Raw genomic sequence first — 72,089 nt, forward strand, 5'->3', positions numbered from 1 at the left:
TATTCGTTGCATGTATACACTACTTCACATCTTGGCACTTGTAACACTTGCATTCATTTGCTTCATACAACAATATACCCCATACAACTACTAAAAAGGCACCATTTGAAATTGTTGATGGTAGGAAAATGCCTACACATTATTTCATGTGCTAATAATTTGGTGCAAGATCATTCTATTATTTTTTAATATGTGAAAAAATTTATTGCTAAAGCCTAGTAATCATAGGGGCTCGATCTAATAAAAGAAGGTAAGGCATGCAATTTTGAAACATTAATTTTGCATGGTTGTGCATTAAGAAAAACATAGATTAGAAAGTATCGAGAGAAATACCAACTCTAAGCTTGCCCTTAGATTTTATGGATCTTTCACAATATCTAGAAAAATAAATGGTAATACATTTCAACATAGCATTTACTCACATTGAAACCTTCAAAACAATTTACATATTAGTTTAGTTAAACCCTTCAAAAATGTTGCATGTTCCTAGAGTCTATGATCCACATCCCTTGTTAGAAGAAGATATTGAAGTTCTAAAACATGAAGCTTTCATCAACATCGACCAAATGACTACTAGACCTAGAAAGACCTATTCTACATACATAGTTAAATTTAAGAATCATCCAGTTAAGGAATCCTAGTGGACAACCACCTACACTTTGTGCACCTATTTCAATTTGTTCTCTACACGTGCTCTCGCTAGCAATTGAGGAGAATTACTTTCCTAACCCAAGGATATGTTGCAAGGCGCCAGTACCTAGAGGGATAATGGCCTTAAATGATTGTTCTCTATGTGTCAAGGTACTTTCACAAGGAGGCGATTTCCTAGATAATTCTCCCTTCAACTAAAAGTTGATGAATATATCTATTCTTTCCTTACATGTCTCTCTTATGTATGTGTGATTCCACTACCAAGTGATTTTATAATACATACCTCAACCAATACTACTATTTATATACATAAAGAAATCTTGCCATCGTTGTTCCATAATAAATGCCCCTATAGTATTCCCACTCTGAATTTTTGTGACAACCCTTGCTTAATGATTTACATTTGTATTTTTGTGACGTCCTTATGTTTAATGATTTACATTTCTAGTGTTGATAAAAAATAATGTATTGATATTGCTAGCAAAAATTGGCTTTTTCAAAGAGTGGCCAACAAATAACCAAGAGTAAGACACATCACAATAAGCTACACTAGGCACACAAAGTACATGAGGCTAATCACAAGCAAATATGCTAATCTTAGGATCTTGGTAAACAAGCGAAATCTATATAGACACCCCCACTAAAAATAGCAAGAAAGATATATTGCACACCCTAGACGCCAAAGAATTGCAAGGAACATAATAAAGAATGAGGACTTGAAAATAGAGGAGATTTGCAAAAGTAGGCAGATCAGCTTCAGTAAGGACAAACATCTAATTACCTCCGAAAAAATTGGTCTCTAGTGCTTACTCTCAAGGACAATCATTAAAACAAATATTCTAGGATGGATGAATTGTTATTGCATCATGTGTTGAGTGTTGAGTGTTGAGTGTTGAAATGACTTGTTTTTTGGCTGATTTTTTATTGTTTTTGAGAGCTGAATGGTTAATTTTATGAGATGATTGGTTGGTTTGGAAGTGGTTTGAGAGTGTTTTGGATGATATTGATTGTGTTTTGGAAATTTATGATGTTTATTAGTAAAGATGTGAGGTTCTATGATGTTTTGATAGGTTCTGATTGGTTCTGTATAGCTTCTGTTTTGTTCTGTTTTGTTCTGTTTTATTCTGATTGTCTTCTGTAAGAAGGGTTGGAATGATGATTGATAAAGATTGAGATCTTGTGAAAGCTTATTGAATGGTTTGTGAGAAGTTTAGAATGGTTTGAGTATGAGTTATGAGGTTTTGATGACCTTCTGTAGGTCTTCTGTAGAGCTTCTGTCTTTGTTATGTTCTGTACTGTAGCTATTCTGGTTCTGTATTGTGACTGTTCTGTATGCTTCTGTATGTGTTCTGATAGATGAAAGTGTAGCTTGGGAAAGTTTTCTAGCCTTGGAAAGAGATGAATGCAAGTGCAAAAGAGCTGAAAGAAGTGAAAAAAATAGCTGCTGAAGACTCAAGTAAAGACTGGAGTAAAGTGACAATAGTGAGCTATGAAAGAACACTGTAGTGGCTCTGGTGACTCTTCATATCAGACATACCTCTTGGGAGGGGTATCCACAACCTAAGAAGGATTATTGAGTGTGATTTTGAGAGATTGTAATGAGGAGATGATGTATTATTGATGGAGAGAGAGAGAGAGAGAGAGTCAGAGATAGCCAATTCTACTAAAACAGAGTGATTGTATATGAGAGATTGAGAGAGAAGACTATGAAGATATTGAAGATGAATACTATGTGATGTATTTCCATTCAAAGATGGTGTATTCCTTTGCTTTCTTTGTTATATGGATGGATTTTGTGAAGATATTGAAGAATATGGTTGATTCTATCAAATCCGTGGGAGATCTGCATGATGCTGCATGAAGATTTGTTGTGCCTCGTGTTCTTTTCTTCATTGTGATCATATAAACCCTAATAAACAAGCTTGTTGATGTTACAAGATAGATTTTCTTGCAAGAGAATTCCCTTTTCCTTTGTGTTCCTCTTGGGGCCCCATGTTTTTGGTGCGCAGCCGGGGAAACTTGCTATCAACAAGCACCAGAAGAGGCTGAAAATGAAGGAAATGGCATTGCCAAGAAGAGAAAAATTCAATGGATGTTTGTAAAGTTCCTTCTTCCATTGAAGAGTTTGAATTTCTCATAATCAAAGCCACTTTCCACAAGAAGTTCATCCCACAATGGCGGAAACACATCACCATCATGATGCATGCTCTATGTAGTGGACAGTTTCCTCTTCCTGTTGAAGCAGCAGAAACTTGCATCTTGGTGGCAAACTGTTTGGGAACAAACTGAAGAGCAGAAACAGAGAGAATGACCATACATGGAAGATTTGGCATTCATTGAGAAGTTTCCAGACATCATCAAGTGGGAGATTGTGAAGAAGCTTCAGGAGTCTTGGTCTGTGGAGATTCACAGAGACAAAAAGGAGAAGAGTTGAAATTTGTTCGTAAATGCTCAACAGCAAGATACATGGGATGCTTGGTGTACTGATAATCTTCTGTTTATTCAATTGGCAACCCACTGGAAGTTGGTAGACAGAGTGTTCTTCACAACATACACTGTTGAAACCATCAGAAGCTGGCATTACTATGATGATGGCACCACCACAATGCTCAGACGTATGCATTTTGACACCTTCAGGACCGAATACCTTCCTCTCGGCATGAAAGCAGAATTCAGGGACGTTGAAAAGGAAGAAGTAGAAGAAATGTTGACAAGAGAGTCCTCCAGAGACTAAAGCCTTCTGTTAACCCTCTGTGGAGCACTAACAACATAGTGGAGCCAACCCCTGATGAATGACGCAATAAAGAGGCAAGCATTAGAACGAGTCTAGAGGTACGTGAGAAGAGAGAAAGCAAAAATCAAAGCTGAGAACGAGCTCACAACAGAAGCCGCCTTTGACGCCCTTGTGGAACTCTTTACAGAAGTCCCAATGGCACATCAAGCCCTTCCTCCTCCTACTGGAGGTCCACTTCCAAGCCAGATCCGTCCTGGAAATATTGATGACAGGCCAGCAAATGTAATTCCATTGCCAGTTTTTAAGGGAGAGTACAATGAAGACCCCGATCTTCATGTAGCAAAGTTTATGGTAGCATGTGTGGCTAACAATGCCAGAACCCCTGAGCATTGGTTAGCAATATTCCCCGCCACTTTCAAGGGTGCGGCGTTTCAGTGGTATGAGAGATAAGCCGCAAGAACTTTTGGCACATGGGATGACCTGAAGTTGGCCTTCCTCACTAAATTCAGGCGTGAAGGTTTTGAAGAGCAGATGCAATAGGAATTTATGAACCTAAGTCAATCCTCTGGAGAAATAGTAGAAGCTTATGTCTCACGAATGGAATCCATCCTGAAGAGATGGACTAACTATAATCTAGATGATGGCATTCAGAAGGGGGTGTTTCTCAGAGGATTACAACCAGAAGTCCGTAAGTTTGTGAAGCTGCAAAGACCAGCCACACTGCAAGCTGCAACAGAAGGTGCACGACTGTACGATGAAGTGGAAGCTAGATTGGCGATGAATCCAGGAAGAGGAGTCCTACCTCCTCTGATGCCAGGAATGATGTACCCACCAAATGCAGTCCCAAGGACTGTTCCCTACCCCTACCAACAGATGCCCTGAGTATCACAGTACAGTGCACCAAATCCACAGTGGCCACAATCCATGCCTCAAATGATGGTTCAACCACAACAACAATGGTCACAACCAATTTTCCCAATGCCAAATCAGCAACAACAGTGAAACCCTACCAACTGGAGCCAACAGTCAACAGTTCAAACAGGAGCTCTGAATCAGAATCAAAGCAGAGACCCCTCTGCACCAGCCCAACCTGTTTATGCAGTGATTATAGAGACTCCTCAAAACCCTATTGCCAGTACCTCAGGAGGAGAAAGCTTGAAGGATTACTTATCCAACTCAGTTGCAAATATCAAAAAGGAGTTGATGGATGTGATTACAGAACAGCTACAGACGATGAAAGTGAATACCGCTAGCATATCCAATGTTGCAGGAGCAGGAAGACATGTGATGAGGTCAAATACTTGGTGTGGTAAGTGTCATCAAGCAGACCATTTAGCCACTGAATGTACACGAAAACCAACCATTCTTGGAGTGTTCGGACCCAGAAGATTTCCATCCCAAAGTTACAGAGGAAGACAGTTTGGCGGTGATCAAAGATCAGAAGTGGAGTGTTACAGATGTGGAGAAAAGAGACACATTTCACCAAATTGTCCAAATCCTAGAAGGTCAGTGGATTACAAGCCCTTATGCAGTCGTTGCAAAGAAGAAGGTCACACTGCAAAAGACTGTCCAAGCCCAGCCGCAGTGAAAAACAGTGCGACTGATAGTCCGGCCAAGGCCCAAGAGCCTACCTCCAATTTAGTGGAATTTGAAGTTGCTGCCATCACACGTGCAAAGAAGAAGGAACCACCTATCCAGAAAGAAAACAATCCTCGTGCCAGAACAGTGAAGTTCGATCTTCCACCAGAAGAACAGAACAGAACAAAGCCTGACAGTGCCGTACAGAGCACTACAGTACCACAGAGAGTTACAGAGACAGTTCCAGAGACAGGACCAGAGGTCCAAGAGATAGAAGAGGAAGTGCCACAAGGGGCAGAAGAAGTTCCCATGATTCCTCTGTTGGAAGAAACAAGAAAAATGAAAATGGGTGTTACCCCATTCCCTAACCGATTAGAGAAGCTAGTGGATCCTATTAAGGAATACGATCTGATCAGAGATCTAGATACCTTTAAACCAAATCTCACGTTTCGACAATTATTGGTGTTGTCTCCCAGTTGCCGAAAAATGTTCAAAAGTATACTGACAAGAAGACGTGGCTTAAGGATTGCTCCCTCAACAGCAACAAAGTCCAATAAAGCTTCAGAGCCTGTCAAAGAAGTAGACGTGGCTAACGGCTTCCTAGATCCGGGTATCCTAGAGGCTGGCGTGTGGATAGAAGGCTGCTTCATTGCAAATGCACTGATTGATGGAAGTTCATCAGTGAACATTATGACGAATGTAACAATGAAGGATCTAGGCCTGCAAGCTGTGCAACCCACCCAATGGCTCATTAGACTGGCGGATCAGAGCAGAATCAAGCCTTTGGGCATTCTCCCATATGTGAAGACTACAGTGGCTGGAAAAGATTATTGGCTAATCTATCTGGTGGTGAAGCCAAACTCTTATGGTACATCCTACCCTCTGTTACTGGGCAGACCATGGCTTTTTGAAGCCCGAGCAAGGACGGATTGGTTCAAAGGAACCTTGACCTTGGGTAGAGGATCCAACAAAGTGGTACTGAAGCTATATGGTTCTCAAAAAGGACATGGATCCACCTGCTTGAAATTATCTTCTAACTCCCCTAATAAGGCTACAGATGGAACATCAATAGACGAAGATGTTGTCAAACAGATCCTTCCCAAGAAAACAGTGGCACATTCCTTAACAGTGGATACTGTAAGCCAACTCCCAAAAGATGCAAAGTCCCTATCAATGGGTAAATACGTCCTGCCTGAACCAGGAACGATTTCCGAAATCACTTCTGACAATGAGATAGAAGCATGGATGTATTGCTCTCCCTGTTACATGGCCATAGCAGAGCCAGAGACAGAGGCAGAAGATGAAACAGAGAACATGTTCTCTTACAGAGCTCCTACAAAGAGATACAGAGACAGAGTCAGATACAGAGACAGAGCCAGAGACAGAGACAGAGACACGAGAGGATGGAGATGATATGGAAGAAGAAGGTTATGAAAGCGAGATGGAAGAATCTATCCCACCCGAAGAGGTTATATATGAAAAAGTTCTAGAAGCATCAGAAGCAGACGAGCTCACGCTGTGGGACAAAATGGTGATGGTACCATTTGGTCTGGTAAATGGATCTTCTCATATGCAAAATCTTTATAAAAAATGGTTAAAGAAGAATAAGCCGTCTTTCACCAGTGGCTCTTGCCATCCTCACCTACCTTTGCCAAAGAAAGATGATGATGATACACCGTGCCAACAAACACCAGTCTCACAATTCCAACAGGCATCAGATGGTCCCTGTTATGTGACGCTCCTGGATGCGTCATCAGAAGAGTTTTCAAATCAAGAGGTAATTAATCTTGAAACCAAACCCGAAACGGCTCTAATCCCATTTCAACATCTCAAGAGGCAGCCTAAGTCTCCACCAAAAGAAGAAGTTGGATCTAGTGGAACATCAAAAGAGGACACCACTCCCTTGAAGGAGTCGGATCTGTACCTAGAAGCAGTCCGTAGGACCTTCATTCGTGAAGTAGAAGGTGAAAGGCAATTAACATTTGTGGATGCAGATGGCACTGAACGCCACTTGAAGGTGGGTAGCAGCCTCCCAGAAGAGGAGTTGTCAACCTTGTATAACTTTTTGAAAGAGAATTAGGACGTGTTTGCATGCTCCTACAAAGACCTAAAGGGGATTGATCCCACAATATGTCAGCATCATATTGACTTGGAGCCTGATGCCAAGCCAGTACAGCGACAGAGGCGAATGAACCTGAATTATTCCACATTGGTGAAAGTAGAGCTACTGAAGCTTCTCGAAGCCGAGTTCATCTATCTAGTGGCAAATAGTGAATGGGTTTCACCCATCGTAGTGGTACCCAAAAAGAATGGCAAGCTTCGAATATGTGTTGACTTCCGAAAGCTCAATTCCAAGACGAAAAAGGATCACTTTCCGATTCCTTTCACAGACCAACTGTTGGACACAGTGGCAGGACATGAGCTTTATTCCCTTTTGGATGGATTCAGTGGATATAACCAAGTCCAAATCGCAGAAGAGAACCAGTTCAAAACAACCTTCACTATAGAATGGGGAACCTACGCTTACCGAGTGATGCCATTTGGGCTCTGCAATGCCCCTGCTACCTTCCAGTAAGTCATGATGGCCACATTCCACAATCATCTGCACGACTTTATTGAGGTATATTTGGATGACTTCTATGTCTATAGTTTGATCCGTGAACAATGGGGACATTTGGAACAATGCTTTGACCGATGCCGGGAGTATGGGATTTCCCTCAACCCTGACAAATGCATTTTTGGGGTCTCTTCTAGAGTTCTGTTGGGCCACATTGTCTTTGCACAAGGGATATCAACAGACACTGCAAAGATCGAAAAGATCGCAGCTCTGACAGCACCCACCAACCTCAAACAGTTGAGGGGATTCTTAGGCCATGTGGGTTACTACAGAAGATTCATAGCTCATTTCGCAACAAAGGCAACCTCCTTGCACAAGCTTATGAGGAAAGATGCAGAGTTTGTTTGGACGGAAGAATGTGACAAAGCCTTCAACATTCTGAAGCAGTGTCTGATTGAGGCACCCATTCTGCAGCCTCCTGATTGGACGAAGGAGTTTCATGTACACACTGATGCATCTATTGAAGGCTTAGGCACAGTTCTCTACCAGAAGGGCTCCTCGAAGCTGGATCAACCCATCTATTACGCAAGCCGAAAAGTCACTGATAGGAAACGGAACTATACAGTGACAGAGCTGGAGTGCTTGGCAATGGTGTTTGCCCTAGAGAAGTTTCGCCACTACCTACTATCTACCCACTTTAAATTTTATGTGGATCATGAGGCCTTGTCCTTCCTGATGAACAAAGCGGATATGAAAGGACGAATGATGAGATGGCTCCTTCTATTTCAGGAGTTCGACTTTGAGGTAATTACCAAACCTGGCCGTTCCCATGTTCTGGCTGATCATCTGTCGCGTATCTCACAGACTGCAGACGAGCAGAATGATCCAGACCTCCCTGATGCTTCCCTATTCCTAGTCAAAACTGTAACCCCTTGGTATGCAGACATTGCCAATCTGCTGGCAACCCAACAGTATCCTCCTGGCATTTCTAGTCGAGAGAGGAAGAAGCTTATGTTAGAATCAGCCCCCTACACCCTGCTAGGCGACGCACTATACAAGAAAGGCAAAGATGAAGTACTCAGAAGATATATTGCAGGAGATGAGATTGGGATTGTTTTGAAGGCTTGCCATGACGAGCCATGTGGAGGCCACTTTGCAAGAGAAGCTACAGCCAGGAAGGCTCTGCTCGCAGGATACTAGTGGCCTACCATTCATAAGGATGCCTATAATTACTGTAAAAGATGTGATGCTTGTCAGAGAATGGGGAAACCCACCAAGACAAGTGCTATGCCACTGCAACCTATCCTTCCCTTGAAGCCTTTTGAGAAGTGGGGCATCGACTTCGTAGGTTCGATCAATCCTTCCACCAGAAGGAAGCAGAACCCATACATCCTTGTATGTACAGATTATGTCACAAAGTGGTGTGAGGCTAAAGCCCTAAAGCGGGACGATGGTAATAGCGTGGCCGTGTTCATGTACGAGAATATCATCACCCGTTTTGGCAGTCCCCTAGAGCTGGTAAGTGACAGAGGCACTCATTTCATTAATAAAGTCATGGAAGAGTTGACAGAGCTGTATAAGATCCGCCATCACAAGTCCACTCCTTACTACCCCAAAGCCAACGGCCAAATCGAGGTCACGAATCGCATCCTCTACTCGATTCTGACAAGAACGATTGCCGCACATCGTCGTGATTGGGACGATCGACTTACAGAGAGCCTCTGGGCGTACAGAACCTCCCATAAAGCGGCAACAGGACAGACACCCTTCCAGCTGGTGTATGGTACAGAAGCTGTTTTCCCTGTTAAACTGGAATTACCCTCTTTGAGAGTGGCTATCAAAGAGCGTTTGGGGGACGATGATTCATTACAACGCCGTCTCCTGCACCTGAAATGTTTGGACGAAACTCGCAGGATGGCTCTACAATGCATGGAAGCCACGCAAGCTCGATGCAAGGCTTACCATGACAGCTTCATCAAGCACAAGAAGTTCAAAGAAGGTGATTTGGTCCTAGCCTATGATTCACGATTTGGCAAGCCTCAACAGCGGTGGATGGGCCTATATAAGGTACTTGCCGTCAACCCTAATGGCTCTGTCCAAGTGCAGACCGTTGATGCCTCTGATGATCCCTTCTTGATCAATGGATATCGCCTGAAGAAGTACTTCCCTCCTTGGGGATCTTGACAATCACGGTCACCTGATCCTTTCCCTCGGCGCGGCACTGTACTTCTTATGATGCTACTTCTAATAGCCGTTCTTCAGCCACTCCTGATGAGGTGGACACAACCCTCTGTCCCCTCAACCCTAGCTTCCAGCCTTGATCTCTTATCCTCTATTTTCCACCAGCGACAGTGGCGAGGTTGGTTCTGATACATGGTCTTTCTACCATTCCCTTGCTTAATTCGGAAAAAAAAAAATTTATATATATATCGGTCACAGGAGAAAATGACTTAGGTCCCTGTCATGCCGACCTATACTTCGAGAAAAGGTGGAAACACCCTCGGGAATAGGGAAAAACAAAAAAAAAAAGATAAGAAAAACAAAACTGTAATGGGAGAAAATGAAGAAATTCCCTGTCATAGCAGGCCTCGTTCCAAGAAAATGTGGTAAACACCCTTGGGTGAGAAGCTGGCTGTGGAAAAGGTGGCAACACCCAGCAGTCCAGAAAGTGGATTCATCAATTGATATCCCCAAGATCCAATTTCGCAACTGCCTCCCTTGGTACATTGTGCCCTGGATCTCTCTGCAAAGCGTCTAACGGTCCTCTAGCAGACGCCATATTCCTATCCAACACAATGTTCGATTTGATGGCTACCTCCTTGGGTACGACTCTTCAACAACTGACGACGCAATCTTCATCGACAACTAATCGAGTGACGTGAGCTTTCATCCTAACCGACTGGGAAAGTGAGTATGGTTGCCCTCTGTAATTATCAACGAGTGAGACAGAGGGTGGACCGAGAGATCAGTCTTTTCCCTTCAAATCAAATGAGAGGTAAGTAGTGTGAGTGAAGTGTTGCACGCACGGGATGGGTCTCTCCATGCACAAAGCACAATTTGTTTATGTGCACTGCACTATAAGGCTCCCTGGCCTTTCTTCTCGCACTGTATGCCAGCACAGGGCGGAATGCACAGTTGCACCATCAAATGCGCACAAGGCATACAACCTTTGCACAAGTGACCGTGAGGATTACATCAATGGGTTTCAGGAAAGGGTTGCCCTCCTGTATCTATCAGCAGAGCGTGAGACAGAGGGTGGGCTAAGTGTGACAGGAGTTTCTTCAATCAATTACCGAGAGGTGAGATTGAGGGACGTTACGACACTTGGAGTCAGATATGTTCCAGTTTCCCTATACACCCACGGGATGGGTCTTTACCGTCATCACAAGACACGTCACCCTGTTCTGTACACTGCACTGTAAGGCTCCATTGCATTCCTCCTTGCACTTATGCCAGATGGGTTCGACGCACTAATGCACCATCAACTCTTTCATTCCATTTGAGTGACTGTGAGTTGAGTGCAATATCCCTCATCATCGACAAATTTCCTGCGATTCTTTCAACCAGCTACCTCCCTGGATGCTGCCGCGTGGTCCCTGCCATGAAGGACGTGTGCCGAGAAGATGCCTTGGTACCTCCAACAGCCGACAACAACACCGGACGTACCGTCGACAATCAACCTTGATTCTCTACAACATGGGCCAAGTTTTTTTAACCCTACAACTTCTGTTTCTCAGTGACGTTCATGTTTTAAGTGTGGGGATGTTAGTGGATGGTCTGTGGCGTGGTCCTAGGTCCCTGTTGCTCGGTTCACCTTATCCGTTAAGGTCTTAAGTATGGGGACGCGTCCCTGCGCGTCTATATTGTATACCCTTCTGCATATGCCTCAACCTGCTCATGCATGTATGCCATGACTTGCTTTTACCCTGATGGGGTCCCTTCCCACCCAACCGTCCATTTCCCACCCACCCTTAGGGCTGTTCCCTTGCAGTTCTCCTTAATTCCCTTATTTTGCTGTGTTTTCATGTGAACGCACCCTATGTTCAGCGGACTTCCAATTTGACCTTATAGCCCTGTTCCTCCCTTTGATCTAACAATTTTTCCTTTTTACCTACCCATGTTCCGGTGCACGGTTTTCGAGTTATTAATTTTTGAAGCATTTTACGCCCATTAGCCGATTTTCCATGTGAATGTGTTTCCATGACTTGACGTCATAGCCCTGACAACAATTTTCTCCCTGACATTTTTTCTTTTTACTCCGTGTCCTTCCGATACACGGTTTTTTCAATATTAATTTTCCGATTTTTCAACACTTTTTCGTGCATCTTTTTGATATTTTTCCATGAGAACCTGCCCTGTTTGCATCGAAATTCCAATTTGATTTGATAACCGTGTCCCCCATGCCTTTCCCCACCTTTTACATTTTTCCTCCACCCTCTTTCGTCTTCTGGATTTTTTATTATTAATTTTTCAATGTGTTTTCGGGCATATTTTTGGTGTTTTTGCATGTGAACCCCTCCTACTTCTTAACATGACAATCCTGCATCATCCCTTCTTGCGGACATTTTTCCTTCTTACCGCATGTCATTCCAATGAACGGTTCGTCCAATGTTAATTTCCGATCCCATTTTCGGGTCTGTTTTTTGGGTTTTTCCCATGTGAACGCGTCTTATCTTAGTCGAAACTATGTTTTGATGTGATAGGATTGTCGAGCACATCTTTTTGCACATTTTTCCTTTTTCCTACACCTCGTTTCGATGCATGGATCTTCCGATATTAATTTTTAATTGTGTTTTTAGACCCGTTTTTGCGTTTTTTGCACGTGACCGCCCTTTACTCCCCCCGGAACCTCAGTTGCATATTTTCTCTGTCTTCCCCCTGCCGTCCTGCCCACTTTTTGTTTTTGCGCCATTTCGTTTTGACGATCGGATTGGGAGTTATCAATTTTTCTTTATTTTTATGTATTTTCGCGCATCTAGTTCTGCGCGTGAACGCGCCCGTTTTCGATTTTACGCATCTTAACGCGCCCCGGTCGCGTCCGCATGCCTCATCCCAGCATCCGGGCGCCCTTTCACTCCCGTTCGGTAAATTTTTTTACCCCGCCCCGCGCACACGCGCAGGACGGGGATACGCCTCCGTCTTGGGCCACTACCCCTACCCCGCCCATTGCCCCTACCCCTACCCTACCCCGCCCATTGCCCCTACCTTGCCCATTGCCCCTCCCCCTACCCTACCCCGCCCATTGCCCTACCCTGCCCATTGCCCCTACCCCGCCCATTGTCCCTTCCCAAGCCCACCTTTCCCTATCCCCCTTCCCCTCTCCCGACCCCTTCCCCATCCCAACTGCCTCCCCTTCTCTTTCCCTCTCCTTTGCGTATCCCCTCCCCTCCCTCCATCTCCTACTCTCCTCCATTCCTTCTTCCTCCCCTGTTCCTCCTCTGCTCCCCTCCTCTCCTTCCCTTCCTTCCCCTCCCTGCTCCTGCTGCCCGCCGCATATCCTGGACGCCCCCCCTGACGGACGCCCGCCCTCATGGCCCGCGCCTTCTACGCCAAGTGCCCTCCTCCCCGTTGTGCCGCCTCGCCGACGTCCTGCGCCACCCGCCCTCTGCCCGCCACGGTCGCCACGTGGAGTCCTGGTCGTTGCTACCGCCTGTGACCCGCCATTCGGCCGCTGCCACATGGCTCTAAGGCCCTGCACCCCACGTGTTAAACACACACCCCCCATTACCCCCCACTAACCCTCCTTTCCTCCCTTCCCACCATCCAACCAAACCACCATCCCCACCCCCCTTCTAAACCCCCATTCCCCCCTCATTACACACATTCCCCCACAACCACTAACACACCCCCCCCTTCTAAACCCCCATTCCCCCCCCCATTACACACCTGCACACACCCTACCCTCTGCTAACCTACCTTCCCCCCCACTAACACACCTCCCTACACAAGCCCCCTTTCCCACCACAAACAACCTACCCCGCTGTCAACCCCCAATCACACCACTAAACCACACACACCAACCTAACCCCCACCTAAGCCTCCCTTCACACTAAACCCACCCTACCCCGCTGTCAGCCCCCTGTTCCCCCGTAGTAGCTTACCCCACCCCCTCCATAAACCCCCGTCCCACCCGCCGACACCCTCGCGGCATCGACACACGCGTCGGTGTGTACGCGCGCGTGGGAGCTGGCGATTATTCGCAATTGATCGTGCGCGGGTACGTGAGCTTGTTCATTGGTAGCGGACATGCAGCTGCCACGCAACTTATTTCTGGGTATTTTTCTAGATTTTTTAATTCAAACACCCGCAACCTTTACAAAAACAAACAAAACCAAACCATTAACATTTTAAACAAAAAAAAAACCATTACACGACCCTTAAAATTTTGAAACAATTCCAAAAAAATCTAGTAAAATTCCTACTATTTCTACAACACATTGCCTATTTCTTTTAACCTGTCAATTTTTATTTTAAAAAAAACAATTCAAACCATTTTACAATTCAAAATTCTTTTAAATATACTCAAAAAAATGCAAAAAAATTCATTACAAATGCTAAAAAAATTCCAAATTAATTTTTGAAAAATTCCTAAACATTCCATTAACATTTTTACTTATTTTAGCCATGTTTTCTAAGCTGAAAAAATACTGCAATATACAACAAAATTCATCAAAACAAAAAATAAAACAAAACATACACAAACACTATAATACAAAATCCTTTTTCATCCACATACCCACTAACCCTCCCGAGAAAAAATCCAGATATTTTTGGATTGAGAAGAGCGCTTTCTTTGCATTTACATCCATCCACTATCATGTATTTTTCTTTTATTTTTTTATTTTTTTTTCTCGCTACCCCAAGCATCACGATTAATTTCTTTAAAAAACACAAAAAAATGATAAACCCTAAACACCACCATGGCACGCGCGTTCGTGCTAAACATACCATTTTTGAAACATAAAAATAAACCAACCATTCACTTAGCACGCGTTAAGTACGCTCAAGATGCACTTTAATATTTTTAATTACAATAAACCAACCGTCACAAGAGCACGCGCTGGCAAAAAAGCGCTTCACATCACCTTAATTTATAATCAATGAACTTGTATTTAGAGACTCAGTCTGGGTATTGAAGTCCGGGATTCAAATTAAAACACTGCTTTAACCTAATAATTGATAATTAAATTTTTAAAAAGGAACCGTCGTTTTCTTGATAAGGTTTATCACTTAATAAAACTTCACCCATTTCTTAATAATTTAGTAAAATGAACCTTTCATTAAATTAATTTCTCCCTCACTACACTTAATTTTCCCTTTTTAATGAACCCGGTTTCGTGGGATGGGTATGCGCAGTCTTTGGAGTTATTTTCATGGTCAAACACCGATTTATCAAAGATGTGGTCTTGATGTGTATGGGTTGTGGTGATGTTTTGGTTCAGTTTCTTTGTTACGGTTAAGGGTACGGTGTGTAGTTTTTTCTTTATTGCCTGATACGGGGATTTGGGTATTTGCATGTTGCATAGCATGAAGCTTTCGGTCGCATATATCTAGAGATCATGTCGAATTTTTTCTAGGCTGTGGTTTGCTTGGAGATAGTTGGTCGAGTCACGTTTTATCGTTTTGGTTGCTATCTTATCCTTGGTTTTTTATCTGTTGCTTTGCAGGCATTCTCCTTGATTATCTGTGTTTATGGTGTGTGTGTAACCATCTGAATGGCACATTCTCACGCTCCTCTCCCTATCCAGTATGTCCCACTCGTCAGTAGGGATTACTCTTCCCTACTCACTTTTGAGCCTCTCACGAAAGCGGGACTCGCTGCTTTTGTAGCTACCTCCTTTTCATTGCTTCCAAAGGATCCGTCGATGTGTGAAGAGTTTCTGGCCTCCTACAGCAAGAAGTCGGGACTGATCCAGGGTATTTCTATGACTTTGACACCTCGAGGCCTAGGGAAGGCTCTGTCTCTTCCCTCCAAAGGTGAACCCTTTGTTACCACTCGCCAGCTTTTCTCTAATGACGAGATTTTGAAGTTGTTACAAAAGCAGACAAGGGAAATGCTGGATGTTAAGAAGGTGATCAACTATTCAAGAGTTTTCTTTTCCATGATCACTGATCATGTGTGGAAGATGGTCTGTGAGTTTCTCCAGGACAGGTTTATACCTGCCAAAACGCCATCCCAGTACTTGTCGAAAGAGCTTTTCACAGCTTCAAGGATGGTGTTGAAAGGAGTAGCTATTGATTGGAGCACTTACCTACTCACTAAAATGGATCAACATTTTGTCAAAGTCACCAGGGGTAATGTTACAAATGTCACATATGGATCGTATTTGTCTGCCTTCTTGACTTACTCAGGTTTACAGAAGAGTATGCCTCCACCTCTTCCATCGGATCCAGTACCTCCTCCTCCACCTTCAGATGAGTCAGAACCCACTGATCTAGAGAATGATGATTCTCCACCTCCCCTAGTCATACAGCGCAAACGCTTGAAGCAGGTAGCGGATAAAGCTCCTTCAATTCTTCCTTCAGTGCCCATTCCTGCTACCTCTGGCAGTGATCTCCCTGGTTATCTCACTTGTAATAACATGTTTAGAGCACATCGAGAAGGTTTGTTGGATATATCAGTCCCCTCACTGAACAGTCTAGTCTCGGGAGATGCAATTCCTTTCCTCTGTAAAGACATTCAGAGTTCCATTGAATTGTCAGTGACAGCCTGTGTTCAACAGTTGTACGCTTCCTTTTATGAAGAGCTGATGTAGTCTAAGGACTAGTTGCATAAGGCCACATCGGAGTTAGCCTCTGCTAAGGATACCCTAGCAGATTTGTTTAAGCAGATGGAGCAACAAACCCAAGTGGTTGCAACCCAACGAGATGAGATATCTTCTTTGAAGATCCAGTTACTAGAGGCTCAATCAGAGGTTACTAGCCTTTCAGAGGAGGAGAGGATGTCTAAAGAAGCGCAAGAGTTCCAAACTCTTTTAGATGTCAAACTTTCAGTCTTACAGACTGCTAATGACACAGTAGAATTACAAGCTTTCCAAATCAAGCAGTTGCAAGATCAACTGGCACAGTCCCAGTCTGTTCTTCTAAGCCCTAATGTTCCCTTGATTCCTTCTCTCTCACAACAGGACTTGGCTACTCTTCAGAGACAGACTACCTTGTGTCCTCTCTTCCAAGATAAAGTGGAAAGATTGCAATCCAGAATGGATTTGTTATAGTCTACATTTGAGCAGTTTCACGAATATGTTTCTCCAGACCATTCTTTCTTTGTCCACTACTACTTACAGAAGTTGGCTTTCTACATGAAGCTTTTGACGATGGATTTCCCTCTTCCAGAGGATGGATGGAGTGAGGCTTGGTCTACTGAGTTGCTGACAGAGATGATAAGGATAGTGTTTGAAGATTCTGTCACGACAGATACCATGTTGATGTCACACATGTATTTACGTGGAGACTTGATTCCAGATGAGGTGAATATGGCTTGGTATGTGGGAGACGTGGTTCTACAAGCTGTTTTGTATGTCAACCATTTGAAGTTGTGCATAAATGACATGTTCCAAAGTTACTCCTCCAAAGTGGCTAATTGTTCTGATAATTCTTGGCATACCATAATTGATTATGTGGTCCTGAATCAAAGACAGAACACAGCCCCTACCTATGCCCAGAGCACTAATCAACTGAGGGTGGATCTTTTAGCTTATCTTTCAAAACATAATCCGTTTGATTCTACCTTTTTTTATGTCTATCATAGAAAATCTCTCTTATGACCTTTTGTTCCTACCCTCCTATATTACCAACAAATGGCTCACCAATATCATATATATCTTTCACTTTGTCAATCTAATTCCACAATCATTTTACCCCTTCTTTTCCAACCTTAATCTTTCCCTCAAGTTCTCATTTTTACATATTGTTCTTTTATCGAGGATCGAGTAGTTTCCCCTTCTCCACCATGTCCTCCATCCATTCATATACCTTTCACATTTTCTATTTATCAGTTAACACCCTTTTTAACTGATTTCCTTACCAATTTCAGCCACTCCTTTAAATTATTCTTCCTTTTATGATTTTGCCTACCCTTTACTTCATCCACTTTTCCTTATTCCACTTCCCTCTCCCAACACTTTTATACCTCAACCACCTCAGTTGGTTAGTGACTATGACGGGTTTAATCATCAGATTTCCAGAAGAAGGGGATAGAGCTTAAATGATTCCCTTACAGGACCTCAGATAAACTGGCCAGTAATTCCAGGGGAATGGACAACTGTCAATCAAGCTTATCAGAACTATATTCATTTTGCTCAGCAGTATTCACAGTCTGCAGATCCTTCAGTGCGATTAACTGCTCACTTTGCTTGGTACATGACGTATATGCATAGGAATTCTCATAATGATTCCAAGCCTATTCCAAAGTTATGCATGAATGTCAATGTGAGCATTGATTCCCAGCAGCTGGATATATTGTATTTTCATGCCCTTTGTTTGCCTAGCAAATACCTTGTCCTGTTGAAAAGGATATGCTGCCTTCAATTTTTTCAGAATCCTCCCAAAACATTTGTCGATGAATCCTTGTCTATGGATCGTTTCCGAAATCATCAATCTTTCAAGAGGAATCATCTTCATTGATACATTTCCAATGTATGGTGCCCTTTGTTTGCCTAGCAGATACCTTGTCCTGTTGGAAAGGATGTGCTGCCTTCAGTTTTTTCAGAATCCTCCTAAAACATTTGTCGATGAATCCTTGTCTATGGATCGTTTCCGAAATCATCAATCTTTCAAGAAGGATCATCTTCATTGATACCTTTCCAATATATGGCGAATGATTTTTAATGAAAATCTCTTTTTGGAGAAGTCATTCAGATGGTTGTGTTGTATATAGTGTTTGTGTTTTGGATTAATTTATATAAAAAGATCTTGGTGATTGCCTATTGGATTGGCTGTCGTGCAAGCTACATTTTTTAAGACTTGTGGTGATGCGATCATGATTGGAGAGTTAATGATGATGATGATGATGAAAAAAAAACCTCTTATATCCTTTACAAGTTTGTTGTGATTTTCAGTTTGATAAGAAGTGTTAATATATAAAGGGTTTTCCTTTCGTTGTATTTTTATATCAGATACAGGTGATAAGTTGAAATCGTGGTTGGATGGATTGTTTTTGAAGATATATTGAAGATCAAAGTTGAGTTTTTGAATGAATTTGTATTCCATTTTTCCTGGGTCGCGAGGACGCTTCCTTATTAAATGTGGGGATATGTTGAGTGTTGAAATGACTTGTTTTTTGGCTGATTTTTAATTGTTTTTTAGAGCTGAATGGTTAATTTTATGAGATGATTGGTTAGTTTGAAAGTGGTTTGAGAGTGTTTTGGATGATATTGATTGTGTTTTAAAAGTTTATGATGTTTATTAGTAAAGATGTGAGGTTCTGTGATTTTTGATAAGTTCTGATTGGTTCTGTATACCTTCTGTATAGCTTCTGTTTTGTTCTGTTTTGTTTTGATTGTCTTCTGTAAGGAAGGATGAAATGATGATTGATAAAGATTGAGATCTTGTGGAAGCTTATTGAATGGTTTGTGAAAAGTTTAGAATGATTTAAATATGAGTTATGAGGTTTTGATGACCTTCTGTAACCTTCTGTAAGTCTTCTGTAGAGCTTATGTCTCTGTTATGTTCTGTACTGTAGCTGTTCTGATACTGTACTGTGACTGTTCTGTATGCTTCTGTATGTGTTCTGATGGATGAAAGTGTAGCTTGAAAATGTTTTCTAACCTTGGAAAGAGGTGAATACAAGTGCAAAAGAGCTGAAAAAAGTGAAAAAAATAGCTGCTGAAGACTCAAGTGAAGACTGGAGTAAAGTGACAATAGTGAGCTATGAAAGGACACTGTAGTGACTCTGGTGACTCTTCATATCAGACATACCTCTTGGGAGGGGTATCCACGACCTAAGAAGGATTATTGAGTGTGATTTTGAGAGATTGTAATGAGGAGATGATGTATTATTTAATGGAGAGAGAGAGAGAGAGAGAGAGAGAGTCAGAGATAGCCAATTCTACTAAAACAGAGTGATTGTATATGAGAGATTGAAAGAGAAGACTATGAAGATATTGAAGATGAATACTATGTGATGTATTTCCATTCAAAGATGGTGTATTCCTTTGCTTTCTTTGTTATATGGATGGACTTTGTGAAGATATTAAAAAATATGGTTGATTCTATCAAATCCGTGGGAGATCTGCATGATGCTGCATGAAGATTTGTTGTGCCTCGTGTTCTTTTCTTCATTGTGATCATATAAACCCTAATAAACAAGCTTGTTGATGTTACAAGATAGATTTTCTTGCAAGAGAATTCCCTTTTCCTTGGTGTTCCTCTTGGGGCCCCATCATGGCAACTTCTCACACCCCTTAATTTCCAAGGGAAAAGCTACTACAAATGATTGATTGTATGTTCAGAGGTTTGAAAACTAGAAGCACACACACACACCTAGGAATGCAAACCATAAAAGTCTTCACTTTGCAAGCCATGTGGCTTAAACTAGTTTTTAGTAACATGGTCAAGAGGGGAAATATTGCTTGTAAACCGCAATGGTTTGGGGGATAGCTTGTAAATTGGATAAAGTGGGGAGTCAAACAGATGTGGCTATAGTGTCAAAAAATTTAACTTAGCATATCCAACTTATGTATATATGGTCATTCCATTGATTAATCTTGTGTGATTCAAAAAGTGAGTGATCTCATATTGTTCACCAATAAAAGGCTCCAAACTTATAAACAGCCATCCCAATGAAATTAAATCTAAACTAATTGTTGGAAGTCCAAGATTAATGGGCAAACCCTCTTGAATATGTTTGGAAGAGCAGGAACACAGTGTTTTCATGAAGCCTCAATTCATTTGTAATTTGGAGCTTATTGTGTCTATACACTGAATTTGAAATTTAAGGATGGGTGTTAGATGCCAGAGATTACAGAAACACGTAGTCATTTTTTAGTATAATCACCCATGTGATAATTTATCACCTACTTTCCCAATGCAAAGTGAGGCCACGCAAATTCTTAGACTATAGCCCCATGCAAACATGCATATTGATGCACCCACTCTTTTACATGGACCATCCACAGGTGTACATGTGAATATCCAGATTCCACACAGGTGCACTCAGAACCATTGTACAGAAGCCCATACACAAACCATACCCAAATCTATATCCACATACATTGCTATCAATAGAAATATAGATGTTCATTGTCAGCAGGTTGAAGGGGAACGTTCAATATGACCCAGTCATAACAATGAAAGCATTCAAGCATCATAGATAGAGATATTGCATATCCTGTGGTTGCATAAAGAATTCTATGCAAATAGTATCCACTTGCACACGTTCACTGGTGAAACATGCCATACCTGTACTTGTTCATACAACAGGGTATACAAGCTTTCAATGTATGAAGAAAGCTCTCAAATTCAGTAAATTCGACTTGATGATGGTAAGATTATTCAGGTGTAGTGTCCTTGAAGGACACATGCCCTTCTGGTGATGACGATAACTGGCAAGTTAGTTTACCACACTAAGAAATCATACCTCCACTGATTCAAACAGGCAGTAAGTTGAGGACAAATTTTTACAGAAATACTTGCTTGCAACCATTACTACCCTTCATATCAAGGTTTCCCCAAAAGACATACTCACAGCTTTGGGGCTAAACTATCCAAAACCTGTACACAAAATTTCTCTAAGAGTTACCCGAATGTACGGCCTTCCCATTTTCCCTTGATTTCAAGCAGTACAGAGGAAGGCTCTGACATTGGATGTAAAGGCAACTCATTCCCAATATCTGCCACAAGGACCTTGTCCCCAATATCTAAGCTATCAATTTTCACCTCCACATAAGGAGGAAGTTCTTCTGGTAAGCAATATAATCTAACATACTGTTTGTAACATTTCAACCTGCCTCCTGCAAAATTCAAACAAAAAAATGACCACTTTCCTGCTTCTTGCCTCCCTTTTTCTTTTCGCATCAAGCACAAGCCCATACCATAACCCATTACCCATTTCAACCATGTCCACTTAGATCACAAGCTCAAGCAGAACTGCTAACATAATGATAACCTAGATCACTATACCACAATCCCATACAACCACCCATTACCACCAGTGCATACTCCATGGCTCTAGCCCCACTGGAGAAACAATGTTTCAGGCTCACTACCTCACACGAGAAGATTCTTCTTTCAGACCATGTGGATGTGTGAGGCAATAATGTTCTATAAAGATCACCTATTCAAGTTCCCTAAGGCTAGCTTCACTACAGCTTTGTTCAAACTAGGAATGATCTCCATATGATAGGGATAATAAGTCCAGTCGTGTGAGTATAGGCTATGAGAGTAAGCCTCGCAGTTTTCGGTACTGAGACACAACAGGTAACCTCCACTTCATTTGAAGAGAAAGTTCCCAGACCGAAATGACTGGAAGATCTGTCCAAACTCTGAAGACAAAATCTCCCACTAGAAACCTGCAATAACCAAATAACCACACGATGGAGGGTGCAGATCCCTCCCACAAGGGAGCACAGGGAAGAGATCTAAAGCTGATTGTACTCAAAACCATGTTGTAGTGGTACATGGAGAAGCAAATGTCCACACTCCTAAACCTGTAACACAAGATTCTGGGACGCTCAGGTCTGGGAAATAGATGCCGAGTATGGCTCCAAACAAGGTAGCCAATCACCTCTTGCAAGGGAATCAAGATCCAACTCCAACAATGCCCCCAAATATTTTATGGTAGAGCCAGTGCAACAAGGCTCATACTTCCCCAAGAAGCAAGCATGGCTCTCTCATCGAGAATCCTGCTACTATCTCATCCTTTGAGATCAACAAGCACCATTACAGTGAACTCTAAAAGGCATAATACCTAAATCTCTCATGACAGTCCTAGAAGTCTCTAGGAACTCGTACCATGGCATCAAAATGCAACGACAACCTCCCGAAACCATCACAACAGTCTCCCTCGTGAACCTCCTCTAGATGACACAATACCTGAAGAAGATGAAGAAGCCCCCTCAAAACAATCACATCACTCTAACAATACCCTTGCTCCAACTGATGGGATGACTCCGGCACATGCACAGCTGAATACTGTCACCAAAAGAGAGAAATGAAGCAAAAGAGGTAAATGTTCTCCATCATTGCCATAAACAAAATTTGGGAAGCCTATAGCTGAAGTGTCTCAAGAAACATGATGAACATAACACTAACTAGAGCTCATGCCAACAATGTTAGAATTGGTCAATCATGGGCACTGCCCAATGTAATTTGTGTGGTGTGGACACTTATTAAAAGTGTCAAAGTATAGTGTGTCTAGGACTTTAAAAGTAGTGACACTAAACTCTAGAGTTAGATTAACTCCAATTGACTTAGGGATAGGTCAACTTAAGACGTATTGTACTTTCATTCTATCATTCTAGTACTTGCATCTTTTGAGTGTGGAACCGCTGCCCACTCTTGTTCAGTCATGTGTTCTCTCTCTCTCTCTCTCTCTCTCTCTCTCTCTCTCTCTCTCATTGGGATCCATGCCTGCTGTAAATGCAAAAACAGGTGCATTACAGCATGCTAAACCTGCTCCACTTGCCCAACATCAACCTCCAGCTAATCCAATTTCTCCTATGGCAATGGATGACCATACAGCCAAAACAGTCCCTAGATGGCTGTTACAAACTCTTAAAGAGAGTCATGGATGCTCTTTTGCCTCAACCTAAACATTCCAATGCTAGAAATGCAAGGGAAGGGGGGAGGAGGGACATTTTTTGGTACAGGCCACCTTATTGATGATGAGGAAGCTTATGCTTTTTCTAGTACTTTTTTGGACGAAGATGAGCTCACATGTTTTGAGGATGCAAGATAGAATGTGCATTGGATGTAGGCCATGAATGATGAGATGCAAGGGGGGCACATTTTTTGATACAGGCCATCTCATTGATGATGAGGAAGTATATGCTTTTTCTAGTACTTTTTTGGACAAAGATAAGCTTACACGTTTTGAGGATGCAAGACAGAATGTGCATTGGATGCAGGCCATGAATGATGAGATGTGCTCTATTGAGCAGAATAACACCTAGAGTCTTGTTGACTTACACTCTTAAAGAGAGTCATGGATGCTCTTTTGCCTCAACCTAAACATTCCAATGCTAGAAATGCAAGGGAAGAGGGGAGGAGGGACATTTTTTGTTACAGGCCGCCTTATTGATGATGAGGAAGCATATGCTTTTTCTAGTACTTTTTTGGACGAAGATGAGCTCACATGTTTTGAGGATGCAAGATAGAATGTGCATTGGATGTAGGCCATGAATGATGAGATGCAAGGGGGGCACATTTTTTGATATAGGCCATCTCATTGATGATGAGGAAGTATATGCTTTTTCTAGTACTTTTTTGGACAAAGATGAGCTTACATGCTTTGAGGATGCAAGACAGAATGTGAATGTGCATTGGATGCAGGCCATGAATGATGAGATGTGCTCTATTGAGCAGAATAACACCTAGAGTCTTGTTGACTTGCCTTCCGATAAAAAGGCCATTCGCACACATTGGGTTTACAAGCTGAAAAGAAAATCTATTGGGCCTATTGACAGATACAACGCAGCGATGCAAGGTTGGTTGCGGAGGGATATACTTTGAAAAAGGGCATTGACTATGAGAAGACATTTGCTCCTACATCTAGGATGACCATCATTAGATGTGTAGCTGCTATGGCTGCACATTTCAGTTAGGATGTACATCCATTAGATATAAAGAGGACATTTTTGAATAGAGATTTGGAAGAGGATGTATATGTTGCAAAACCTCGAAGCTTGGTTGTGCAAGGCCAAGAGCACAAGGTTTGCAAGCTGAATAGAGCCTTGTATGGCTTTAAAAAGGCTCCACCAGCTTGGTATTCAAAGATAGATGCATTTTGTCACAAGTGGATGCAGCAATGGAAGCATATACATATGCTGAAATAGACTGTTGAACACAAGACAGAGAGAAAACAAGAACACTGCAAAAGAAGAGAACTCAGAAGAGTACTCAAGAAATGGAATCCATATATCAAGACATGAGAAAGTCGCGTACAAAATTGAATCACTAGCACAGGCTCCTCTCTCCTCCAAGAGCTCCAGGTGATGAATGACAGATGAGTGAGGAGAAGCACAATATATAGGCAATAAATTGTCAACAGTGTTTTGACGGAGGAGATGGCTCATTCTAGAGCACTTAGTTTATTACATTTCAATGCATTTTCTCCTCCTATCGGGATTTTATGTGCATTTCCCGAAGTAGTTTTTGTATTCTTTAGCTTGCCTCACTACCGGACATTGTCCACCCTTTCCAAGATTATTCTGAGCATTTCTGGCATTTTTACCAGCATTAAATGCTGGTTGGACATATTTTTTGTCCCAATTTTCAGGTTGGTCAATTTTTGGGATTTTGGGCTATTTATAGCCATTTCCCACTTGGCAATCAATTAGATTATCATATTCCCGCCTTCCTTGGCACGTGCACACTCCGACTCTGTCATCTTCCTCCGTCTTCGATGCTATCATCATCATCAGCCGGATTTGCTGCCCTCACTGGCGCTATGGGCTGCGTGCAAGGACTGATCAATCCTCATGCTATATTGAACATTTGTTCCTAGTTCAGTGCAGGTCTTTTTTCTTCTTCTCTTGCAGATTGTCTCTCACTTCCTCTGTGTTGGAGTTCCTTCTTCCGTTGTGCACTCTCACATGGTATCAGAAAATGGTATTTGAGAGCGACACAGCATTCGTGAGGCCATCAAAATCTATGCTTGCTGAAAACACAAGCTCCTAGTTGTTAAAACTACACTTGGTGCTCACGCGTCATCATCTCGAGCCTACTGGGTGGAGGTGCCTATCTATTGGCCAAGAGACTACTTTTTGTAGTCAAAAGCAGCCTTTCAAGAGCAAGCGACAGCATTCACATCAGCGTTTTGGTACTTTTGCATCCTTCGTGAGCAATCGACAGTATTTTCTCCCTCAAGCGGACCTTCTACATCAAGATCTCTATATCCTATAGCCGATTCCTCTTGTTTTGGGGCTGTCCATAGCAAAATGCAACTTTTATGCAAGTGTTTTGCAAATATATACGAAGATGTCTTACTAGGAGTTCTTTGTTGACTCAGAGGATAAGGTCTCTGTTCCTTCCTCTGAGAGAGAGAGAGAGAGAGAGAGAGAGAGAGAGAGAGAGAGAGAGAGATTTTCGTACTAGTTCACGCGATGACCAAAGGTCACCTAGCCCATTTGTACGTGATCCCTCTCCTCCCCGTTCTCTCCATGTTTCACAGAAGGCTCGTTCTACTCGCCTTCATATGCCTTCCATGGCACCCTCTATACAAGTGCTCGTACTTCCTTCTTTGCCCAAAGAAGACCAGCTTGATGGTTCCAACTACTCGCTTTGGTCATGTAAGGTGAAGATACCTTCAATCTTTGGGAGTTTGTTACCCATCCTATTCCCCATCTAGTGGAGGATCCCACCATTGGATCATCGATGGATCATGCGGCCCTATGGGCCAGCTCAACTCAAGAGCTCGATCTCTCCTCTTTATGAGCTTACAAGATTCTACCCCAGTGCATGTGTGCAGGTTGTGGAAAGCAATGGAAGTGTGGACAAAGCTTGCTTCTTTGTACCATCAAAAGACATTTGCCCATCGGGTTACTCTCGAGAAGAAATTACGAATGCTCATTGTTGATCAACAAGTTGAAGGACATGAGGGATGAGTTTGCGTCCCTTGGCAAGATGATCTCTTCAGAGGATATGGCCATGATTCTTTTGACTCAACTGCCATCTCACCGGTTTGATGACTTCTACACCAGCCTTCGTACATCAAGGACCCGTGAGAAGCTTCTATGGAAGGAGCTAGCCCCGCTGTTTTGGAGCATGACGAGCACGCCAAAGAGGTAGCTAGTGGATCCACCTCCACCAAAGATTTTGTTGCAAATTTGAGAGGGGGGACGCAGAAGAAACGGAAGTCACTGGCTAAAAGACAAGAGAGTTCTTCAGGTTCTAACTTCGACTTGGAGAAGCCTAAATGCCTATATTGCGAAAAGGGGACACATCCAAAGGAGAAATGTTGGAAGAAGTAACCTCACATTTGTCCGGGAGCAAAGAATGGAGCTAAAACATCTGAGCCTTCTACCTCTACTCTAGTGCTTACCCAATGAGTCAGCGTTCCTTCATTTGTTGACTTGGAGGAGCCTTTTTTAGTGGTCGTCTCATCTTCTAAGAGGCCTTGGTTGGTTGATAGTGAAGCTTCTAATCATATGACTCCACGAGGTGATTTGTTGCAAGATCTATGCCCTTCTGAGGGTTCAATCACTGTTGGTGGCATTGTTTCAATGCCTGTTTGTGGTGTTGGCACTATGCCTTTATTTTCCGACAGCGTGTCGAGCTCCCTATCACAGACTCTTTATGTTCCAGACTTGCACTTTCCCCTCCTCTCAGTCTATGACCTTACTAGGCTCGGTACCCAAATTGTCTTCACCGAGTAGGCTGTTTGTATTCACGATTCTTCTACAGGGGTTGTTATCGCAACAGGTTGGAAGGAGAGCAGGCTTTACTGGCTCCATTCCCCTTCTCTTATGCAAGGTCCTTCGAGGCAATTGTCTATTGCTACACCCGTTCTCGCTTGTGCACCCTATTTTCCATAGGTTCCTCCCCATCCCCTACCCTCTCCTTCAATGGTTCCCTCGTACCCCCCATCCCTTTCAGAGAGGGACGATCTCGATGATACAACTGTGGATTTTCTTGCCCCTATTGTTTTAGAGGGGGCCTCCTAGGATTGCAAGGAGCTTCTTCATCGGCAATCTTCATCAACGGACTTCATCGACATTGGCATTCCTCTTGCGACCCCAAGATCCATTTCTCCATTGGCCTTCCGCCACATCTAGAATCTGAGAGGGAGTGTTAGCAATCATGTTTGTCATGCCTTGTCATCTCCTCCATGTGAGCCTCAGTCTGAAGTTAGACGAGGACTATAGAAGCTCTGACCTATCTATCACTTGTTTTGACACAGGAGGTAGCTCATTCTAGAACACTCAGTTTATTGCATTTCAATGCATTTTCTCCTCCAACCAGGATTTTATGTGCATTTCCCATGGCAATTTCTGCATTGTTCAGCCTGCCTCACTACCAGACATTGTCCACCCTTTTCGGGATTTTTCTAAGCATTTCTGGTATTTTTACTAGCATTAAATGCTCGTCGAACATATTTTTGGCCCCAAATTTCAAGTCAGCCAATTTTTGGGATTTTTGGCTATTCATAGCCATTTCCCACTTGGCAATCAATTAGATTATCATCTTTCCTCCTTCCTTGGCAGGTGCACACTCCGACTCCATCTTCCTCCATCTTCTGTGCTGCCATCATCATCAGCCTGATCTGTTGCCCTCACTAATACTATGGGAGTGCAAGGACTGATCAATCCTCCTCCTGTATTCAACATTTGTTCCTTGTTCAATGCAAGTTTCTTTTCTTCTTCCCTTGTAGGTTGTCTCTCTCTTTCTCTGTATTCAAGTTCCTTCTTCCATTGCGCACTCTCACATAAATGACATAAACAACAGCTGGTTCACCAGCATTAAATACTGGCCGACTAGCATGAAATGCCTAAAATGCCACAAATAAAGCACAATAAAAATGCCTAAGATATCTAACACATTGCCAATCGAGTCTGGCATGCACAAACTCACACATGAGCTGTCATATTTGCTAACACCCTCTCTCAGATCATGGGTGATCTTATACAATACAATATACAATGACAATGTCCCATCATAGTACATACAACAATGTCCACCACAATAGAACCATGGATACCAAAGCACTAGGTGCACAAGCCACCACCAAGGTGCCTCAGAGAGAACCCAATCTCGATCTCGTTCGTACCAATTTCTGAAAATAGAGACGAATCAAAGCGGCTCACAATGTTTGTCAACAATGTCTCGCAATAGCATACAAGACTATCTTGTCAAAAATGCCTCTGAACGTAAGTGACTACGGTTTTCCGCCTTGGGTCAGACCGCCAAAGCATCCCCTCATGTGAGCTCAAACTAAAAGCCAATCCCACTCTCTGTCAAATACTAGCCTAACATGAACCTGGATGCCAATCCCGGCTCCAAGAGTTGAACCCACCAAACTTCAATCGATGCATCACTAATCTCCCTCTCTAGAAATTGTGCACCTATATACCTGTATAGATAAGAGTCTCCTATCCCATCTCACCACCCTCTCACACTCCCTCTTTGGCACCAAAGAATCCTAAGGGATAACCACATCACATGTCCTAGAAAGCGGAAGGAGGGGCAGCCAAGCCCTTCCCTCAATTGAAAGATGAGGATTCCTACCCAAAGTGCTCGAAAATGAAGATCTCCACCACTAAAACCAGCCTTCCTTTTAGGAAGAGAGTGGTAATAAACTAATTTATACTAATTACAGCAACAATAAAATTCACATAACATGAAAATTCAACATTTTCACTTAATCTTGGACAATGAGTAGCTTGTTGACACCAAAATTTGCACCCCTTGCAATATTTCTTTATCTTGTATTGCAATCTGGGTGGAACACACTAAGATTCCTTGAATCTCCTTCACTCTTCAATTACCTCTTGCTTCCACAAATGACCAACAAGTCTTCAAACCAATTTGCATCTTGGTTTTCCTAAAGGAAATGGCATTTACCATGCTCCTTGGGTAAACAATTTCAAACCCAAATTCATTGTTGCTTAGCTAGCTCTTGAATTTCCTGACATTCTTAATATTCAATTGTTGAAATTCAAGTCATCGGCTTGCAAATCTAAGCACACTTCCTGAGGTGGTTGTCAAACGCTAATCCCTACTATAAATTAGGAATTATAACAAAGATTCTTCAAAATCCTCCAATGCCTAGAACTACTAGAATTTATCAAGTGAAGATGAGAAATGGCTGGAGAATGATTAAGAATGTTGTAGACAAAAAACTCAAACTTCCATCGCAAAAAAATGAAAGAAATCAACTGCTTACTTGTCTAGACAACCATGAAAGTGTTGGGAATAAAGACTCACCAAGTCTTTTACCGTGTTCGCGTGTGAACGCGCCCTTTCACTTCTTGTACTTTATATATATTCAAAACCTAAAATGTGGTACACAAGTCTTTGTACCAAACATTAAGTGTTGTGCTCACTCTCTCACTCTACTGCTCTCAACTCTCTCCACCTTCACTCTCAACTCCAAATAGCCTTTGCAACAAAATGGTATCAAAGCATACAAGCTCTGCACGCTTCCCGAAGCCAGTGACGATCGTCAGGCCGCATGACAAGCGAGCAAGAGCTTCAGGTACCAGTTATAAGTGTTTGGCAGGTGCAAAAAAGGCAGTCAACAAGCGATAGGTTGGCGCGACCAACCTCAGCACGACCTGCACACGATCTGTGCAAACATGACTAAGCTCAAGAGACTTGCACGCGACCAGCCAAGTGACACGCAACTTGGTTCAGTCTGCCAACGAGACGGCAACTGACAAGACACGAGGCTAGGCGACGACTGGCAGCCGACGACCAGGAGCAATCGCCACGAACGTGGCACACGAGGCTAGAAGGATACAGGTCAAAGCCTTTTTTTTTGAAATATCTTTTTTTTCTTTTCTTTTCTTCTTCATCGAGCGTTCACACACAAAGGCACAAAGCCAAATTCTCCCCAAGAAAATTGGGGCTTTTCACATTTCAATGAAATTTGTGCACACCCGACCCGAGAAATTAGGGGCTTTTGCAGAATTTCATCAATTTGTGCAAGAATTGCCTAGTATATGCACTTGGGTACTTGAATTGATGCAATCTGAATGGATTATCCTCTAAAAATTTGGACCTTTTGATCCAAATTGTCAAATTTGTGCTCAGGAATGCCTTTGGAGCAGTGAAATTTTGTGGATTTCACATGTAACTCGTGGCTTGGTCTCTAATTGTGTCAGAAATTGCTTGAGGAGTGCAGCAAACGACATTTTTTAATCCTGAAAATTCATTTGCAGATCTGAAATTTCTACAATCTTGGGATTTTCATGGCTGGTTGGTACACTTGTGCACTATTGTCACTTGTGTCATATTTGGGCTTGCCTTTGGTGACTAGTTAGTCAATTTGGGACTACAAATTATGGCTAGAAACACTAACAACAGTAATCTTTTGCACATTAAGAAGCTCGAGGATGCCCATAATTTTGCAATTTGGCAAAAACAATGCTATAATGTCTCGGTGCAAAAGAAACATGTAAGCCCATCAAAACAAAGGGAATCAAACCAGTAGACATGAAACAAGACGAGTGGGATGACTTGGACGAGCTTGCTTGCTCTACCATTGAGCTCTCAATGTCAAACAACTCGCTCTTCAACATTGAGAAGCTAAATTCAGCATATGCAATGTGGCAAAGGCTTGAAGAATTGTATGCTCAAAAAAGTGCAGCCAGAAAGGTTTATCGGCTGAAAAAACTGATGGACTTTTGTATGAAAAAGGGTACAGCCATGTCTGTACATTTGAATGAGTTTAACTCAATTTTCAGTCAGCTGATTGCTTTGGAGTTTCATATTGATGAAGAGTTAAAGCTACCTTCTTGCTATGCACTCTACCTGAAAGTTGGGATACTTTCAGGACAGCTTTGAGTAATTCTAATGCTCAGCTATTATACTTTGATGTGGAGAGTTCTTTGCTGATGGAAGAACTCAATAGGCACAATAACTCAACAAACAAGTCTTCAAATGCATGACAACCGTACACTTAATTAATCAGTCACCAAATAGGTCTTTTGCGGGGAGGGAAAGGGGAGTTCCCCAAGAAGCGTGGTCGAGCAAGCCACCTTTGTATGCACACTTCTAAGTGTTTAGCTACAAGGCATTTGTGCACATACACAAGGAACAACGCAGCAAACTTGAGCCAAAGTCCTATAAAAATATTTTCCTAGGATATGGTGATGAAGGTGAAATGGGGTATAAATTATGGGATGCCGAGAAAAGAAAAGTAATGTGCGACAATGATGTCATCTTCCAAGAAGATCGCATACACAAACAGCCCGAAAGAATAGAGGAGGTCAGAAGGGTTGTATTCATGAAGGATGTACCAATAGGACAGCAAAGAATGCTAGTTAGACAACAGCAAATACCTACTGCAAATGTCCCTAAAAATGTAGGGAAAGATGCTGTAAATGATCAGCAGGATCTGGCCCATGATGTCCCATAAATTCAATAAGAACATGCACACTTGGAACAACCTGAACCAGCTATACAGCAAGTTGTACCTGCAGAACAGAAAGCTGTTAATGCAGATTTGCAGTCTAAACAGCCAGCAAATATTGACCACTGGGTCCGTAGGTCGACCAAAGTGTAAAAACAGCCAAATAGATTTGTCCCTGGAGTAAACTATGTGGCTGATTATGTCATGCTAACAGATTGTGGTGAACCGTCATGCTTCCAAGAAGCAATGGACAAACAGGATAGTAAAAAATGGCAAAAAGCAATGCTATCTGAAATGGAATCTCTTATGAAGAATGGCACTTGGGATTTGATACATTTACCAAAAGGACAAAAAGTGCTACCCTGCAAATGGGTTTACAAATTGAAAGTCACTTCTGGTTCTTTGCCAAAGTACAAGGCATGCTTGATTGCTAAAGGGTACAAGCAAGAAAATGGAATTGATTTTAATGAAATCTTTTCTCCTGTAGTCAAAATGACTACTCTACGAACCATCTTGGGCTTGGTTGCATCTGAGGACATGGAACTCGTACAGATGGATGTAAAAACCGCATTCTTACATGGTGATCTTCATGAGGAAATCTATATGCAGCAACCTGACGGTTTTGTTGTAAAGGAAAAAGAGCACATGGTATGTAAACTCAACAAAAGTCTGTATGAGCTAAAGCATGTAAACTCAACAAAAGTCTGTATGGGCTAAAGCAAGCACCACGCAAACTGTTTTGGCTAAATAACCATAGGAAAGCATAAACTAAGCCAAGAACATGACTGAACTATCAACGACATTCATGAAACACATGGCAATCCATAAAACCAACTAAATACCACTAAGGATTGATTATTATCCACTAAATCCAGCAACTGATAATCAATCTCTATTAATCATAAACACTAATCCAAATGTATAGTTTCAGAGATGTAGATGAAATGCCATACCATATATATACCAATTGCAATGACTAGCACACTGGATAGTGACCTAATGGCAAACATACTATCAGCACAGCAACTTGGATACATACTGAATACATCCAAGATCCATTCCACTATATACGAGCTATCAATCCTAGAGAAGCAGAAGTGCTCCCTATCCCTTGAGCATCAAGCAATACTCTTGACCCCTACTTTGTTGAACATGATCCAAAGTCGGCTTCAACTAGAAAGCCTTGACGTAAAGGTGCAACAATTGAGAGTGGTCTACCAAGTCACTCTCTTCCATCCATTTAGCATCCATTGGTTAATAACTCTAAAATTTCACCAAGTATCTTTTGAAAATTTCACCTCTAATCTCTCTCTCTTTATATGCCAAAATTTGCTCGAGTAACAATATCTCATCCAACACCTCAAACTCTGACTGAATTTCAACAAACGTCCTCTAGCACATCACCATGAAAATGCCTCAAGAACCTCATATGAAAAGCATCATGTATCCGCTAGTGTGCATACAATTTCAGCTGATAAGCAACATCATTGATCCTCTCGAATGTCTGTTAGGACCCATAGTATCTTATACTTAACTTTGAATTTAATTTCTCTATCTTTCATCTTTTTCAGCCTTGCCTTTTCAAAATGGAGCAATACATAATCGCCCTCTACAAATTGCAATGTGCATCTATGGCGATCAACTATCCTCTTTTAATCTCTTGAGACCTCTAAAGTGCATAGTCAACCTTCTCATAGGCTACATCCATATTTTCCACATAACAATCAACCTCAAAGATTTTATTATTTGTGTGTAAGATAGGGGACACTTTCTTACCACCCTCCACAATCTCAAATGGAGTATTATCAGTAGAACAATGCATTGCGTTGTCACGTGCAAACTCTACCAAAGGAAAATATTGCTTCCACTGTGTCTTAAGCTTAGATATATAGCATCTCAAGGAATCTAGCACTGTGGAGTTTACCTCTTTAGATGGAAGAATGAAGAAAATTTCAATGTGATACCCATGTTTTCAAATAAACCCTTCCAAACAAACTAGTCATCCAAGGGTATCGATACTGATCATCAACTCTAGCATGCCATGATACTTGAACTTACACTACAAAAATAAGCATGCTAGATAATCAATCTTTATCTTCTTCTTCAACAAATGAGATGGGCTCTCTTATTGAACTTGCAAATGATAGTTTATATTGCATTATTCCCTATAGATGTCCTCAAAAGCTTTAAGATAAAATGCTCTACCAAGGCTTATCAAGAATAGGTAGGGGCTGCAATAAACCAGACATCTTTTGTCTATCATACTTCACTTTCTAACATACGATACATATTCTAACAAACTGCTCAACAACTTGTCTCAAAGAATACCAATTTAAAAAGTACTCCGCTACTATTATTGTAGCATCAATATCTATGTCCTACATAAGGATAAGCATAACTCTTAGTGATCACCTTAGGCCTTAAGTTCTTTGTGACACACAACTATTCATGCATCATCAGAAAAGAATGTCTAAGTACAAAGAGCTTATATCTCTAACCATTGCAAAGCTAATCATATACATTCACAAAGTTTGAATCAATAGCATATTGATCTTTGATAACATCCAATTCCGTGTGATATACCGTAGTGATAGTCAAAATTTGAGGCTTACATGGCAATGCATTAGCCACCACATTCTTTTTTCTATCTATCTACACAATCTGAAAGTGAAACATAGATAAGAAATCGGTTCATCTCATGTGCTTCTCAAACAACTTAGTTTGCGTCAAAGAGTAGCACAATATCTGATGATCCGTTTACATTATGAAATCAATCCCTAAGAGACAGTGTTTCCATGTTGAGAGAGCCTGAATTACGAAAAGCAACTCTTTCTTATAAACCTACAAACTTTTCTCTACGCCATGGAAAACATGACTCTCATGTACCACTACTCAAACATCCTACATTAAAACAAGCCCTATGTTGTTTTCACATGCATCACACTAAACAACAAATGACTTCCTTAGATCTCAGCTGACACAAGCATAGGATTTCAACTTATCTTTTCTTGCAACTTGTCAAATGCTGAAATTTCCACACTTGTCCACTTAAAAGGCAAGCCCTTCTTCTACAACACATCTAGAGGAGATGTCATTTCAACAAAGTTACACATATACTTCCTATAACAGAAACAAAGTTACGCACATACTTTCTATAATAGAAACATAGGCCCATGAAACCGCCGATCTCGTACACATTGCTCAAATGTAGCCATGAGCATATTTCATTAACCTTTGCAAGATTCATGTAAATACCATCAACCAACACAATGTGCCCCAAAAAGTGAATCTCAAGTAAGAAAAAAATGTTTTTCTTGTCATTAATTACCAGCTAGTGCTTTTGTAACTCATTGAACACAATGTTCAAATGCTGTCTATGCTTTGCCTCATTCAGATGTAGTATGAGTAGATAGCTAGGAAGGAAGAGGAGAGGCTGATGGTGGGGATGGAGGGGAGTCAATCAAAGATGAAGAACACCAGTCCACATGGACAAAAGTATCGCATCCAAAGATATCAAAGTGGGAATGAAAGGCTTCTTTCCAAAGAAATCCTCGTAGGGAGTCACATTCTGTAATGGTGTTCTGCTCAAATATATTGAACCTTAAAATATATTTATGTTTCTGCAAACATCTTTCAATCACAAAAGTTGAAGTATGCCTCACTATTATATTTAAAAAATAAGGCCACACATAATGGCCAAAATCATCAACGATCAACATCAAATACTCGACCCTTTCAATGAAGGCCATGCCCATAGGACTGCATAGATCAATGTGATCCAATTCCAGCGGTATAGAAGGCCTACAAGAGGCAACCTATGGATGGCACTACCTATGCTCCTTGCCCTTCAAATAGCTAGAGCATAGAGTATGAATGGGAGGGAGCCGATGCCAATGTCCATGCAACCAATGACTCATTATTGTATGCTATTCTCTCGTGTTTGGTATATCGATTCCCGCTACTATCTTTTGCTCAACATAACTATATTTTCAACATCTATTGTTGATATTGTAAGCGCTAAAAGAACCTGAGAATGACAATACTTTGAACTTAACCAATTCAATCAATTATCACCATGAAAATTAGAAGATAGATGAGAGAGAGAGAGAGAGAGAGAGAGAGAGCTAACACCTCATTGAGAGGAAAATTGACCTCTCCCCCTTTAGAGAAATTTATTGAAACAAGACCACGAGCACCAAGTGCCTAAACCATATACAAAAGGGTTGCTGATTTGCTGCAATTCTGAAAACTAGGTTTCAGAAATCCTAATTTCTACAAACTTGGAGCAGCAAGTTGATTTTTTTTTCTTTAGTGTTTAAATTAAATTAAGCTAAGTAAAAAGTGCTTCTTGGATAAGAGATAGATAGGAGAGCACAAAGCATGTGGTTGAAATTTCAACATGAAAGCTTATTCCAAATGAAAAGAGAGTCCTCCAATATATCGGTGGGGACTTGGATGCTTAAAAGTGAAAAGTAGAGGTTACAAATGACAAGTGTTTGTTGAAAAATGACAAGTGTAAGAACACTTGTCTCTTTAAATGATAAGTGTCCTATTCTAGATGCCACGTGTCACTTTTCTATACAAAGAAGCTTCCAAAAATTCTACTCTTAAAATCTCTCAAAATAGTTAAAAATTTAAGATAGTTGTTAAAAACAAAATTGTTCTTTGTCAAATTTTGGAGCCTTTGACGCAAACAAAATTTTCATTTAAGCAACTTTCAAAAATAATAGCCTTTTAAATTTTAAGTGTCACCAAATTTAACTTCTAGAAAGCTATATATATTCACTTATTCATGGTTCATTTCTTTGATCATGAGAAACCACTCATTATATGGCCTTCTAATCAATGTAACTATCTAAGTGTAAAAGTCTTAGTTATCTAAGCTTTCTAGTCAATTTGACCATCGACTAAACTTTTAACTTCTCTTTAGCATCTCCTCCATGACGATCCAAGTATAATTATAGGGAGTTCTAACCATTACCCCCACCTTAAATAAAAAGATGAACATTTAATTGGGTATCTCTACATAAAGTAGGATGTCCAGAATCCAACGCTAGAATACTATCAGAATAGTCTTTCAAAGTACATGAGCATCAAATTGATTTGGAATTATTAAGCCAATATATCTTCGTAACAATCAATATACAAAACGTTTGTAACATCCCTCCCTCTTGAAATTTGTCTTGTCCTCAAGATGTTGCTTGAAATATTTGAAATCCTACAGCTTTTTCATATGCTACAAGTATTTCTAAATAGTCTTTAAAATACTCTTATGGCATCTATTTAGAGTTTAAATGAGAGTATTTCTTAAATTTCAGAAGGAATTTTCTAATAATGTTTCTTTCTCGTTTCCTGATCATATGAAAGACTATTTGCTTTAGGTAAAGTATCTCCTCATGTTAATCTACTTCAAGTGGATCCTCTATTACATGTTCCAATAGTCAAGACTCTTTATAAGGCTTAAAAAGATGGATATAAAAAGCATTGTGAATTCTTCAATGCTCTGAAAGTTATAATTTGTAAGAAATATTATTAATCTTTTCAGTTACTTGAAATGATCCATAATTTCTTGCTGTGAGCTTAGTGACTTGGAATGAAGACTTGTTAGAGCTTCTTAAACGAGCTTTGTCAAATTTCAATCACACCCAATCTCCTTTTTGTAAAATCAAGTGCTTTTTGTGCTTATCTATTGCTTTCTTTTGTTTTTCTTGAAATCTTTGGATAGCTCGTCTAACTTGGGCAAAAATTATATCAATATCACGCAGGAGCTCATCAGCATGAAATATCTCCTCCTTTGTTTTAAGAATAGGTAGTGCGAGTGATTTTGCTCGAAATCGGTATCGGTTGAATAAGCCTTGCAAGCTTTTGGTGATCAAACTTAATATTTTTGCGCACAAGACATTCTTTGATAAATTATTCAATGTCTCGTCAAAGACTTGGCCAAAAGAAATACATTTCAAGTGCCTTAGTTATAGTCAAAATACAAGGATGAGCCATATAAGAAGCTACATGACATTCTTCCATTACTTTAGGCCTAAAATCTTTAGTAACGCATAACTTATTCTCCATCAAAAGAAATTCATCTTTGGGCTTGAAATCTTTAGTAATGCATAACTTATTCTCCATCAAAAGAAATCCATCTTTCATAATATAGAAGTTTATCCTTTAACCAAGTTATAAACTCTCTGAGATGATTTTAAAATCTTCATCAAAAGCATACATATCCCTCGTACTAGTGAAATCTATATCAAGAATCATGGACACTGAATTAATCTCAAATCTGCTTGACAATAGCCACCTTGTTTTGCTTCCCATGAATATACAATATTTGAAAGTTAAATCGAGTTAAACAATTGGCCCATCCAATATGCATCTTAGAAATCTTTAGCTCATTGAGAAAATGTCTCAAACTATCATGGTCGGTCTTGATGAGAAATTCTTTATATAAAAGAAAGTCTCTCCAATCTTTTAAAGTTTAAATGATGGCCATTAACTACTTTTCATAGGTAGTAGCATTCTTTTCTACATTTTGCAACCTTTTGCTTGCATAAGCAATTACAAGCCCTTCATGGTTTAAGATTGTACCGATACAGTCTCCTAAAGTATCACATTCCATAAAGAAAGGTTTCGATAAATTAGGTGAAATAAAAATAGGTCCTTTGATGATCTAGAACTTTAGAGCTTCAAAAGCTAGAACTTTAGAGCTTCAAAAGCTAGAACTTTAGAGCTTCAAAAGCTTCCTTCTCTAGTTTGGTCCATCAGAATGTCACTGCTTTCTTGGTTAAATCATCCAATGGTCCATAGCAACCATTGCAAAATATTTAATGAATCTCTTGTAATGAGAGCATAATCCCAAGAAACTTCAAACTTCATTAACACTTGTCAATTTTGGTCATTCTACAATAGCCTTGGCTTTTTCTGGATCCATCCAAATCCCATCTTCGAATACAATATGACCCAAGTAGTGAATCTCTTCTATGAAAGATTCACTCTTTTTTCCATCCACATAAAGTTTGTGTTTGCAGAGTTCTTAAAATACTTATGCTCTTTTTCATCTTTTGAATGAACCAAAATATCATGAAAGAAAATACATGTGTACTTTTGATGTGCTCTAAAGATTCTTTCCATCATTTTATTAAAGATTGCAAGAGCATTGGTAAAACCAAATGGTAACACAAGAAACTTATACAAACCAAAAGTCGTCCTAAATGATGTTTTATGAATATCTTGAGGAGCAATCTTTATCTAATGGTAGTCAAAAGTCATCCTGAATTATGTTTTATGAATATCTTGAGGAACAATCCTTATCTAATGGTAGCCACTCTTCAAGTCAATCTGACTAAATACTTTGGATCCATCCAATCTACCCAAGATATCATCAATTCTTAGAATGGGAAACCTTAAGGAGCAATCATTATCTAATGGTAGCCACTCTTCAAGTCAATCTAACTGAATACTTTGGATCCATCCAATCTACCCAAGATATCATCAATTCTTAGAATGGGAAACCTATTCCGAATTGTAATTTTGTTGAGGGCCCTATAGTCCATACACATGCGCCAAGATCCATCTTTCTTCTACGCTAAGAGGATTGGAGAACAAAAAGGTGAGAAACTAAGTCTTATTAGACTCTTCTCCAGGAGTTCATTCACTTGCTTCATAATCTCTTCTTGTTGTGTTGGACTCATACCATAAGATGGCCTATTTGGAAGTGAGCTCCCAAGAATGAGATCAATGTGATGATCTTCTGGTCTCTATGGTTGTAATTCATCAAGTAAAGTGTCTGCAAAACAGTCTTTACACTCCTTTAAGAAACTCCTTCAATCCTCATTTATATCTGAGATTAACTCTTCAATTCTAGACTCTTTGTTACAATCTTTAACAAAAATCAAGTATGAGGAAATAGACTTTTTCATTGCTTTACAAATTTATACATGGGATAAGATCGAAATAGAGTTTTAGATGGATTACATCTGACAGTATGGCGAGTAGATAAAATGACAAAGCCTAATACTTTGGAAGCAACCCAAGATATGATCTTGGAAGCTGAAGGACTGCATATACCATGGATGCTTGGTAAAGCCTCAAAAGAAGGACCACAAAAGAAAAAGACCAAGATGTTTAACCAAAAGAAGTTAGATAAACAAAAACCAAAGCATGAGGATGGAGATACATCACCTTTGCCATCCAAAAAGAAGCTAATATATCAACAGTTAGCAAAATATACAAGAGAATGATGATGTTTCTATTGTGGAGAAAAATGACACATGGCTGGTCAGTATCCTAATAAGGCAAAGAAGAAAAACCAACCCCAAAAGACACCAAAATAAAAGGCTAAACCTAAGGAATTCTTGCAACAAGATGAAGCTCCATCAGAGAGAAGGTTGGATAAACTTTCTCATCTCCATATTGGAAGAAACTTCATTAAGAGATATAAACAGTTGCAAACTTGTTGATCTTGTTGTGCATCATCTTTAAAGGATGAAGGCAAAAACTTCTTGTTGAACATCTCCTTAAACTCTTTCCAAGAATTGGATTCCTTTTCCTCTTGAACAACTTTGAGCCACCAATTCAAGGCAGCATCCTTCAAATGAATTTTAACCTTTCTAATTGTTGATTTTTTCTGTATAATCTTCACCACCAAATGCAACATAAAATTGTCTAGTAAAAGAGGCAACTTTCAAAGAATCTCTCTTACTATAGAAAACATCAAACTTGACGCTCTTCTCTTCAGCCTTGAAGTCTCTTTTAGCGTTGCTTTTCTTGGTAAAAACATCTTTGGAGATTCAACTACTACCATGGAAATAGCCGGTTCTTTGACTTTCTCCTTGCCCTTTTCAATGGAGGGATTCTTGGAACAAGAGGAGGCAGCTTGCGTATTATGAGACTTTGAAGTCACCACTTGGATGGATCCTCAAATGTCAGGTGACATGTTACATTTCATAGACTCGGTTACATCGATAGCATTGATAACATTGATGCATGAAACCCTTTCATGCTGAGATAATATTAATAACATTGATATCTCAAATGTTAGGTATTCATAGACTTAGATTGATAACATTGATAACTTTCATGCTGAGATAGGCCTTCACAACCATAATACCATCTGTCTCAAGAGCCTTCTCAGTAAGAAAATTTTCAAAGACCTTTGCTTCAGCCCGTGCTTCAACCCTTCTCTCCATCAAAGCTTGAATTTCTGGATCAGCTTCCAACTCCTTGTATCTTTATATCTTCTCATAATCAAAGAAGCATTTAGATACATAGTGTCAAGAGCCTTCCGATTGTTCACCAAATTTCCTCTCTTCACCTCTTGACATGGTAAGAAAGTTGGGCCCGAAGATCTTGTCACCCAGATAAGTTCTTACAAAGAAAAAGTCCTTGCTCTAATACCAATGTAAGCAAGGAAAGAACATGAGAATGACAATACTTTGAATTTAACTAACTCCATTAATTATCACCATGAACATTATGAGAGAGAGAGAGAGAAAAAAAAATGAAATGATATATTGATGTCTACAAAAGGCCAAAATGACCTATGAGACCATGAGTTACAATCATGTGTATGATGGTACAACTGTCTAGGCAAAATATGTAGCACAAAGTAAAATAAGAAAGGAAACTAACTATGGCTATGTGTAAAACATAGAGCTCTATCTAGTAACAATGAGCTCCAAATGATACAATCTCATGTGGGTACGGAGGGCCTAGCTCTAGCCCGAGCAATAATCCCCTATATCCGCCTATGAAGGTGTCATCAATGTCTGTGTCAAGGCCTAGGACGTCTGGATCGGCTAAGCTGAACGGCTCGATCAATCAATACTCCTTGTCTGTGTGTGGACTGTGTCGGTGAGAGAGACTCTCGTGTGACCTGTGGCTGTAACTGTATTGAAGTCTTCTGAGTCTCCTTTGCAAAGAAGTCTGTGAGCTGCCTTTGTGAAGGGCCTCGATGTCCTAGAGCAGCTCTACTCCTGAGACATGTCACGAAGCCATCGTATCTCAAGAAGAAAGAGGCCAAGGCATCGCTGATCGGTAAAATCTGACTCTGGATAGTGGTCCAAATCTATCTCTAAAGAGACGTTGAAAACGACCACGAACCTCATAATATGCTAGGCACCGGGGCAGATATAATGCTCCTCTGTCTCTAGCTCTAATTGGTATATCTGGCATAAGCGCTTCTCTAGTGGGATGGATCTATATCTGCCAGTCTCAATCTCTAGCTGATGTGAGGAGGTGCGCAACTTGCCAATAGTACATCTGATCCCATGGGAAAGGTGGGTGTCCATGTATCTCAGGCGAACAATAATCCATCATCTATAGTATGAAGGAAATACTCACGGTAGAAAGCCATCTTTATCCCTAGCTCCTGCCCTATGGCATCAACCATGTCTGCGCGATATCCAACTCAGTAAGATCCATCCCTAGCTCCTGCCTTGACATCAACCATATCCACCTGATATCCAAATGGGTAGGATCCATCCTGATGATCTTACCTAGAATCTGCTCAGATCAAGAGATGGTGCATCAAGGGAGTACTGGAAGGGGGATAGCTTGTCCATGCTAAAGCCATGCAGCTCAAACCAGGCCAACATCTGTGCATACCAACATGAAGTATCACCCTCTCTGGCAAGCTGCCTGGAGGACTCAAGGGCCAACCGTGCATATCTGTGTCTAGGTAAGTCCCATAGGCTATATATGTATGCGACCGATCGGGTAAGGACCTCTACCACAATCGGTGTAGCTGCTAGCTCGGCTCTGATGATCTCATGTGGCACTGAGGCCTTACATCTGATCATCCGTCGTAGATAGGAAAGCACAAAGCATATAGTTGAAATTTCAACATCAGAGCTTATTCCGAATGAAAAGGGTCCTCTAATATATGGATGTGGGGCTTGGATACTCAAAAGTGGAAAGTAGAGGATATAAATAACAAGCATTTGTTGAAAAATGACAGAGTGTAGGAACACTTGTCTCTTCAAAATAACACATGTCCTATTCTACATACCACGTGTCACTTTTCTAGAGAAAGAAGCTTCCAAACTTCTACTCTAAAAAACTCTCAAATGGTTTAGAATTTGAGATAGGTGCTGAATATAAAATTATTTATTGCAAAATTTTGGAGCATTTCACATGAACAAAATTTCCATTTGAGCAACTTCCAAAGATAGTAGCCTCCTAAATTTTAGGAGTTGCAAAATTTAGCTTCTAAAGAGCTTCATTGTATAGGTTTACCAGTTTATGGTTTGTTTTTTCAATCATGAGCATCTGTTTTACTTTCTGAAACCACTCATCATTATATAGGCTTCTAGTCAATGTGACTATGTAAGTGTAAAAGTCTTAGTCATCTAAGCTTTCTGGTGAATCAGACTGCTAACTAAACTTTTAATTTCTCTTGGACATCTTGTCAATGATGAACCAAATATAATTATAAGGCATTCTGGCCATTGACCACCCTTAAATAGAAAGATAAACATTTAATCATATTTTGAAACATTTAATTAATACAAATCGCCTTTCAAAGTACACGTGCATTAAATTAATTTGAAATCTAAGTCAATATATCTTGGCAACAATTGATATACAAAAGGTTTGTTACAATGTCACACAGGTACAGTATCAACCTAGACACATACAATCTGCCCTTCTAGAGACTCGTCTTGTGAAAACTATACAAGCTCCCTTCGAAGTTTGCTAAGTAGCCAATGCTTTGAGGGCTCAAATATCATCGACACACATCAATTTTCTACATACCTCCTTGATATTGCTTGAGCATGAGATGTCTTTGCACTTACAAGGATGGGTTCCATCACAATCTGGTGGCTCCAATGAGGCCTTTACAACTTTAGAGAGAGGTGACACGATGAAGTCAAACACCCTATGAAGGGACATTTGTATAAGAATGACACAGAGCTAGTGCCTTTGAGAAAGAAGAAGGAGAAGAAGAAAAAAATACAGACTCCTCTACTAAGTCATTCATCTCCTTCAACTCTATCTCAGATCCTCCAGCCAAGGCGTGGACTAGATCATCTTCTTCAGGCCTAAGAAAGGACTTGGCAGCCCCTCCTTATTTTGCTTTCTAGTGCAAGTGATGCGGTTATCCCTTACAACTCTCCAATGCCAAAGAGGGGGTGAGAGGGTGGTGTGGTAGGGCAAGCAAGTCTCATCTATACAAGTATATAAGTGCACATGTTTGAGAGAGGAATGTCCCTGACGTATTAAATAAAGTTGAGCAAATTTAAACGATGAAGCTGTGATTGACTTCTAGGTTCATGATGGGTTGTTACTCGATAGAGACAGGGATTGGCTCATAGTTCGAGCTCACATGAGGAGACACTTTGGTGGTCTGCTCGCTGATGGCAAGGAATCCATAGTCACGTATGTTCAATAGCATTTTTGACAGGATGGATCTTGTATGCTCATGCAAGATATTGTTAATAGACACAAGGATCAATTATGATTCTTCTCTATTTTCAAGCTCTTGTACGATTGACATCGACACTCAAATTCTCTCCAAATTACCTTAGCGGTGGCTTGATCAACCACTGCTTGGGTTTCATGGTCCTATCCTGGTGGTCTTTGTTGTATGGACTATGATGACTCATTATCATCGTATCATTGTATTGTATCAAATCACCCATGGTCTGAGAGAGAATGTTAACAATCTAGTCAGCTCATGTATGAGTCTAGGCTATGCCTAGCATTACTATGTATATTAGGCATTTTATGGTGGTCACATTAGTAATTATTTGGGGATTTATTGTTGGCCGACCTACTATTATATATGACATCACTTTGTCCTTTGTATTCTAAGCTCTTTTCTCAATCAATCATTCATCATCGGAGGTTCCGTTGAACAAAGCAAGCCAGTACCAGTTCCCATGCAGTCAATGACTCACTATTGTACACAACTATCTTGTAATTAATATATGGATCCCATTTATGAGCATTCTTCTAAGTTCTTTTCTTTGCAATGTTCTTCTGTGTTTCCTCTTTCGTCTTATGTTTACCTATTTATTTCAGCATCTATTTATGCTTCTAAAAACAAAACAAAAAACTAGAATTTCGAAGGTTCAACTAAATTTTGGAAACGGAAAAACAATGTTTCAAATTGTATACTAAAACGAATACAATATTACGTGGATATGTAAATATATCAATGTCTACAACATGTAGTCAAATTTCATACAAAACTTTGAATCTTCGTATTGTTGTGTTAGGGTGCAATGGAGTGCGAGACAGGAATGGAGCAGGGACAAAGCTAAGAGTGAGAGTGAGGGAATCCCAAGATTACACAAAGATTAATGGGATTTCACACCCAAAGGGACTTTACACCCAACAACCTCCCACTTAAAGGCCCAAAGTGGTACCTTTAAGCTAGCCAACTTCCACTAAGCGAATGCAATCCTCATGCTGAGCCTTTGCAAGACTTTTAGTGAAAACATCTACAAGGTTATCTTGGGTTTTGACCTTAGTCAGTGTGACAAGACATCATCCAAGACCTGTCGAATGAAGTGATACCAAACATCTATGTGTTTGATACGTGCATGGAACATGGCATTCTTAGCCAAACATATAGCACTCTGGCCATCACAACCAAGCACTAGAGTATGTGAAGAATGACCAAAATCCTTGACCAAACGGCCAAGCCATATAGCTTCCTTAGAAGCTTCTATCTCTAAAATATATTCAATCTCTATAGTACTCGGTGTTACGATTTTTTGCAACCTTGAACACCAAGAAATAGCCCCACCAACCAAAGTAGAGACACACCCACTGGTAGATTTTCTAGTGTCAATATCTCCTGCCACGTCCAAATCACAAAATCCTTGCAACTCTAGTGTACCCTTTCCATAGCATATACATTTGTCTTGTGTACCTTTTTAAGTATCTAAAGATACATTTCACTACTTCCCAATGTGGTTTGCCAGGGTTAGGCATGAACCTACTAACAACTCCCACCACATGAGCAATGTCAGGACGAGTTGCAACCATGGTGTACATCAAAAAACCACAAGCTAATGCATGAGGTATGCCCTTCATAGCAGTAGCAACTGCGTCCTCTTTTGGGCAATCGGCTTTGCTAAGCTTTGTATATGGCGATAAAGGCACACCAAGAGGCTTAGCATCAGCCATATTAAATATGTTAAGTACTTTGCTGATGTACTTGTCCTACGTGAGAAACAACAAGTGCTGCTCTCTACCTCTTTTAATGCGCATGCCCAAAATATGTTCAGTTGCCCCCAAATCTTTCATTGAGAAGGCTGAACTCAGCTACCTTTTAAGAGCATGTAGAGTACTCTTATGCTTTCTTGCAACCAACACAATAAGGCTTCCATCATCAAGCTTTTTAGTATATAAGCAGTGATTTGCATAACTCCATTTGAATCCATGGTTGAGCATAAAAGTATCAAACTTTTTATACCATTATCTTGAGGCTTGTTTCAACCCATATAAGCTGAATTTTAGCTTACAAACTAAATGCTCTTTGCCTGAAATAGCAAAATCTTCGGATTGTCTCATGTACAACTCTTCATCCAAGTCACCATGAAGAAAAGCAGTCTTCACAACCATTTGATCCAACTCTAAATCCAAGGATGCAATGAGAGCGAACAAAACACGGAGTGTAGTCATCTTCACCACCAATGAAAAAACCTCCCAGAAGTCTACGCCTTCCTTCTATGTATAGCCCTTAGCGACCAATCGTACCTTGTATTTGGCCTTGCCATCAATACATTTCACCTTACAAACCCATTTATTAGGAATAGCTTTCCTATCCTTGGGCAAAGGTACAAGCTCCCATGTGTTATTCGCGTACAAAGACTTCATCTCTTCTTGCATAGCAAGCTCTCACTTTCTCTTGTTTTCACATGATTGTGCCTCTCTAAATGTCTAAGGCTCATCTTCATCAATCAATAAAATGCAATCCAAAGATGGCTGAAACCTCTACGGCTGCCTTGTGACACATGTGGACCTTCTTATCCAATGATCTATATTGATAGGCAATAGGTCTACATCCTCAAGTACGTGCACATCATCACCTCATGGCTGATTTTCAGCATTTTCTTGCTGCTGTAACATGTTTTCAGCATGTTCTTCTTGCTCTCCTATTCTAGCATGTGCATCTATTTGCTGTCCATTATCTTCTGGCTGTTGCACAATAGGTTGCTGCTCATTTTCAGCATCAAAAGGGACAGAATCTTCAGCTAATAGTTGCTGAATGGCTGGCTGTCCATGTTGAAATTTGACCTTCTTTTTGTCAAGATCACTATGTGTAGCATTTTTCAGTAATTTTGCCTCATTAAATACTACATCTCGACGCGTACTATCTTCCTGTCCTGAGGAAGCCATACTTTGTAGCCCATCTCTCCCTCATCTCCATATCCCATGAAGATGCCCTTGATGGATTTCATGTCTAGTTTAGTCCTCTAATTTACAAGAATATACACAAAAGCATTACAACCAAAGACACGCAATGTCTAGTTTAGTCCTCTAATTTACAGGAATATGCACAAAAGTATCACAACCAAACACACGCAAATGGTCATATGAAGTAGGTTTGCCAAACCAAACCTCTTCAGGAATGCCATTTTCCAATGCACGATTGAGAGAGTGATTGCACACATGAACTGCAGTTTTAAGGGCCTCTCCCCAAAACTGCTACGGGAGATTAGCTGTGGACAGCATGCACCTGACTCTCTCACAAAGTGTGCAATTATATCTTTTAGCCACACCATTTGATGCAAGATTGTAAGGGGCTGTCAACTCCCTCTTAATGCCATGCATCTCACAAAATCTTTTAAACTCATTAGAAACATACTTGCCCCTATTATCCATTCTTATAACTTTTAACTTAAGGCCTATCTGTGTGGTAACAAAAGCATGAAACCTTTTAAAGGCATCCAACATTTCCTTTTAGCTCTTTAACACATGCGCCCATGGCTTTCTATTGAAATCATCAATAAAAGTAACAAAGTACCGGGCATGCCCATGTGAATTAACAAGCATTGTGCACACATCAAAGTGTACTAAGTCAAGAGCATTGGACTTTTTAACGACACCAGAGTAATAAAGAGACTTCACATATTTTCCATATATGCAATCATTATAAAAGTCCAGACCAGAGCCTTTTATATCAAATCTCCCTAAAAAGGAGAGAACCTAAAGGCCTTTCTAGCTCATATGGCCATATCTTTTATGCCAAAGTTCCATCTGTGAATCAACTTCAGCCACAGCCAAAAACTTGCCAAGTAATGCTTTACAAAGCAAATAATACAAAGTCCCCTTTTTGCTGCCTTTAACAATCAGCATAGAACCTTTGTGGCCCTTCCATGATCCACCACCACAGGTAGTAAAATACCCTCTTGCATCAAGCTACCCATCTGGCTGTAGACTTTTCTTTATGCCAGATATATATCTAACATCTTGTAAAATCAGCTCTTGGCCATTTTCAAGGGCCAAGTAAATGGTACCTACACCCTCTATTTCACAAGCATAATTGTTGCCCAAGTAAACCTTGCCTAGGCAACCTACAATGTATTCAAAAAATGACTCCAAAGAAAGAGTAACATGAAAAGAGCCACTGCTATCCAGTATCCATGATTGGAACAGCCCATCATGAGCTGAAAGTAAGGCACCAATTACCTCCTTTTTAGTGATGTGCATATCACCTACTCCTACCATAACATCTACATCATTACATGAGGCTGCAACAAGTATCTCTCCACTGTCAGAGAGCTCTTCAATGACCACACTAGATGCAACATTTGCCTCTACAACTTCCTTTGAGGGAGAGCTGTCATCATCTTTCTTGTTATCCTTCTTTTTATTTCCTTGTTATTTCTTTCTTTCTTACTCTTTCTTGTAGTACCGACAATCCGACTTTTCATGCCCTTTACATCCACATTGATAGCAAGTAACATCTTGTTGTTTGCCCTTGCTTTTACTTCTACTTTTGCCTTTATTTCTTACATTGCCCCTCTTTTTAGACCTGCGTCTAAGATGATAGGCTGAAGCACTACTTTCTCCATTAGACTTTCTTCTAATCTCTTCATTGAGAATAGAGCCCCCAACACCATCAAAGGTTAAAGCAGGGTGGTTGCTTAGTGATACAACCAAAGACTCCTAGCTATCAGGCAGAGTCATCAACAAGAAAATAGCCTTCAATTTATCATTGAAGGGCTGCAAACCAAAGTCCTACAACTAACTCAAAATCCTTGTGAAATCACTCAAATGCTCAAATGTTGGCTTAAAACTCATCCAACTCCATGTTTACAAGCTTGCACATGAGATGCACTTGATTGACTCGAGTTATATTTTCATAAGTGTCCATCAATTTTTCCCAACTGGCATAAGTTGTATCAAGACACTTAATGTCTATAAGTACATCATCAGATACAGTAATTTTAATGTATGCAATGGCCTTCTTATTGAGACTAGCCCAATCCTCATCAGTCATACCTGCATGCTTGACTTCCAAAAGAGCATCATCACAATCCTTGAGAAACAAAATGCCTTGCATCCAATCCTTCCACAAGTCAAAGCCAGTGCCATCAAACCTCTTGATTTCAAGAAGGGATTGAGCATCACTGCTGCTAGAAGCATTTGTAGCCATTTTTCAGCAATGCACCCAAAAATCAATGCTGCAATTTATGATAGCCAACAATGAGCTGAATATTCAGCTAATATCAACCCAAATTTTGAGACTAAGAGCAAGATCCAGTCCAAGTACATATACAGCAGTAGAACGGATGACTTTCAGTAGTATAACTGAAATTTCAGTATACATTACATGCATACATCACTGCTAGGTGACTCCCACTTCAGCAATATCACCAAAGATACATCTACAACAATCCCAATTCTGCAAGTGATCACTAAGACTGCTGCACCATGAGCATTTAGCAACATATCAACTCAATGAGATCTGCCCAAACATGTGTACTGCATACATATGTGACCAAGTCAACTTCTGATATACAAAAAAAACACCAAAATTCTTTGCAATTTCTCAAAAATCTCACAAGTGAGAGATAAATCTCCCTGCTTACAGCACCAAGATTGCTTCAGCAATGTTACCAAAGTGCATTTCAAACATCAATTTTGCCAAAATCCTCAAATATTAGCAAAAGCCCCAATGTTTTACTAGCCAATCTGCTCCAATTGCATTAATACATGATCCCGAGAGCACAAAACATGCAAAATTTGACAAAATTTTGCAAAAGACCCAAATTACTCAAATCCAAATGTGCAGTAATACCGGTAAATTTAGCTTAGCTAAGCAAAATTTCACTAGTATAGGAACCCCAAATTTTTCAGAGCCAATATGCACAATTTTTGCAATTTTTGGGTTAGATTGTCTTGTTCTATATCATCGTTCCCAAATCCGAGAAAAGCCCCAAAATTTTTTATCAAGAGATGGCACACTGTGCTTGTGCACCCGAACACCCGGTAAGCAAAGAGAATAAAAAACTTTAGAATATAAAAAGTACGAAAAAAAATGGGCCTATCAAATCGTTGGCCAACCCGCCACTCACTAGACAATCGCCCACTAGACCTGCGCACACGTGGCAACTTGCTAAACCTGTACGCGGTCACCCATTTTCCCCACACAAGCTGTTGATTGGTCGCCCATCTGGTCGCAGCGATGTTGACGAATGCCTGCACTAGTATCTACATGGTTGAAACGATGCTACCGTCTACCTTCGCTAGGACTGCCCCATCACCTGTCGACTTGCTACACCTAGTCCGTTGACCTGTTGCGCAGCTGTCTGTCTTACGACCTCACACCTGTGGACTGTTGTTCACGCTGGTCGTCAATTAAAACTGTGATGAACAAGCATGATCAATTTGACCTGAGCAACAGCCAACCTGCTCTTACTAATTGACGAGAAAGGTAAACGGCTTCTTCTCGCACGCAGAATTGACTCGGGCTCTAGGGAAGCGCAAACACTTTAACTTGTACCTCTCAGATACCAGTTTGTTGTGTCAGAGTGCAATGGAGTGCAAGATAAGAATCAAGCAAAGACAGAGCTAAGAGTGAGAATGAGGGAATCCCAAGATGAGTGTACCAATAAGTGTTGCGGTACACAAAGAATAAAAATATATTTATATATTAGGATACAAATAAGGGTCTGTTCACACATGTAAGTTTATATACACGGAGATTAATAGGATTTTACACCCGAAGGGACTTTACACCCAACACATCTCACATGACTGAAATCATGATTCATTACACGTATAGAAAATGAATTATAATTTATAACTCATGAATCATCTATGATCTAAAGACTAACATCAAGAACAATGGAACCAAGATGCATAACAAGTAAAATCGAGATATAATGATACATGTAACTATGTCATCTAAATAATCTGTCCAAACTCCAAAGTCCAATGAGCACTGAGCACTAGGTACTAGTAACAACTGAGTAATAAGTATCAACATCAATGAGTCTACAATGTTAATCTGTCTCCTAAGCATCACGAGTCATGACTCATCCAAACTCCGAGGATCCATGCATCATCTCCTCGTCTAACTCCAAGGACCCTGATCGAGAAGATGATAAAGCAGCCTCAACCTCAGCCTTGCCTCAGACTTTGGCTCTAACTTTACCTATGATACACAACCACATGTGGCCCTCACTCTAGTGGCCCTAGCCCTCCTCTATGCACAAGTCTCATGCATTGGTGCCAATAGCACCTAATAGAGCGTACAGTAGATATCTCACTCCTTCTATGGTATCTTCGGGATATCACGAACCTTCTCTATATCAATCTTATTGACATTTATATGTAAAGGTAAAGAAAACAAAGATATGAGAGAAAATTCAACATGTTCAATATTCATAAATATCATGATTTACAATCCAACTTTCAAGCAGTCATAAGTATCAAGGTTAAAAAGTTGATTATACATAATATTATTCGTTACCAATTTAACAATGAAGACTCAAGGCACAAAGCAACCCTCTCAAGAAACTAAAGATTGCAATGGCAAAACACTAAATGCTCGGACTGGGCAATTGTGAGCTTGTTCCTCTTTTTGGTATGGAAGAGAACCCATCTACTCGCCCTGAACTACAATCTTGCAAGAGGACACAAATGGCAATGCGTTTCCATTCAAATTTAGGAGATTGAGATTAGGTAATTGCTAATAGAAAAGCCACAAAATCAACATTTAAGTAGACAATAGATTATAAAACCCATTACCTAGGTTACATTATATATTAGATTATCAAGATTCAAAATATAAAAGTCATGACTCACATATCAAAGTAGAAGCCCAATTGCCGTAGTTCTCCCACCAAGAGACAAGATGAAGCTTCATCTCTCGCAACCTTGCTATGGATCAACCAAAATGAAAAGAATGATTAGCAATGCCAATAAATCATCCTCTATTCTTGTCATCATATCTAAAACATTCCTTGTCAGATGTCTCATATACTTCAAGAAGCCCTCTTCCAACTCCTCACTACTATATTGCTCCTCACTTCGCCAAAGGGAATGCAAGGTATGTGAGATAATATGCATTGGTTTATGGAACCAATCCATCGTACATTCCATGTTCCACACATCTCATCAATCCTTGAGGGTGAAAAATGATGTATCATAGGTAATATAAATAGAAATTTAAAAGTTGGAACAATCATCAATGTAAAAGTTAAACAGTAACTTAATTGTCTTGGAGCACAAAGTTGTTACGAAGCATGGCCACACCGACTTTATCTATATACTCACATAGAATTTTCAAAGTACTTCCCTCCATATCAATGATACCCAATACAGTGTACATAGAAGTGAGACGTTTTATCAATGCCTCTGCCTCAACCCGCCAACTCTCGTTTAAAATATTATGCCTAAAAGCAAAAGCTTTTGGAGAGACTCTCTCTCTCTCTCTCTTCATGCGAACCACTCTTGGCATGCAATGATCCATATCAAATTTGGATAAATCTGTATCAACCTCTCCAATACAATAAACATATAAGCAAATCTAGTGGACAAGGGCTTCAATAGCTCAAGTGTACTATTGGCTCGAAACATGCTTGTGACAGATAACCTCTTTTTCATAAATCTTCCTATACTTGTTGTCATCTTAAAAGTGTCATCCACCCAAGATATTTGCCCAATACCTTCAATAAGCAAGTCAAGGCAATGGGATACACATGAAGTTTACACTATACTAGGAAACTCCTCCTCAAGCATACATCGCATAGAGATACAATTGCTTCCATTATCAGTCACCATCTACATTACATTTTGGACTCCTATGTCCATGATGACCAATCGTATGTGCTCCCAAATGAAAGTTCGTGTGATGGTGAGACCTGAGGCAAAGGCATTAATGGCCTTCATGAACACGGTGAATGAAAGCTATTGTAATGATAAAACCTAAGGCAGAATCATCGATAACCTTAATGAACATGGTGTCTGTGCATGAAGATACCAAAATATTGTATACATTCCTTTGGCATATATCCGACCATCCATCACATAATATTCTACATCTATATTTTGTCCATGTCTCCTTCAAGGGCTCTAATTGAGCCTCTATGGATGGCTTTTTTTTTCAAAGCTCACATATGCATAATGTATTCGCAAATGGGTCTTTCCACTCATACCCTATGCAACTCACTATCCTAATTGTCATTTTTCATTAATGTATAATGGCCATATTAAAAGGGATAGCACACCGAATAAATAAGCATGTGGGTTTCCTAGTTACCTCCACAATTGCTTGCGTCTGAAGTCATGTATGGACACTTGCACCATACAAGGAGTCCCTTTACTCACCATCACTAAGAGATGGCAACACGGTCCTTTTTGCACTTCTATTCGATACAAATATGGATATATTTTTTTTAATGGGCCGTTAGCAGCTCCAATTTGGCTAACACCACTAGACACACTAGCCTCTCCTTGCTCAACTTGCGCTTCATGAGCCCCATGTGGTATTGAATGAGAGGATTTATCCTCTTGTAGCTCAATACCCATACGTTTTCAGAGCCAAAGATAAAGACTTATCATTACTTTCACCAACACATTTACGCAAGGCCCAATGGTCCAATGTCTTTGTTGGGGAAGCACGCCAAGTGGTCTTTCATGCAAGTTACTCTCCCTGATTTCTCCAATCCACAATAGTTGCACCTCCACTTTTTCGATCCATCGGAAACCTCGTATCCCTAATTGGAGTAACATGCCTCCAAAATGAATATGGTGCCATGATTAGATATTGGACATTTGAAAAGAGATTAAGTAATAAAAACTTTGAAGAAGATTGAAAAAAAAGGAGAAGGGGGAGAATGGAACTTGAAAGAATAAGGATACTAGAAAAATAAGATAAGAAAAAACTTGGAAGGAGAAGAACTTGAAAAGAGGGAAAAAAAAGAAGGAAATAAAAAAGAACGGAGGAGGAGGAGGAAGAAGAAAAGCCACAGGAAAAATAGAGTTGCACGAGATAAAGAGTTGGAGCGCAAGAGACGAAAACACAAAAGACAAGGTGAAAAAGTAAAATAAAGCTTGTTTTTGCTCTAAATAATCGATCTCCCGTTTTCTTGCAGCAGGCCAAAACGGCGATTCATTGTCCGCACTTCTGTCCGAAATGGCCGTTCCATTTCAAAGCAATCGAAACGCCATTTCAAGATACTATGCAAGTTTCATTGCTGTATCAACTTCTGACAATAAAGCCCCAAATCTGATATGGACTCTGGCTAGCATCTTGAATCTTCCTAAAATTCCTTAATTTCAGCTATTAGAATTAAAGTCCTAGGCCCTCAATTCTAAGCACACATTCCAAGGCCGCTATCAAACCCTAATTTCTACTGTAAATTAGGTTTTACAACAAAGATTTTCCAATATCTCCATCTCTAATGAGACTGAAATGGCTAGATTTTGCTGAGATAACTTGAGAGATGGTTGTAGGATGAGAATCTATGTTGTAGAGAGAGAATTTTCAAACTTTCATCGCAAGAAAGGCTAAAAAATTGTTGTTGTCCTTCTCAAACAACCATGGAAGCTATAACCTATAACTTAGGACCACCAGAAAGATTGCTGTAGAACTGGTTCCTAGTGGCTAGAAATCACATCAGCAAGATCTCCTAGCTCTCTAATAGCCTCCATTTTCTCTCACAATGGTTGGAATAGACTTCCACCAACCCCCAAAAACGTTTTTTCCACTTGCTTGAGCAAAACTTGCCAAGTGGCAACTTTCTAATTCCATTTTCTAGCATTATGCAGCTCGTGAAATTAATTTTTACAAAAATTAATTCTAAAATTTAATTTAATAATTATTCTAGTACCCAAAAAAATAATTCCACCAACCAATAATTAAATTGGTAAGGCCGATTTGTCATCCAAGTATCCTTGAATAGCCATTAGCCCTTAGACCAATATTAATTAATTAATTAATGCCTAGTCTCTAATGTCACCACTAAACTTAGTGACCAATAAATTGATCTAGGCCAAAATCTGACACCGACTACCACCTAGTACCTAAACATAACTTATTACAACTTTTGCCTCTGGCACTGAGAAATAAGTATCTTGCACCTCACATGTGCAAATCACATTAGCACATTTGATTAACTTTTACAAAGCAGTAGAATTTTACATCCTCGTGACACAAAGGCCACCATAAGCCACAATGGAATTAGAGAAATCATATATGGATCACTCCACTAATATCCAATCAAGGATGAGCAAGCCAAGCCTTTGACCTAGCTGAGAGACAACAGCAAGGAGTTGTAGAAGACATATCCTAATGAAAACGAACATTATGGACCATGGGTCAAGTGATGGGTATGCTAACAGCAAGGATGATGGCTCAATGACAAAAAAAAGAGGCCACTACATGAAGGACAGGCTTGATGTAGATTGTAATCTGTAAGATCCATCGCTCCTTCCTTTGAACTAGGACAAAGATAAGGATACTTCTTCCAACACTTCTCAGGATGTGAGGTATTTCCACATGTGGACACCTAGGATAACCTTTATACTTCCCCTTGATCTAAATTAGAGTTAGGACTCCAATTTCTTTGTCTTCTTCACTTTCATCTACTTAGATAGTCTTTTTCCCGATGAAGATGTTATGGCCCGCAAAAACATGACTGTACATTACCTCCATGAGAATATATTGGCACGCATTCTACTCAAGCACCATAGGAACTAACTCTTCCCAACTGATGCAATCCTTAGTATAAGAGCTAAAAAGGCTCCTACAAAAGATATCATACTTCGATGATAAAAAGATGTTTTAAAAACGTCACAACTTCGTCCACCTAAGCCATAATCTTCCCTAGGCATGCAAGCTCATCTCAAATCTCCTCCATTTGGTCGATGATAAAAAGATGTTTTAGAAACATCACAACTTCATCCTCCTAAGCCATAATCTTCCCTAGGCATGCAAGCTCATCTCAAATCTCCTCCATTTGGTTGATGTGGTTCTTTATCATAGGGGGATTGACATAGAGATGTTGTAGCTTCAACTTGAGGATCATCCAATATCCAAATGTCTGAACTTTGTAAAGGGACACCAACCTCATCCAAGTTTGATCAGCAATTCGGATGTATCTTACATGCATAAGCACAAAAACTATATAGCTCAAAAAGACAAAAGAGCAAGCTTTGGCATTAAGCTTACCCCACAAAGTTGCCAAGTCTAGAGTTGCTCCAACATGGGGATCCATGAGAGGTTGGGGTGAAGGGATAGTGATGAAGTTCCAAAGGTCAAAAGTGTCAAGTGCATTCAAAGAAACACCGAAGTAGTGAAGGTTGTTGTTTGGGTCTCTATTGATACTAAGTCACACAATGTAGACACTTGGGCTAAGATGCGCTTAGCCATTCTCCAACACTTCACATCACAAACTACATATTGTAGTAATGCAAGGAGTGGGAGTCTTTCAAGCAAAAGCCAAAAGAGAATTTGGGCCGTCGCTACATACTTCACTTGGATTCGCAAAGTTTCTATGCATGTTTCCTTTTCATCTTTCTACTAATGATATCGTGTCAAAGTTTGTGAGCAATTTGGATACTTCTAAAACTATTCATGCGGAGCTACAATTTCCATCAATGGAGTTGGCTATTGTAGTACAGAAGCCAAAAACAAATGCCAGGCCCAAGTAGGGACTTCTCCCAAACACAATTGCATTATAGCACGATGAATGCAAGATGAAAACATGTGTTTGATGGGTCAAAAGTGTTGCAAGTGTCCTCAACAAAGGCAACAAGGCCCTAGTTCATAGATGGATCACTTCAACTAACAATCAAGGTATACATCTATAAATAGATGAGCCTTAAGGACATACTCAACCGTCATGAGTAAACATAAATTGACATTTCTAGCACAATTCAAAACTTGATTGTTTGGACAGCCATTAAAATTTCTTAAACAATACATTTAGTGTGCTTTGACTCTATTTGCTTCACCTCTTCTCTAAAACCTAAAGTGGTTGCATACCTAAACAAGTTACATTTCATAAACAAACTACAAATAGGGTAGCAATTATTGCCATATACTCCCAAGTGATATTTCAAAAATGAACTAGCAAAATGTTAAAAAATTAAAACCTGAGAAGCAACACCAACCAAACACTTCAAATCTGAAGAGATGTGGGGACTTAGTTGTCAATCATGAGTGAAAACCTTTCTTCATGCCTATGCAATTCTCATGTCCTGTAACAAGAACCCCCACGTCTAGATGCAGCTTCACACCGGGAGGCGCACGTATAAATCCAACATTGCAAATAGCACCATGTCTATCGAAATTTACCTACAATATCAAAAGAAACAAAAGGAATACTTTATATGTATATCCTCCAAGGCCCATATCACAAAAAGTAAGCAAGTTTTTCTAAATACAATAGCTTAAATTTGAACCCTAGAACAAGATCTTGAATTGTGTTGTCATCAAGAGATTAGCAAGATATGTTTTCGGCATCAACGTAAGGCAAAAGGACGAAGGTTATATAAGACATTAGATCTTGGACTTCGCTAAAGCAAGGCCAAGACCCTACTCCAACAATAAGCCTAAAGTTACAAAACATGACTTCCTCTCAGAAATAGAAATTTGCATGGTTATCATCAGTTGGGGAGGAAAATAAGACTGCAACTTGTTTAAAGTATTTGAGTGAACCTTAAGCATACTTCTCACGAGGATGGTTCTCCATACGAAACATGTTTGGCATCTTGTCAAGAAAATCAGACACAATTACACATATAGATGGGGTCTATAAGCATGCAAATGGGCATTCATACATTTATAGCCATTATCCAATAACTAGGAATAAGATGCAACAGAACCGCACACATAAGTCATGTCTTGCCTGCAAATAAACTTCCAAGTTGACCAACAAAGCCACACACATCAGTTGTGCCTTGCCTGGAAATATAGATGATATAATTGGTGAACTAAAGAAGTACAAGATGTGCTACTAGCGCATTTATATAGTGAAATAACTTCAGCCTACTTCAAAAGTTGATGATCCACAAAGACCGCCAGAGATCAGAGAATTCCTTTGTCAACTTGCTGAAGGCAACATGTTTGGCAGCTTATACATAAGAACACGCGTAGAAATGTACATGGGGATGGGCAAACAACCCGAGATAATAAGATAGAGTACTGGTTGTTAACAAAAACTTCATGCTATAAAATAACTCCCACAACATTAATCGGAGTTGTGAATGGCACTTACTCTGCGAGGGAGCACACGCTCTTGATAAAGGACCTTCGTAGAGCCCAATCCATCGTACACTTGTATAATGAAGACGGTGCGCATGAAGTTCTCCACCCGTAAGTTAGACCACAGGCAGAGAACCTGATACTTGTCCAGCACAATGAGGACATGCTCTTCCTCTGCAGACGGGTTGTACAAATAGCCAGTGATTCGACCCTCTGCTCTGTCATGCTTGCTCCACCATCGGCCCTTTCCCAGGCGTTCAACGGCCCACAAGCCCGGCGGAAGAGGTGCTGGGGTGGCAGGTAATGCTGAAGACGGCGACACCGGCGATGGTGATGGCAATGTTGAATGTAATGGTGAGGGCGGAGACGAAGGTGGAGCCGAGGCCTGAGCCGGAGCTCCCGACGACGACGGCAACAAAGACGGCGGCGATGGGGACAATGAAGAAGCCGCGAAGGCAAAGCTGAGTTTGCAGGAGGAAGCGGCCGGGAGGATGCGTCTGATTGTACCAGACAGTCGGGCCTGCATTTCAAAGCAATCGAAGGCGCAGAGAGAGAGAAAATACGAGCTTCTCTCTCTCTAAACAGACTCTTAGCATGGGTTCTTATGAGAAGCAGAATTCCTGATTCTTGTCCTGACGGAAGCTGTGCGCCCACGGCTCTCTTGACCAGCTCCTTCCGCAGGAAAATATCCATAGGACTTCATTTTCTCTCCGGCAGCCTTAGATGAAGTGAAGCCTTTCAGAGCTATGCTCCTCTTAATTCGAACATTTCGTTTCATTTGAAGTCTAATAATCCTACGAGGCTAGGAAGCTGCTTCGATGAGGAAACTTTCCCCCACGGTGAATTCATCACAAAGAACGATGCATGTGCAGCATAAAAGGCAACCTAAAATAGGTGGATGGAAACAGGGACATAGAAACTTATGGTGGTCAACTGAAAGCAAAGAAGATCAATGTGCAAGTTGTGGCTTTAGAGCTAACAAATAACTTACAAAATGTTAATAATGCAAAGCGCCAAGTGTTGCTTTCTTCCTGACATATAATGGCTAACTAAGCCTACATGATGCTTTTTATTAGAGGTACTTCGATTTTGAAATAGCAAGCCCCTTTCTATATTCCATGGGGTGTGTGTCTCCACATTGAAGAGTTCTCTAAATGGCTTATTAGTACCTTTCAACCCCATTACTACCTTGTTTAGTTAAGGTATGTTGAAAGGGTTTCCCCCAAGTGGTAGTGTGATCTCAAGCACATAGAATTTGGGTTCTCTAGTGCTTCGTTAGATTTAGAGGTAACTTGTAATGTTTGGTAAGGTCCTATATGTACGTCCCTTCCCCCTAACCATAAAGCTATGAGAAGAGTGCATATATTCTGGAACCAAAGACTTGAACCCCTTGCAATGTTGGAAGCTCATCATAGTAGAGGCGTTTGAGATCATTTAAAAGATTGGTATTTTGAAAGTTATTAATGCATGTTAGTTTTGTTGCGAAATAGGGCATCTATCAAGCTATGTCCAAAAAAGGTGCAAAAGCAACGAGAGGACAAGGTTGCTCATGAAGCTAATGAGAAAGTTTAAGAGACCAAGAACACTTGGCCTATCAATAAGGATATTGAGACTCGTAAAGGGGTGAAGCCTGCTCTTGGTGAATTTGGAATTTGATAGACAATAATCTCCCTAGTGTGGCTAGAGATAAAGGCAATGCTAGGACATATGACAAAGGGGAAAGGTAGAGGGGCAAGTGTTGCAAGCCACAAATGGTAATAAGGGGAAAGAGAAGAAGGTGCCATCTAGTTCTTGAGATAAGGAGAATAGACAGCCAGTAGCTCAAAATCCAAGATGATAAATGGCAACAAAGTATCCATTTAAAACATGGCTAAGTGGATGTAAGATTTTACTTACATGTATGCGTACAAGAAGGATTGGCAATTGATACTTAGTGTTGTATGCATGCATAGAGCCTGAAAAAAAGCTCCAATGGTTACCTAGAATGTGTGTGCGCGTACTTCAAGAAGTGCCATGCCTAAGAAGGTTGACAAGGAATAAAACTAATATCATTGTTGGACATCCAATGGTTGGGACTTTGGTCAAAACTCTACTCTTTCAAGAGTTTCCTTCTATCTATAGAATAAGACTATTTCTCAAATTACTCAACTTGCATTCTTCTTCGAACCACCAAGAATCAATCTCTCTCTCTCTCTCTCTCTCTCTCTCTCTCTCTCTCTCTCTCTCTCTCTCTCTCTCTCTCTCTCTCTCTCTCTCTCTCTCTCTCTCTCTCTCTCTCTCTCTCACACACACACACACACACACACAACAAAGAAAGCATGGAAGACTCACAGTTCGTCATTAACTCACTTATCTCTAAAAGCTTAAGCTTTCTCATGGAAATGTTTGGCTGTGTGGATCCATCCACTTTACTAGGAGCTTCCTTACACTTAAATCAATCAAGATATAGATGTAAGATTCCACATTTAGGAGCACCTTGGTTCTATCTTGTTGCTCTAATTTTGCTCATATCTCTATGGGCATCAAGATGATACATGCCCACATTGACCACAATGTCAACAATGTATCTCTTCTCCAATTTGCATCATTTCTCAATGTTTGTTGTGTTCAAATATCATTATTGGAATTGGTCTATGGTCCATTAGGACTAGATTATCCTCTTTGTCATAAAAGACATAGGGGTTTGTATAAAGCTCTCCTTCTAATAGTTCCTCCATATAGTGGGTTAGATTTTTGATTTTTTAAAGGATGCTATTCACCACAAATCAAGGAATCTAAAGGCTCTCAAAGGCAAGTTACATCAAGAACTAGTGAATGGACTGTGTTGTACTTCGGCAAACAATGCCTAGAACTAGAAAAGTAGGTCAAAATGTGCACTCAATGTGATGTGGGAGTTTCAATCAAGGTGGTCCCCAATCTAGTCAAGGTGCTAAATTGAGGGCTCTTGCTACCAATTGTGGGTCTCACTTCTATGGTTTTATTAGCTTTGGTAGTTCTTGGTATAGTTGGTTCCATTTTGATTGAGATATCTCCTAAATAAAAAACTCGGATTGGAAGTTATGGCCAAAATTGTGAGATGGGTCAAGTATGTTTGTGGTTAGTCAAGGTGATCCTTAATTCCACTCAGGATGATTGGAAAATTCATTCCTTATCTTGTGGTGGACTTTGCTTTTGGTGTTCTTTTCACATTGGGTTCCATAATAGGCTTAGTTGGAGGTTTGTGTTTGGCTTTGTGGCTCTTAATTTTTGGACAACTTTTGACAAGGATGGAGGTATAATGGGGTTGGATGGTTTGGGCAACTCGATCGATTTATTCATGATGTGGTAGCCTGGTGACCATACTAGGGTTTTGGGGAGCCATCACGATGTGAACTTGACTCTTTGTTTGTACCTATGGCAAAAAGCTTTTGGTCTTATGGATTTTCTAAGTTAGGCTGTCCCATTTCTTAGTGGCACGTTTTGAATTTGTATCCTTCTCATTGATGACTTTAGGCACCCACCTAGTGCTTAAATTTTTCTCATAGAGAAGAGTCTAACTTACAAGTTTCTCTTTGCCTTTTGTGCTTCGAGAAATTTGAGCACTCGTATATTCTCCTCTCTAAAAGTTGTGTTAGATCCTCACACAATTTTCTTGCATATCTCTCAAGGAGAAACAATATCTCCTCTATTGAAAGCTATTGTGATCTTGATGTGATGAAGGCTAACATGTACACATTGTGTAGTAAAGTCAACGTGATACATAGCCACCTAGTTGTTCTTTCAAGCAAGATTTCTTTCCCAACACCTCTAATTTTGATAGCACATAGAACATGAGTGGTATGCTTACATGTTCTATTGACATCAATATTTTACAAGTCCCTAGGAGAGAGTATGGAGTTCCACTATATGGGTTGACCATTGCATTTATCATCAAAAGTTTAGGCTATCCAAATTTGGTCCATGTATCATAGGTCAAAAGATTGAAACTGGAGCCTTCATTTATGAGAGTGTATATGACATGCTCTCTCTTTGTAAGCAATTTGATCCTAAGGTATGTCGGCGCTATTAGCTCTTCGTCATTAGGCTCAATCTCTAAAACCTTGAGCTTTCTCATTGAAATTTTTTGCACTATAGATTCATTGCCTTTACTAGGGGCTTCCTTACACTTCGGCCAATCAAGACATAGATGTGTAATTCTAGATTCAAGACACCTTGATTCCATCTTGTTGCTCTCATTTGTTTCACACTTTTATGGGCATCAAGATGATACGTGCCCACATTGACCACAATGCCAACAAGAGATTTCATCTCTAATTTGCATCATTTCTTGGTCTCTGTTGTGTTCAAATATCACTACTAGAATTGATATGTAATTTATTAGGATTAGATTAGGCCTCTTCAGAGCCACAAAGCAGCAAGCGAAGTTGCCCTATGATAGCACGCTTGACAATCCATTTCTCCCCTTTCTCTCCCCTCTTTTCCTCCTTTATTTCTATTTTTTTCTACTCTCTTTCTCTTCCCCAATTCCTTACTCTCTCTCTCTCTCTCTCTCTCTCTCTCTCTTTCTCTCTCTACATTTTATTTTAGTTTATTTTCTCTCATCTCCTTGTTCTCTCTCTCTCTCTCTCTCTCCTCATCAAATGTAAAATTCTCTCTTTCTCTCCTTTTCTTCTCCCCCCTCTCTCCTCTCTTTTTCTTCTCTCTCTCCCTCTCCTCCTTTTTTCTTTTTTTCTTATTCTTCTGCTCTCTCTCTCTTCATTCTCTCTCTAATTTTTTTCTCTTCTCTTTTCCTCTCTTTTAAATTTTATATTTCCTCTCTCTATAATGCTTTCTCTCTTTGTTCATATTCTCTCTCTTCTTCTCTCCCCGCATTTCTTCTTTCTCTCTCATGTCTCCCCTCTCTCTTCCTTTTCTCTCTCTCCTATTTTTTCCTTCTTTTATAGTATCTCTCTATAATTCTCAATCTCTCTTTGTATTCCCCCTTCCCTCTCTCTCTCTCTCCCTTTTCCCCTCTCTCTACCCTTTAATTTAGTTTATTTTCTCTCATCTCCTTGTTCTCTCTCTCTCTCTCTCTCTCTCTCTCTCTCTCTCATCAAAAGTAAAATTCTCTATTTCCCTACTTTTCTTTTCTCCTCCCTCTCCTCGTTTTTCTTCTCTCTCTCTCTCTCCCCTCCCTCCTCTCTTTATTCTCTCTCCCTCTTCTATTTTTTCCTTTTTTTATTCTCTCTCTTCATTCTCTCTTTAATTTTTTTACTTTCTCTCTCTTCTTTTCTTCTCTCCCCGCTTTCTCTCTTTTTAATTTTTTTTATTTTCTCTCTTTCAAATTGTGTATTTTCTCTCTATAATTCTCTCTTTCTTTTTCTTCTCTCCCCACTCTTCTCTCTCCTTTTCTTCTCCCCTTTCTCTCCCCCTCTCTCTCTCTCTCTCTCTCTCTCTCTCTCTCTCAAATTTGATATTTTCTCTCTATAATTCTCTTTGTTTTCCCCCCCTCTCTCTCTCTCTCCCTCTCTCTCTCCCCCTCTCTCTCTCTCTCTCTCTCTCTCTCTCTCTCTAATTTGATCTTTTCTCTCTATAATTCTCTTTGTTTCTCTCTCTCTCTCTCTCTCTCTCTCTCTCTCTCTCTCTCTCTCTCTCTCTCTCTCTCTCTCTCTCTCTCTTACTCTTCTTCTTTTCTATCTCTCCCTTCCTCCTCTCTCTCTTTGCCTTTTATTTTTTCTCATCTCCCTATTCTCTCTCTCTCTCTCTCTCTCTCTCTCTCTCTCTCTCTCTCTCTCTCTCTCTCTCTCTCTCTCTCTCTCTCTCTCTCTCTCTCTCTCTCTCTCTCTCTCTCTCTCTATGATACCAAGTGTGACGATCCTACCCTCAAAGACCCACGCGAGGCCCTCTCTTAACCCCAGACCCGTTGCGCAGCATGACTCTTTCAACAACTCAATAGGATACGGAATCACTACAAGATATATGCCTCAGACCAACGTTTAAAGTGACAAAAATGTTCGTCAAAAAAATTGTCCATGTCGTCGTCACTTAAATGTGTCGGTATTAGCATCTCCATAAATCATCACTATTGATGTCCTTATCAACGTCGGTTTTGCGACGCAAATAACAACACTAATACTGACGCTGATAGCGACAATTTGCAACGTCAATAGCGATGCGTGCAGATAAATTTGCGACTCTAATAGCGGCAGTTACATAGAAAAAAAATTGTGGTAGGGTAGCAAGCACTATATGTTGTATTTACATTCTAAAAATAGATTACATGTTAAGTGTACAATGGTCATCAAAATGAGCACAAAATGTATTAGAACCCACAAGACTGAAACATAAAATAAATACAAGATTGCCGATGAAAACTCATGGAATCATGGCAAGATATGAAAGATGATAATAACATAGCACATAGAAGATGCCTGTATAAATCACATGACCAAAAAGGAGGAGGATGTGCGCTCCACGAATCCAAGCGCGAGCTATAGATCCTCGCCATCCAAAAGCTCGTCCCGAATGAGTCTGCAAAAAAAAAAAAAAAAAAAAAAAAAAAAAGAAAAAACTACACATTAGTCCACCATACATAATGTATTTTAATAAAAATAGTAACTAGGGACAAGAAAGATGAGTGACTTACTAGGCCGCCGTGTGCATACAGTATATTGATCAATGCAGTGAGACCGTATCTCTCTGCATATCGAGTCTCTAGGCTGGTGGGATCGTCGTTTATAATGGAGTGTTGCAAAGAAAGCAAAATACAATTATTAGAAGCACGATTGTCAGTACAAGTGATATTGCAAAAAAGAAAGCAAGAATAACAAAAGAAAAACTTACAAAGTTCTCCAGATAAGTCATGTGGCCGCCACTCCCAAGATGATGGACCATCCCTGCCTCCAATCGTGCCCTCATTGCCTCGCGTTGCTATCTCCAATGTCTCGGAGAATCTATAGCCTCTTCCCTGAGTCTCTCCGCCAATCATCTACATCGAGCCACTTGAGCTTCGAGACACCACTCTTGAGTACCTTGCATGTGTCTAATCGCGTGTGTAATATGTACGCACACATGCACGCAATCATCCAGCCTGTGGAAAACCTCTCTACTACGGTGCGTACCGAAAACTCCTCATGCAAGGATGCTACTATGTAGTCACTACTCCCCTTGGGCATGTTCTTCCAATGGTCCAAGATGTGCCGAAAAACTTGTTGGCATAACTCTCTTATATGAGCCATCACCCTCCTCTCCTCATCATTCATGATCACGGTTCCTGTCCTGTCATCTACAAGGTATCCATACTCCTTTGGGATATGTCTAAGATGTGTCCTCTCCCATCTATGACCGCGCTCCTGGGCATAACCAGGAGACCCTTGTACATCTGGTATATCCACATGGGTGGTATCTCTCGAAGTAGCACCCACCATAGGGATGCCACTTGCGAATGACTGGCGTGCTGGAGTCACTAGAGTAAACATCCCCATAGGTGTAACAAATCCTATAGGTGACACAACTCCACCAGAATTATGAGACAGAGACACTACATCGGTGCCTCCACAACAACCACTTGAGCTACCCTCTCTCAAACCTGCACGAGAGCGAGGAGTAGCATCTGTATCTCGAGCTGACCACGGGCTCACCACATCCATGTCTTCACAGCATCTCCCAAACCATTCCCTCCATTTGGCCCAAGTTTGAAGCGTTGACCTCGTCTACTGAAAACCGAAGCATCAGAGCTTGTGATGTAGATCTAACAGAACGGCTTGATGGTGTCTGAGACCGTCATATCTCTTAATCAAGCCATCTGATTTGGAGACATACGTGTAAATATATCCTGCAACTCCTCATCGCTTATCCTTCGACTCATTGTGCTTTCCAAAATATTGTCAAAGGTCACCTGACATACAAAAAGTATAAAGATTCAAGCAAAGCACGATAATATAACTTTGAAAAAAATGATGTTACTTAAAATGCATATTCTAGAATACCCTTATAAGCAATTCATCAATGAATTGTGTAGGCAAATGCTACAAGTATGACATAGCCTATGGTCCCATGTCAATCTCTCGGTACAACTCTACATAGACTAGAAGGTTGATAGACAAGTCACCACAAAAGGATGAGTCCACCTCGTTCGCAAAGAATTCTTGGCCTCATGTCTTTCCGTCATCATTATCCGATTCTTCCTCCTCTACATGCTTCAAGCCATCTTTAATTTCCACCCCTTGCAATATAGACCCCTCCATTTGCATATTGTTCTCATTTATGCTAGGAACATTGCTTTCATCATACACTCGCACTTTGGGGAGCTCAAGGCACAACATACCACCATCGAGGTTGTCAAGGGGCTTGGATAGAAAAGTACATGTTCAAAATTACATACAAGAGAGATTCAACATTTGTTACATATACCATGTTGTAATAAATTTTAAAAAAATAGTTCATGCACCTGTTCACAATTGGCTGGCAAGACAAACGTGTTGTGCAGATCCATCCATCTCCAAATGGACCTCATCGAACGGTTGCATTGGCTCCTTCCAGTACCACTTTGAACCACTGCACATCGAATATGATCATGGAGAAGCTACGGTAATCCACTGTGATAACACTTTGCAAGTTTTCAAAATACTTCATCTCATTTTTAACAGTGTTTGGATCAGTGGCTCGCTATGGGCTCTCTTGCTCAAACTTTGCCATGACACCACAATCCATTGTGGGGCGCATTTTGTCGATGCGCTCAACGGGAAATGTTGCATGCATGACTATACTGCATTGTATATTTTGTATTGTATATTGAAATGGTTAGATTAGTTGTCACATATAAAATCTAGATACGACAGCTTATAAAACATGTGGTTTAGTCTCCTCGAGAATTCTCACTCCTCAGTAGAGACCTCCATCCCTTCATGAGAGGCTACGATCAAAGTTCCATGTAACCATCGCACATACATAAACCGCGGCATCTCCTCCATGCTCGCATACTACGTCAAAATTCCAATCGCGCTTCTTCCTAATCTTTCCTGGCTAGCGAGCCATGTCTCCATGGATGCATGGTGCAACATACAAAAATGATTCACTTTCTCATCCATTGCAGCATCTATCCTTTTGTCTACCCCATTTCTAACCACCACATCTCCGGTCTAATCTATCATTGTCCTTCAGTGAACATAGCATATTGTTGTCTAAATCCACCGTTGGTAGCCACTGTAAAATATGCACTAATGCCTCAGACACCAACCAACCTTCAGCCATACTACCTTCTCAACGAAGTGTACATAGAAGGTACATGAACAATTTGGTCACACTCACATCGCTCCACCTGTATTTTGCTTGCATACTAGAAAGTGCAAGCAATGTCTTCAGGCGAGACACTCGGCACCCATCATATAATGATATGGATGCTTCATCTCTTAGTGGCGAATCACATGTCTCGGCATCCATAGATATCAATGCATCAAACATTACCTCCATCTCAGACTCCAAGATTGTAGGAAAGTTTGAAAGGCTACCTGTCTCCTCTGGTATTGATGGTATAGACTGGATCGTGCCTTTCAAGTGGTGGATTGACTAGGCACTCCATCCATTGCATGCCTACGAACTCTTCTAATTGGCCACAATAGGTGCATTCCTCCTTGGGAGACATCACCTTCCTGTATAAATATAATGACCACGTCTAATGTTTTTGTATATGATATTCAATTAGTTTGCAAAAATAATATAAGGCATAATTGATACATATTTTTCTTACCGTTTGCTCAAAGTCTGAGATCGCTGATCAATGATCTCCAATTGAAACTTCTCGAAGCATCATACATGTTCTATAGACAAGTGACACTTTCATCTGATTGCCAACTTGCATTGAGAGTAAGGACACGGGACACACTGATTAAGATACGCCTCGTGATCTTGAACATCATGGCTATCATCATTTTTCATTTTGTCTATGTTACAACAAACAATTGGTTTTTGTTCTCATTCTATTTTTCTTTCTTAATTTGTTTGAGAAGTGATTTCTTCTCTTGTTACTCAACAAAATTAACATCAATTAAAGTCTTGGGTTTCTCTGCCTTTCTTTGCACTTTTCATTTTATGTTCTATCCTCGTCTCTCTCTCTCTCTCTCTCTCTCTCTCTCTCTCTCTCTCTCTCTCTCTCTCTCTCTTCTTTGTTTCCCTTCTCTTTGTTTCTCTCCAGCCCCTCCTGTTTTCTCACTCATTCTCCTCTCTCACTTCCTCTCTCTCTTTCCCCATTTCTTTGTTATCTTTCATGTTTATTCTCTCTCTCTCTCTCTCTCTCTCTCTCTCTCTCTCTCTCTTCCTTTTCCTTTATCCTTCTCCCTCTCTCATTCCCTCTCTTTCTTCCTCAATGCACCTCATTTATAAAAAAAAACAAAAAAAAGAAAGAACAAGAACAAAACAAGAGGAGGATGGATTGTTCGTCTCCTCTTCGTGCAACAAACCCTCTCTTTGTTTCTCTTCACCCCTCGTGTTTTCTGGCTCATTCTCCTCTCTCCCTCCCTCCCTCTCTCTCTCTTTATTACAATCTTTGTTATCTTTCATGTTTATTCTCTCTCTCTCTCTCTCTCTCTCTCTCTCTCTCTCTCTCTCTCTCTCTCTCTCTCTCTCTCGTTCTCTATTCCTTTTCCTTTCTTCTTCTTCTTCTTCTTCTTCTTCTTCTCTCTCTCTCTCTCTCTCTCTCTCTCTCTCTCTCTCTCTCTCTCTCTCTCTCTCTCTCTCTCTCTCTCTCTCTCTCTCTCTCTCTCTCTCTCTCGTTTCATTTCTTTCACCCTCAATGCACCTCATTCTCAACAAAAACAAACAAAAGAAAAGAAGAAAGAATAAGAACAAACCAAGAGGGGGAAATGTACTCACTGCAAAGGCCCAAGGATGGACTCTTCGCCTCCTCTTCGCGGCGGCCCCTCTTCTTCCCTCGTGTACTTCCTTCTCTTCTTTGCGAACGGCGATAGCGGCGGTGAGAAGCTCTCCTTCTCTCTCTTTCTCTCTTCCTCTTCCTCTCCCTCACTGTTACCGTGTTTCCGACCACGTTACCACAGCACAGAGGAGCGGAAATTGGGAAGAAGGAAAAAAAGCAAAAAAAGGCGCCTTGACTGGCAACCAATCCCTGAAAAATTCAAATATTCGGATACGACTCTCACAAGGCTTCGGTGTGGGGCCACGGCAATAAAAGAGGAAAAGGCCCACCATCAAAATATGGGAGCGCCCCCAAAATGTCTCTCCCTCTCTCTCTCTCTCTCTCATTCTTCTTCGTGTTCTTCTTCTCTCTCTCTCTCTCTCTCTCTTCGCCCTCTCTTCTTCTTCTTCTTCTTCTCTCTCTCTCCTTTTTCTTAGTTAGTTAGTTAGTAGGTTGGTAAGTTATTGCAAGTTAGTAAGTTATAATTATGTTAGTGTCAATTTTGTTAATAGCTCTCTCTCTCTCTCTCTCTCTCTCTCTCTCTCTCTCTCTCTCGGTTAGCTAGTTAGTAGGTGGGTTGGTTTGATAGTTAGGTTCTCTCTTCTCCCTCCCTCTCTCCCATCATGTATATATCTCTCTCTCTCTCTCTCTCTCTCTCTCTCTCTCTCTCTCTCTCTCTCTCTCTCATTCTTCTTTGTGTTTTTCTTCTCTCTCTCTCTTTTTCTTTTTCTTAGTTATTTAGTTAGCGAGTTGGTAAGTTATTGCAAGTTAGTAAGTTATAATCATGTTAGCATCAATTTTGTTAATAGGTTTCTCTTTCTCTCTCTCTCTCTTCGCCCTCTCTCCTTTCCTTCTTCTTTTTCTTCTTCTTCTCTCTCTCCCCCTACTCTCTCTCTCTCTCTCTCTCTCTCTCTCTCTCTCTCTCTCTCTCTCTCTCTCTCTTTCTTAGTGGTTACTAAGAGAGAGAGATATTATATTGGTTAGTTAGTTAGCTATTAGTAGGTTCTCTCTTCTCTCTCTCTCTCTCTCTCTGTGTGTTGATTAGTTTCTCCCTCTCTCTCTCTGTGTCTCTCTCCCGATGTCTCTCTCTCTCTCTCTCATGCATATACACACATTCTCTTCTCTCTTTCTTCTTTGTGTTAATGTATGATTTTAGTTGGTAAGTTGGCTATTGGTTGGTTAGTTATTAGTTAGTTGATGAGTTGGTTAGTTAGTAAGTTAGTTAGTTTGTTAGAGAGAGAGAGAGAGAGTTGGTTACATTAGTTGGTTAGTTAGGTGGAGAGAGAGAGAGAGAGACCATGTTCGTTATGTTGGTTACGTTGATTAGTTAGTACATTGGTTGGTTGGTTAGGTGGAGAGAGAGAGGGTTAGTTGAACTTTGTTGGTATTAGATGTAGGAGTATTCGCTATTTTTAAATTTTGAGAATATTTTATATGTCCCTCAAGATTAACACATGCTTTTTGTCCAGTATGGAGGCTTACAACAAACACGAATATGTCTATAGAAGATATTATACAGTGCACTCCTAATGTGCAAATGAATGTACGTAAAATGAAGGCGGCTATAAAGAAGAAGGCAATTCGTCGTGCACTCAGGCATGTTGGAGGGCATGATAGTTCCGTTGGTTTCTTGAGGTTGATTCGTCACATGGATGGGATTGAAAAGCAAGTGAAGACACTATTTCTTCGGCACCAAAAAGCTTTGATTTCTCTTTATGAGAATATTGGTGACCGTCTACTACAAAGGATTGAGAGAATGTTGGAAGAGAAATATGAAGGGCACCTTGCCGATGGGGTAACAATACAGGGCGAGTTTGAAGAGATCAGGTGTTATATATGTGACATTTATGAACATATCCAAAAAATTGGTTGCCACGCGTTGGATCTTCGGATGATCAAGAAGAGAAGTTGAAAGATATTATTAATAGTGCAGGCCATATAGAGGATGGAGTATGTGATTTAATTGCTCACAAGAACGAGAGCTTGGTTGCACCGGAGAACATTGCCCTTGATGTGCAACTTACTTCTTTGAAAGTTTATCTTAATAGGTTTTCAGCAATGTTAACACAGATGAATCGCCGTGCAAGCTCATCTTCTTCCATTGGAGAACATTGCCCTTAATATGCAGCTTGCTTCTTCTTTGAAAGTCTATTGTAATAGGTTTTTGGCAATGTTAACCCATGCTTTTTTTGCCATGGTTTGCTTGGTATATGTAATCCCTACAAGACTTCTTAAATGAGTTATTTGATGGAAATCTCCATTTTGAAATAGATTTTTTATCTCTTTCAAACTATAAATCTATTTTTAATTATTTTAAGAGTCCCTCTGTCTCTCTGTCTCTCTCTCGATTAATATACAATTTTATTAAAGTGCTTTCGTAACTTAGATTAGATTAGATATATATAGAATGGTTGAAGCTTAGACATGTTGGGACGCTTTGTATAGTTTGGTTTTGCAATCAGGGTACATATGCCTCTCTCTCTCTCTCTCTCTCTCTCTCTCTCTCTCTCTCTCTCTCTCTCTCTCTCTCTCTCTCTCTCTCTCTCTCTCTCTCTCTCTCTCTCTCTCTCTCTCTCTCTCTCTCTCTCGTGGGTGGCTTATGTGTGGCTCTCCCGCAGTGTCTCACTCTCTCATTCTTCTTCTCTCACATACATACACGTGTACACACACACACACACACACACACACACACACACACACTCTCTCTCTCTCTCTCTCTCTCTCTCTCTCTCTCTCTCTCTCTCTCTCTCTCTCTTTGTTGGTTGGTTAGTTAGGGGGTTGGTTGATTGGGTGGTTAGG

The 72,089-nt window shown here is 40.5% G+C and overlaps 1 protein-coding gene across 1 annotated transcript; it reads right to left on the reverse strand.

Annotated features, from left to right (window-relative positions):
* Positions 1-20,801: 20,801 nt before the first annotated feature.
* Positions 20,802-59,210, reverse strand: LOC148031987 (uncharacterized). Its single transcript, XM_087682596.1, has 3 exons — positions 58,437-59,210; positions 57,388-57,514; positions 20,802-21,469 (listed from the first exon to the last, which is right to left on the reverse strand). Exons 1-3 carry the CDS (start codon positions 58,947-58,949, stop codon positions 21,255-21,257), a joined length of 855 nt encoding a protein of 284 aa, XP_087538722.1. The 5' UTR covers positions 58,950-59,210; the 3' UTR covers positions 20,802-21,254.
* Between the last annotated feature and the right edge of the window lie 12,879 nt (positions 59,211-72,089).

This window comes from Lygodium microphyllum, chromosome 8 (genome assembly GCF_053477565.2).
Source record: "Lygodium microphyllum isolate KBCC chromosome 8, Lygodium_microphyllum_v1.1.10, whole genome shotgun sequence".
NCBI lineage: Eukaryota > Viridiplantae > Streptophyta > Polypodiopsida > Schizaeales > Lygodiaceae > Lygodium > Lygodium microphyllum.

Bases quoted from the DNA above. Each gene is read 5' to 3' on its own strand.
- LOC148031987 (XM_087682596.1), bottom strand. From the start codon at position 58,949: ATGCAGGCCCGACTGTCTGGTACAATCAGACGCATCCTCCCGGCCGCT. The intron at 57,515-58,436 runs GTAAGTGCCATT...TTGATATTGTAG, and splicing joins AGCGTGTGCTCCCTCGCAGA to GTAAATTTCGATAGACATGG. The intron at 21,470-57,387 runs GTTTTCACTCAT...TGAATTTTGCAG, and splicing joins TTGCATAGGCATGAAGAAAG to GAGGCAGGTTGAAATGTTAC.